Below are 62,581 nucleotides of genomic sequence, written 5' to 3' on the forward strand. Positions count from 1 at the left end.
ATTAGCATCTATCACGTTACAGAATTATCCTTTCTTTTTAGTGGTTGGACAAAGCTCTATTCTTGTGAAAACTAATGGAAGCAAAACCCAGATTGATTTTGGCAGGAACTCTGGGGGTAAAGGAGAGAAGAGGTTCAGGTACCGGGAGGGAAGTAAACAGAGGAGGTATATCTCTCTCTGAAATATTGGCAATGTGGCTATGCTGAGAGGTTGTATTTTTTCATACTGTATGGAAACAGCAGAGAGTGAACTATGAGAATGATGAGGCTAGGAAAGCTATCCTGGCCACCCCACTCCCTACCGAACAAATTCCTCAATTATTTACATGTGAGCAAGAGAAGATGGATTGTGGCAACTGCATATAGAGACGTGTACTGAGTTAAAAGCATTGCCTGGAAATGCACGTCCCCTGGAACCAATGAATGTGGCCGTATTTGGAAACAGGGTCTTTATCAAGTTAATATGAGGTCATACTGGGTTAGAGTGGTACCCTCGTAAGAAGAAACAGACCCTCGGGGAGAAGGCCATGTGAAGATGGAGGCAGAGATAGGAGTGATGCGTCTACAAGCCGAGGGATGCCAAGGATTGTCAGCAACCACCAGAAGCTGGGAAGAAGCAAGGAAGGATCTTCCCCTAGAGCCTTTAGAGAGGGCATTGCCCTGTTGACACCTTGATTTCAGACTTCTAGCCTCCAGAACCGTGAGAGAACAAACTTCTGTTATTTTCAGCCCTGTAGTTTGTGGTACTTTCTTACCGCAGCCCTAGGGAACTAATAAATCCTCATTCCATTCTCCCACCAGTTGGTGGCAGCCACTAATCTGATTTCTGTCCCTATGAATTAGCCTTTCTCCCAGAATTTTGGATGCAATAGGTCTGGGCTCCAGAACGTGAATTTCTAACAAGTTCCCGGGTGATGTTAATGCTGCTGGTTTGGGGCCGCGCTTTGAGAAGAGCCACTCTACAGCATCTCAAGTTTAGACCACTTGGGGTGCAGGTTCCAGCCAACGAAAGAGCAAACTAGGGCCACCCCCCAGCCCCTAGAGCTCACCCTGGAATCTGGAATCTCTGTCAATCAATTCATCTACCGGCTCCCCTTCCCAGACTGGCTGCCCAGTTTGCTGTCAATTTCAAGGGGAAGATCTTGCAATTCTTTTGGTGTGTGTCATAGTTCCTCACTGATCACACTTTGTACCTCACCCAGTGGAGGCTGCCAGGGGTCAAGTCTAGAAGCATTTGGAGATGAGGGGGAGGATCCTGAGGAAGATCAGCAGTCCTGTGTCAGGCAGCAACCTCAGAGGATGGTCTTTGGACAAGGGGACACTGACCTGCTTCTACCAGAAAGGAGGCACTATACCGTTGGGAAAGGAGGCACTACACAGAGTGACAGGTGCTCGTTTGAACACATTTTGCAGGTTCCCTGTCTGATTTCCCCTTTCTGGGTCCCCGCCCCCTTGTGGCATTTCAGATTCTGTTTCCAGTGAGAACTCTCCCTTGACTGAGCCGGTCTGGTTCCATCAGAGTGGGAAACTGTATTTTCTACAAGACACAGACCTTCATTTTCTCCAGGCATTGAATCCCTCCCATGACCATCTGGGACCCACACTTATACTCCTTTTGACTGAGATGTTCCTCTCACTTGGACCTTGGAATTTAGATCAAGGGCTTGAGACCACAACTCCTGTGAGGCTGCAGTGGTCAGTCAGACACCTGGGGTCCAGCCAAAGCTGACCCACCCCTGTGAATCTTTCCTAACCAGGAAATAACTTGAAGGGCAATATGGAAATCTAAGTTGTGGAAAGGGAGGAAGATGGGCAACGTGCTCACTGAGATTGGATTCTGTGACAGTCATTACACTCCAAAGTCCATAAGCACCTGGATGGAAGCATTCAGATTCTCAGGTCCTTTTCCTGAGACCCAGGACTCCCAATCTTCAGCCCCTCCTCTCTCAGACCAGGGTGCCCAGGTTCTTATTCCCCTGTTCTCCAGGATCCAGGTGTCCAGCCCACTGATCCCTCAGGACCCAAGAGTGTGCTCCTAGACCCAACTACACCCCCAGAATCCAAGAGTCCTTGCCCCAGCCCTGAGGACCAAGAAGTCTTTCCATTCCTAGTGCTAAATGAACCCAGAAAACTACATCTCCCATGAGGCTGTGGGTCTGCTGTGTCATTTTTTAAAAATGTCCCCCGTTATTGAGATACCTCAGAGAAATAGTTCCACAACACTAACACGAGGTTGGGGACAGGGGGAGGGGGAGAGGGAGAATAACAAGTCCTGTCCTGTCAAAGGGCAGGGATAGTCCAGAGTCCCTGGGAACGCCTTAGTGGAGCAGAAATCTGAGGGCTGGCCAGGGGAGGGGGGCAGAAAGGCTGGGACCTTCCCACAGCCTTGCGGCAATGGGCGGGGCAAGGGGAGACCAGGAAGCTGACCCCATTTCCTCCCTCAAACACATGTGCTCACTCTGATCCTTCTCTCAGACTCTTTATTATTTCAAGTAAGAAAAATAAGAAAATAAATAAGATAAATAATACAATAAATAAAGAGGAGACTCAGTAATAAACAGCCTGTGGCTTCAGGAAGTGTAGCTGGGGCTTCGGCCATGTGAAGGTCCCACCATGCTCAGGGGGTCCGAGGAACCCACGTCGGGAGGCTCGGGGGCCAAGATCCCTGGAGACTCCAGGGGTGCCGGGAGGAAGCCTGGCAGTGGCAGGAAGCGAGCAGGTCCCCGGGGGGCCAGGTCCCAGTTGGAGGAGCGGTGCGGGGGCAGGCGGAGTGGAAGGCCAAGAGCCTCAGACTGGTAAACGTTGTATCCATCCTCGAGAAGCAGCTCCCGGAAGCTGCAGGCCTGGGGGTCGAAGTGGAGCTGAGGGGGTGAGAACGAAGATCAGAGACGTGGGATTCCTCTACACCTTCCTCCTGCAGGAACCCCAGCTCCATCCTCTCCCAGACTCAGGGGTGCAGGCCCCCAGCTCTCTCCCCTTTCAGACCACAGAGTCCTGTCCTCCAACAGGATGTGGGAGTCCCGGGACTCCTGGGGAGCCGGGGGACCCACTCCTTCCTCAGATGCAGAGGCCAGGTCCCCAGCCCCTTCCTCAAAACCACAGAAGCAGGCTCTTCCTTTACCCCTAGGCAGTCCCGCCAGGCCCACCTCCTTGCCCTCACTTCACAGAGAAGAATATTCCAGCCCAGGGATCAATGGAGGCTCTCTAAGTCCTGGCAGGGGCATCTGGCTAGCACCCAAGGTCATGTTCACTTTACAGGCCATCGATTCCCAGAGTGACCCTGCACCCAGCATGAGTCAGGCCTGTAGGAGCCTGTGTGGTCAGCATGGGTTACGAGTCACAAGACTCGGTCTCCCAGGTCATTCTGTCATTCACAGGCTTTGTGACTTGGGGCCGGTGGTGGCCCTGCCTGAGCCTCAGTTTCCTCTTCTTGTGAACATGGATGATAACAGCTGCCCCCTCCAGGGATTGTGGCGAGGTCGGGGCATGCAGAGAGCATCGAGCCAAGCCTGGCCAAGGTCAAAGGTGCAAAACGTGGTCCCCCAGACTGTGAGGATGGGGAGAGGAAGGGTGGAGCGCATGGACAGGGGTCCTGGGAACTCACCGATCCATACAGCCTCCCCTCTGGCCCCTGGCACAGGAACCTGGATGTTTTAACTCCCAAGATTTGAATGACCCCTGGCTTTAGGGCTTTCAGCTCCAGAAGACCTGAGAGGAGAAAGTGATCAGGGACTCAGAAGGCCTTTGCCCATCCCTCTCCTCCCTCAGACCCAGGAGGCCAGGCCCCAATTCTCTCCTCCCTCAGGACCAGGCCCTACCCCTACACTCACTTTCAGGGCTCTGGCGGGCCGTCCCCACCACTGTGCCATCAGCCCTGATCTCCAGGTGGGCCTCCGTCTCCTGGGCGTCATCCGTGTAGAGGTATCGCTGGCGGACTTGGCCCCCAAATTGGAGGAGGGGGCTGGAGTCAGGAATGGGATGTGCCTGGCACGCTCCCAGCAGGACAGCTAGCACAGGGACCCACAGTCCCAGGTGCTCGAATTTGGCCTTGTCCCAGCCCATCAATGGTTCACGTCCTCAAGTGAGGTATGGGGTCTGGGCTTTGAAGACCTGAATGGTCTAGATTCTGTTTCAGAGCCTGGTTGTCGGGGAGAGCAGATTCACGATGGCTTCTCTGGTAGCTGAAATGCCTGGGTCCTCTTGCACCTGGATTCACAGCTGACAGGACACCCAGATCTCTTGGGAAGAATGCAGGTGCTCCAGAATTTATACCCAGACAGACCCGCCCAATCACCTTCCCGACGCTTGACCCTTGATATTTGACCTACATGGCAGATGCTAGAATTCCACGGTGGCCAGGTCAGCCTGAACGGATGATGCAATCGGGGGTCCTTCCAGCTGGGGCCCTGGGCTCCTGGGTCTGAGGAATCAGGGGGATAGAAATGTGATGAACTGGGACCTGAGTGAAAGGGGCTGGGGGCCCAGACCGTTTGGTTTGAGGGAGGAGGGAGCTGGGGGCCTGGACTCCTGAGTTAGAGCAGGAAGGGGGGCTGGGATCCGCCTCTCTGCCTGACTTGATGCAGATTGTGTCCCACAACTGGCATTTCTGCATCTCACCTGACTTTCTGGGTTTCTGGGGGTTCCCTGAACACTGAGGTTCCCTGATCATCAGGAAAGCAGCAAGTGCCACATGATCAAAGCGTCCTCCTCAAGGACACGGGAGTCCTGGTGTGGAAGCTTCAGACCACCCTCCTCACCAACCCCAGCCCAGGCACTCATACACCAAAATCCCAGCCTCCTCCTCCTGGACCCTGATGCAATCCTGATGTTTCTTTCACCAGAGAAGCTAACCAAGATCAGACCGGTGCCCTCAAAATAGCCTGGGGAAGTGGGGGGAGGGTGAGAATCTTTGACTCAGAGTTGACAACTGACAGGCTCAGGAGGGAGAAATTAGACCCAAGGTCCCAAAGGGAATGAGGGGTTGAGCAATTTCCTGGAACCTAAGCGTGCAAGAGTCTGAACACCAGATCTGAAGGAGACGGGTGACTGGAGGCCCGGACTTCTCATTCTGAGGAGGGGGCTGGGGGCTGGGAATCCTGCGTCTGGAGAAATTATGATCAGATCTCTAGAGAGTCAAGTCCAATTCCCGGGCCTTTGCTTTCTTGAATGGTAATTGTCAGACCGCTCGGGCCAGGCTGGGGGTTGGTGGGGAGAAGCCTCGGGTCGAGGGAAACCGCCTCAGGTCTGCAGGAGAGGGAGGCTTTTGCTACTAGCCGGCTCTGCCTCGGCCTCTGTGGAAGAGAGTTTCCCTTCCACTTCTGCTTTCTCCGTTCCCGCCCTCGGGAGAGGCGGTACGTTCCCTTCTGGAAAGCAGCAGTCAGGTGCCGGACGCTAGGATTCCCTCAGAAGGAGAGACTGGGAGCCGGGACTCTCGAGTTTGCGGGTGGATGGGGCGGACAGGGGATCGGTGGCCCCTGGTGGGCGCGGGGACACTTTCCCGCCAGAGGCTCTCACGCCGGGACTCAGAGCCGGAGGAGGCTTTGCACCCGCCCATGGAGAAGCCAGGTTAACAGGTTCTGCATCCCCGCGGGAGGACGCGACAGGGGGCGGAAGCCGCTGGGGCGTGGCCGGACTCGGCGCATCCAGGTACACTGGGCGGATGGAGAACCTAGAAACTGGAGGGGAAGAGGTCGAAGCGCCGGGTCCAGCGTTGCAGCTGGGCGCTAGATCTCCGTGTCCACGGAAGGATGGGCTGCTAGGAGGCCAGGTGGGCTGCCCCGGGCTGGCCGATGTCAGGCAGGAGGGGGGCTGGGGCGCGGGTCTCCTGGTCCTGGGAGGGCACAGGGCGGGGGCTGCTGCCCTAGACCGGGGAGCTGGGGCTCCGCGCCAGGGAAGGGGCGGGGCTCCACCTCCGAGCTACCTGCCGGCCGGGGAGGGGCGGAGGCTGTGATCCTCCGGACCGCGTCCCCGCTCCTACCTCCCCTTCCCGAGCCCTCGCAGCCAGTCGGGGGAGGCGGCGTGGAGGGGGAGGGCTGTCGGGCCTGGGAACCTGGAGTCCAGGGTTCCGGGGGCCGCCGGATGTGGGCTGCACTTGGGGCCGGAACGCTCCGTTCACGCCAAGCTGACTGTGGAGCTCAGGTAAGTGAGAAATGCAGATGCCTCGGACCCAGGAATCGGGGCTTCAGTCCCAGGAGGCGCTCCCCCAACCTCTAACTCCCTATGACCCCCAGGAGTCTCCTCCACCCCGACCCCCAACTCCTGCTCCTCCAGGAAACAAGATCCCCCATCCAGGCCTGGACCTCCAGCCTCTCATGTTCTACTTGGCCTGTTGCTTCCTGCCACCTCCGTGGTGCACTCCGCCCGTCACACACAGGTTCACTGAGAAAGGAGTTGGGGCAATGCTGTCCAACGTCAGTGGACCTTGCTGCCTGGGAGAGTGAAATTCCAAGATGTGAGGACAAGGTGGTGGGTCCTGAACCATTGCTATTTTGGAAACCACTAATTTTCACCATCTTCCATCTGGTGAAATTCCAAGCCCTTAACTTCTCCTAATTCAGATCCAGGAGCCCTGATCCCCTTTTCCCTCAGACCCAGGTGTCCAAACCCAGAGTTTCCTCATTCTCTCAGGCCTCTCCTCCTTGACATTCACTCTCAAGCTTTGAGTATCTCGTAATTCACTTTTCTTCCCTTGCAGCCATGTGGGCACCCAGGGTCCGTCACCTCTGTCTGACCTTCCTGCTAGCCTGTGTTTTTGCCTCAGTCTTCTTCCTCCACATCCACCGAGACCTCTTTCACAATGGCTTAGGCCTGTCTGCCCTATGTCCCGACCGTAACCCAGTGACATCCCCTGTGGCCGTCATCTGCCTGTCGGACACACCCATAAACCCCAAGGCCTCTTTTTCCTGTCCCAAGCATCCTGCTTCCCTCTCAGGAACCTGGACTATCTACCCAAATGGCCGGCTTGGGAACCAGATGGGACAGTACGCCACGCTGCTGGCCCTGGCCCAGCTCAACGGCCGCCAGGCCTTCATCCAGCCTGCCATGCACGCCACCCTGGCCCCCGTGTTCCGCATCACCCTGCCCGTGCTGGCGCCTGAGGTGAATGGCCGCACTCCTTGGCGGGAGCTGGAGCTTCACGACTGGATGTCGGAGGAGTACGCCCAATTGAAGGAGCCCTGGCTGAGGCTCACCGGTTTCCCCTGTTCCTGGACTTTCTTCCATCATCTCCGGGAACAGATCCGCAGCGAGTTCACCCTGCACGACCACCTTCGGCGAGAGGCCCAGAGTTTACTGAATCAGTTCCGGCTCAGCCGCACGGGGGACCGCCCGAGCACCTTCGTGGGTGTCCACGTGCGCCGTGGGGACTACCTGCAGGTGATGCCCTATCAATGGAAGGGTGTAGTGGGTGATCGCGCTTACCTCCAGCAGGCTATGGACTGGTTCCGGGCCCGGCATGAAGCCCCGATCTTTGTGGTCACCAGCAACGGCATGGAGTGGTGCCGGGAAAACATCGACACCTCCCGGGGGGATGTGATCTTCGCTGGCGATGGGCAAGAGCGTACCCCCGGCAAGGACTTCGCGCTGCTCACACAGTGCAACCACACCATCATGACCATTGGCACCTTCGGCTTCTGGGCCGCCTACCTGGCTGGTGGAAACACCATCTACCTGGCCAACTTTACCCTGCCTAACTCCAACTTCCTAAATATCTTTAAACCCGAGGCCGCCTTCCTGCCTGAGTGGGTGGGCATTAATGCAGACTTGGCTCCGCTCCAGATGTTGGCTGAGCATTGAGCAGCAAGGAGACTTTCTGAAATAGTCTGATCAACCTAGGACCAGTGTTATGTATCTCTGGAAGCCCAGAAGCTTCTGGAGAAGCTGGTGGTCCTGCAGCTGGTGGACACCCATTTCTAGAGTGATTCTAGTTGGCTAGACTTGGAGAAAAAGGGGGGGCTGGCTTTCTGCAACTGCCAGAACATTCTAGAATCAATGGAAGATCTTTTCATGATGGCTGGCAATGTCTGCAGAAGCTCATGACACTTCTAGAATGCACAGTGCCCACCTGTTCTTCCCAGCCCATATCCAGAGTACTTCTAGATCACTGCCCCACCAGGAACAGGGAACTCCCTGTTCCAGCATTGACCATCCTGGTCTTTTTGAGAAGAGATATTTCTCTTCCCTGGGTCATCAGGACAGAAGGAACTCATGGGTGTGCTACCGCAAGCACTCACCAACACCCCTTCTGTGTTTCTGGAATGATTCTAGAGGAGGGATTTTTTTCTGGAGAGGATCAGCTCTAATGCCTGTAAAGAACCCTGTGGGGACCTTCCAGAGGGGTTGGGATTCTGGAATTCCAGATTACCTCTGCAAAGAAACTAACAAAGGTAAAACCAGCAGCCCAACACCTCACCACTGCTAGAAAGGTTGATGGATGACAAACTCTCTGTAGCTGGGGCAGTTTGTGTGAAAAGTGGAACTTTACCCAACATTTCAGCCCTTGAAAAACCACAAATATGGTAAAACATGGGAGGGGTGGGGGAAGGGATGCTGCTGAATGCTGCAGCTTATGGAGAAAGGCTCTGCAGAGATCTAGGGACACCTTTTTTTTTTTTAAGCTCAAAACTACCAAAGGTAGACATGCAAATCTTGGCTCCAAGTTCATGTTGCTTTACCCAATTAAGGAAGTTTCCTCCTCTGCAGCTGGGCTGCTGGGGAGTGATGGTGTAACAGGGAAGAACAAAATCTGATTCCATGTTGGATCTGTTTCTTTTATGTTAACTTTTGTTTTCCCTTGTTTTTGTTACTATAATCACTAAAAGGATGCTATCTATAGCTATAAGCATACATAATGGTCTGCATGGGGAACCCTGCCCCTCTGCCTGAATGTTAAACCAAAGTGCCTTTGTTCAGCTCACAGGGAAACATCCTGCCCGCCCACCCATGAAGGACTGCAAGAAAGAAGAAATTAACACACCCCCTCCCCGATGCTGGCCAAGCCAGGAGATGTTTTGCAAGATTTATGGCCTTTTTACTTTACTTCCTCACCTCCTCCCCCTCTCTGTTCTATAAAAGAAACTAGCATCCAGGCCCCATAAGATGGTACTCTAGGACACTAGTCTGCCCTCTTCTCTAACACCTGGCTTTCTGAATAAAGTCACTGTTCCTTGCCTCAACACCTCATCTCCCAATTTATTGGCCTGTCATGCAGCGAGCTTGGACTCGGTAACAATGGGGTTGATTTACTGAAAGTCAGCTGGCGTAAGGGTGCCCTCTGGGCTTGCAGAAAGCTGCGGGTATTGTGCCCCTGGCCAACCACTGTCTGCCCCTGAATTCACAGAGCCTCTAAATCTGGCTTTGGGTAAGTCAGGGATGAAAGAATCATAAGGTATGCAGACCCAAGACTGGTCTCCAACCCAGGCAGGAGCACAGGGTCTGGCCAAAGAGGATGGGATTCTTGACTCAGATTTCAGGATTCCCTTGAGGCTTTCTGAAGGAAGCGAAGGTAGACACTTTAATTACAGAGTTGTCTGAGAATTTAAGCCCTTTTCTAGTCTTCTCAGGGAATTTTGGGGAACCAGTCCCTACTCAGCTGCCATAGGTGGGAGAGAGGGAGGTATGAATTAAAAATCCTCATCACCAACCCGTCTCTGCAGGTTTTTTGGAGTCTCGTGTGCATGAGGATGTGTGTAAGTGAGTAGGAGTAAAGGTGTGGAGCTTCCGGGGACTCTCACTTCTCATGTCTTGGGATACTGTTCCTGCTCTCTTGTTACTGCACTTGTGTGAGTTATGGTCTCAGAGACCCAATTCCTTTCCCGGACTCTCAGCACTGGCCTCCAGACCTCTCTTTCCCCTGGGACCTCAGCATACAGCCCGAGGCTGGAGAAAGAAGGTGGAGGGGTAGATGGGGGAGTGAGCAAAGATTATAGTTTAAAAAAAAATTTTTTTTTGGCCGCGCTGCTTGGCATGCAGTATCTTAGTTCCCTCACCAGGAATCAAACTCGAGTCCCTTGCAGTGGAAGCGCAGAGTCTTAACTGATGGACCGCCAGTGAAGTCCCAATATTATAATTATTGAACTACATTTCCCATAAAGCTATGGGGTTGTCTGCAGTAATCGGCTATGGAGAGACCCCAGGGCCTTCTGGGAGTCGTAGTCCTAGGGCTAGAAAGGACCACTTCCCACGTTTTCGTGGCTCGAGGACAGTGTTTCCCGAGTGCCGTGGTCAGCTAGCCAAAAGCCTGGGTCCTGGGGCCCAGAGAGAGGCGGAGATTGAAGGCTAGAAGCCCTTTCCTTAGCTTGGAAACCAGAGCCCACAGGGTAAGTCCCCTTCGGTAGACGCTGGGAAAGTTCTAGTCTGAAAAGGGGGCTGTGACATCATGGAGCTATGGGCAGGGCCTCCCTTTGTTGCGGTCCAATCAGACTAAGAGTTGGGCTTCTGGGCGGGGCCAAGGAAACCTCAGGGAATATCTCCTGGGAATTTGGGGCCCAGCCGTGGGTAGCCGGAAGGCAGAGGCTTGGGAGTTCCTATTAGTAAGGGGCGAACCGTGGCTGTGACCTCCAACTAAAAACTGTCTATACCACGCAACCAACCTTCCCCTCCCTCCCACCCACCCCCCCGCCAAAATCCTTAATTTTAGTCGTGGGAAAAAGAGTGGAAGGAGTGGCCTGTTCGTCCTCTCTGAAAGCCCTCAGAACCTGGACTCTTCAGCGAGCCCTAGTGTTGGAAGGTACAACAGTCAGGAGTCAAGGTCGGGCTGCGGCTGTTTAGAGTGATTCGGCACTCCTCGGTTTTCTAATGAGAAGTGTGCGCCCTGCAAATTGGGGCTCCATTAGTCTCGGGGAAGGGTATCTCTCCGTTTAGCGTTCACCTTCTCGGTTTGGGGTAAGAGGAGCCTCCCTGGAGTTCGGCGCGAGCTGCGCGCTCTGGCCGCAATGGGGCCGCGGCGGCTTCCCCTCCTGGTGGCGGCTCTGGCCGGCTGCCTGCTTCCTGCCCGGGGCTGTGTCATGTGTGATCCAAAGGTCGTGGAGGCGCTAAACTCCTTGGAGACGGATTACCTGCCTGGCCACCTGGAGGCCAAGCATCACAAAAACGTGATGAAAAGGGTAAAGCAGGCAGTGGAAGCTTTCAAGGACCTGCCGATTGACGAGGATTCCTATATGGGGGTCGTCGGTGAGGACGGAGTGCGACTTCTGGGTCCTGGGAAAGGAGGGGTCTGGGGCTAGGATTGCTGGGAGGTGCTGGGGAGAAAGGGCTGGAGGTACAGTCTCCTGGGTTCGGGAATGGAGAAGGCTGGGATGCAGATTCTGGGGTTCCCCAGGGCTGGCAAATACTGTTCTCCCTACCTTTTATCCTGCAATTTTATTCAATATGTAATAAAATAAGACTACAACTCCCAGAAGGCAACGGCGTGGGTTAATCCCTTTACCAGGCCAATCCTTGCCCATTGGCCCCATGGGTGTTGTAGTTTCTAAGACTAGGTGAGCCAATGAGACAGCAATGCTTGGAATCTGGGGTTTATCTCCCCCCACAGATGAGGCCACACTGGAAAAGGCAGCTTGGAGTTTGCTGAAGGATCTGAAACGCATCATGGACAGTGATGTAAAAGGTAAATGCACAGAGGGGGCAGGAGAGGGCTTCCAGAAACTCTCAGGGAAGTGATTGCTGGTGACACCTGGTCTGGTGGTCAGGTACTGGACTCTGGAACCAGACTGCCTAGGTTCAAATTCTGGCTTTGCCGGTTTCCTAGCTGTGTGGCGTTGAGCGCTTTGTCACCTCTAAAATGGAAACCATAACAGAGCCTTCATCCCTGTTGTTGCTTAGCCCAGTGGCCAGCATTATGTTAAGTGGTCATTACATTTTATTGTCCTTCCCTGAGAAGACCCAAAAGCCAGGCTCTGCAGACAGAGGCCAACTTCCTGTACCTCACATCTGGGAGGAGCAGGAGGGTGGGGGTGGGGACTACTCTGAGTCATCCTGCTTCTTCCCAGGTGAGCTCTTCGTGAAGGAGCTGTTCTGGATGTTGCGCCTGGCAAAGGATAACTTTGCCAGCTACGCTGCTCAGTTTCAAAAAGCGGGTGAGAGAAGATGGGAGTCCGGCATCCCAGCCTTCTCTTTTCACAGTCCAGGAGTCCCTGACCCCAGCCTTCTGCTTCTCCGAGTCCCATACATCAGCTCTCCCAACCCCTTCCTCCCTCAGACCCAGGGGCCCAGACACCCAAGTCTTTCCTTCCTGGAACTCAAGAGCCCCAGCCCTAGCCTGTTCCTTCACCCCCTCTCTCATCCCCTTTAACTTAGAAATCTGACTTTTTTTTTTTTTAATTCTTTCTACCGAGGCAGCTTTTTGTCCCAACAAATGTGGTGAGTCCGGATTATGGGAACTGGTCCTCTATCCCTCATCCCTGCCCCGTGAATACCCAGCCTCCCTCTTTTGGGTCTGTGTGTTTTTTCATTCTCCGCGTGGAGGGGTTCCTGGGTCTCCCGTATTCCTTTTGTACCTCGGACTTCTTGGGAAGCGGGCATATACTTTTTGCACTCTTTACTGAGCTTGGTTAGACTGGCTTCCTACAGGGCTGTGTTCTAGCCCAGCCCCGCAGGCTGACCTCAGGATTCGGCTCTTGAGCCTGCCCCAGCCCTTGGCCCTGCCCTCTCCTCTTAGCCCCGCCTCTTAGTGGGGGGACACAGCCTCGATCCTGCCCCTTCAGGTTTGATGTTGCAGCCTCTGATCTGGTGCAGTACCTGCCAGAAGCAGGTTCACTCTTGTCGAAAGTCCTCGAATTGCGGAGGTGAGAGAGCTGGGCCCAGCCGGAGGGGTTGGCGCAAGAGGGGCGGAGCCAGAGGAGAGATCAAGAGTCTAAAGAGGTCGGAGACTGGAGACAGCTAACAAGAAAAGGCGTGGGGGGAGACCAAGTGGAAGGGGGTTGGGAGAGGGCCCAGAACCGTGAAAGAGCATCCCACAGTAACCCCCTATCCCCAGAGCGCAAAGTCAAGGTCCATCAAATGGAAGATATGATCCTGGATTGTGAGCTCAACTGGCATAAAATCTCTCAAGGCCTGACGGATTACAGCTTTTACAGGGTGGGGCCCTCCGACTCCCGTTACCCTTGAACTCCAAGTCCATCAGGCTTGCATGAGCCCCCTGGCCCTTGTATCCACGGGCCTGCACCCATAATGCCCATGACCCATGACCCACCAAGTTTGGCTTCTTCTGATCCCCTGGGACCCCATGCCCTGACCAGTACACCCTGGACTCCCATCTCTCCACTGAAGCCCCATGATCTCCTCACCCCTGTACTCCCCAACCCCTGAATCCCCCAGGCCTCTGTGACCCCTTGAGCTTGGGTCTAGGTTTGGGGGAACCATTCCGAGACCTTGATGTCCAAGGGGAAGGAGCCCACCCTGACCAAGACCATGGTGCGTCCGAAGGATGCAGGCACCTATCGCTGCGAGCTGGGCTCCGTGCAATCCAGTCCAGCCACGATCATCTACTTTCATGTCACAGGTCAGTGCTGGGGAGTTGAGAGAAGTGGGATTCAGGCTCCTGGCGGGGGTGGGGTGGGGGGGGCGGCTTCAGGGGCGTGGCTTATGGGGCATAACTTCCCATCGGGGTGTGGTTTCAGGCCACGAGGGTATGGCTTCCTGCCCTGAGTGTGGCCTCTGGCCACTGGGCCAGGGCTCCCTTGTGGGTGTGTTTGGGCTTCACGCAGTTGGAGGCGTGATTATGTCCCGGAGGGCCTGGGTCCTGGGGCAAGTTACTGTGGGGAGAGCTTGCCTTGGCCTTGGCGGGACCTTTGCGCCCTCCCAGGACTGCTCCTAACCGCTGTTCTATCAGTATTGCCCAAAAGAATCGTGGAGGAGATACCGTCACCAAACACTGAAACCGAGGATGAGGTGGCCCCAGGTGAGGTGACTTTGGATCGCCCCCAGACGGCCACAACCCTCCAGTCGCAGTCTCCGAAGCCAGAGAAAGTGCTGAGAAGCCGCCTGGTCGGGCCGCTGATCTGGGGCTTTGTCGTGCTGATAGCCAGCGTTGCAACCGCGTGAGCCGCTCACTGAAGAAGGCAGGGCTTGGAGCGAGGGGCGGGGGCTTCCAACTACCTAATACAGAAGGGGGTCTCCAGCCAAGGAACGCTGAGAGCCGGACTTCCTTTGGGAGCGGGGCTTACCTAGGAGGGCGAAGCTTGGATAATTGCTAGAATAAGATCAAACATAGAGAGGCCGAGAGGGGTGTTCCTCCCTCATTAGGACCTAACCTGTTTCTGCTATTTGTACCCCAACCAGGATACTTTTCTCTCGGTCTGGGAAAGTGATCGATTTCATAAAGTCCTCCTGGTTCAGCACTGGCAATGGAGCTGCTCAGGACTCTGGGGTTTCAAAAGAAAAGACCAAAGAATCAAGGAGAAAATAAATATTTATCTGGTTGTCTAAGTATCTGACTCACTCCTCCGGACTGATTCTAACTTTTGGTTCCCCTAGGGAAGCCTGGGGATGGTCTTCTGTCTGAGGGAGAAGGGGCTGGGAACCTGGTCCTGTGGGTCCTGGAAGGGGCCAACTGGCTGCGATGTAATTCCAGAATCAAGGAGTGGGGCCGGGCCAGCCTTCCCCAGGTCTCCTCCCCCAGGCCCGGTCCCCTCACAGGACGCCCCCTCCCCGCTCTTCCTGCCGGTTTCCTCTTGCCTTTTCCTGTCCCCCACCCAGTGCTGGGAGCTGGGGCAGAGGCAAAGGCTGAACAGGAGCAGCGGGGTCAGGAACCAACCAGGGCAAGCGGAGACAGGGCCCCCGGGTGCTGCTGGGACCCGAAGCAGGGTAAGAGCTGGGGACCCAGGAGTCCAGCACCCTCCTCCCTCAGACCCAGGAGTCAGTCCCCAGCCATCCCCCATCCCAGCAACCAGCAATCCGGGCTCCCATCCCCTCCTCCACCCAGATTCTGGAGTCTGGGTCCCAGACCCCTCCTCCCTCTGACTCAGGAGTCCAGGTCCCCCTTCACCCCATCCCTACCTCTCAAGGCCTCAGGAGCTGGGGCTTTATCCACCCTCCCTTAGGGCCATGCTATCTGGTGAGCGGAAGGAGGGCGGAAGCCCCCGTTTCGGGAAGCTCCATCTCCCGGTGGGCCTGTGGATCAATTCTCCCAGGAAGCAGCTGGCCAAGCTGGGTCGACGCTGGCCCAGCGCTGTCTCTGTCAAGTGAGTGCCCACCTCCTCACGGTTGCTGCCCCTGCCCCACCTGCCTCCCATCTGTCCCTGTTTATGACCCAGTCCCTGCACTGGGTAATGCCAGGGAACCGGAAAGAGTTGGCTCCAGTTCCTGTCCTGAATGGGCAAGTGAGATGGCAGGCGGTAGGGGACAGTGGGCCCCAGTGATATAGGGTCCGGTGAGGGAAGTGCTGGGGCTGGAGATGGGCTTAGGCCGGTGGACACGGGGATAGGGACACAGGACGAGTAGCAGTTTGGTTCACCTTCCTCCTCTCCCTGCTCACCTCTTGGAATTTCCTTCTGTGGGACTCGCCTTTATTTATTTATTTTCTCTCCCTCGCTCTCTTTGCCTCTGGCCTCTGCCCACGCCACCCCCCATCTCTATACACCCCGCGTCTCTCGCCCTTCTGTGGGTGTTTGTCCCCCACTATCTCTGGGTGTCTGTCCCTCCCTTTCTGGGTCTCTGTTCCTCCCCGCCCCCCCCCACTCTGGGTCTCTGCCCACCTCTCTCTTTCTCTAACCCCTACCCCCGTCTCTGCATGTCCTTCTGGTTCTCTCTCCCGTGTCTCTGCTCGCCGGTGGGCTCCCAGGTCTTCGTCTTCGGACACGGGGAGCCGCAGCAGCGAGCCGCTGCCCCCGCCGCCGCCGCACGTGGAGCTGCGGCGAGTGGGCGCGGTCAAGGCGGCCGGGGGAGCCTCAGGGAGCCGCGCCAAGCGCATCTCTCAGCTCTTTCGGGGCTCGGGGACCACGGGGTCCGGTGGCGCGGGAGCCCCCGGGACTCCGGGGGCCGCGCAGCGCTGGGCCAGCGAGAAGAAGCTGCCGGAGCTGGCGGCGGGCGTGGCCCCCGAGCCGCCACTGGCCGCCCGCGCCACGGCGCCCCCGGGGGTCCTCAAGATCTTCGGCGCCGGGTTGGCTTCGGGCGCCAACTACAAGAGCGTGCTGGCCACGGCGCGCTCCACGGCGCGCGAGCTGGTGGCCGAGGCGCTGGAGCGCTACGGTCTGGCCGGCAGCCCCGGTAGCGGCCCCGGCGAGAGCAGCTGCGTGGACGCCTTCGCGCTGTGCGACGCGCTGGGTCGGCCCGCGGCGGGCGCCATGGGCAGCGGCGAGTGGCGGGCGGAGCACCTGCGAGTTTTGGGCGACTCGGAGCGCCCACTGCTGGTGCAGGAGCTGTGGCGGGCGCGGCCCGGCTGGGCGCGGCGTTTCGAGCTGCGCGGCCGCGAGGAGGCGCGCCGCCTGGAGCAGGAGGCCTTCGGAGCGGCAGACGGCGACGGTGAGCTGCGGGGGTGGGAAGCCGGATTCTGGGGGCGGGGCCTGTGGAGGGATGGGTGGGGCTTGGGCGGGGCCAGTGTGGGCGGGGCCTGAGGGACTGTTGGGACAGGATGGCGGGCGCCGGGGGAGGGGTCCGCGGGACGGGGACTGCGCGGGACCTATAGCACTGGGTCTAGGGGAAGGCGAAGGTGGAGCAGGACCTAGGTCAGCCAGATGGGCTAGGCCCGAGGACTTTGCCCTTGGGATAGGTGCAGAGTTGATGGGCGTGGTCCTGATGGCAGATGGCCTCTCAGTAGTAGGGTGAATTGGCTCGTGAGGGGCGGGGCCTATGTAGAAGGAAGCTAGAAGGGGGACGCGCTTGGAAGGTGAGGAAATGGGCTATTAGATCAGAGCCTAAGAAAGGGCGGAGCTTCAGAAGGGTGGGCCTTGGACCAGGTGACCTTAGGCTGGGTTGGCTGCAAAGCCTGAGAGGGGGCTTGAGGGTGGTGCACGGGAAATGAAGAGGTATTTGTATTGGCCAAGGACCAGGCTCCTTGGGGGCCTAGTATTTGAGAAGGCCTGGCCTGGAACAGGAGGTGCGCCTATGATGAAATAACAAAGTCGGGGTGCACAGTCTGGCAGGGGTGGGGCCGGGCTCACAAAGATAGTGTCTGCTCAGGGAGCCTTCTCACAGCTTTTCTATTCCCGAGTCTCCCTTTGGGAGATAGAGTGGTGTAGCAGTTACACTCATGGGTTTTCTTCGCCGGTTAAACACAGCAAAATCCTAGGCGAAGATTCAACGATATAATGCATATAAAGGGTTTTAGCACAGGGCTTGGCATATAGTAGTTGCTAAATAAAGAATGGCAATTATAACCATCATTGCCTTTCTTTTCTTTTCTTTTCTTTTCTTTTTTTTTCCAAAAAGCATTCACTGAACACCTTCTGTGGGCCACACATTATTTAGGGCCCTGGGGGAATACAGTGGGGACATTGACAATTCCCGCCCTTCTAGATTTCACAGCCCAGTGAGAAAAACATCAGTTCACTCATTCAGCTCATTTCCACTGGGCACCTACTAGATGCCAGGGCTGTGTGTGACAAAGTTCGGAGTGCCAGTGGTGCCCTTCTCTGCTTCGACTTGGAATGTCAGGGAAGGGTGTTCAAGAGGAGGTGGTTTCTGCTTTCCTTGGGGCAGAATCTTCTCGGTTCTTCGTGAACAGTTCTAGTGCCTAGAACAGTGCCTGGCACATAGTAGGGGCTCAAAAAATATTAACTGAAAGAATGAATGAATTTATGAGCTGAAATTACAAGATGGGTAGGAGTCAAGCAGGAAGTGTGTTCCAGGCACAGGGAACAGCATATGCAAAAACCTAAATGTGGGAAGCAGCCTCACCTCTTTGCAGCCAATTGTCTCTTTAGAATCTCTAGCTCTCCGAGTCTGGCTCTCCCTAGGTCTCTTTCCAGTCTCCCTCTCATCTTTCTCCATCTCTCTCGGCAGGCACGGGCGCCCCCTCGTGGCGGCCACAGAAGAACCGCTCCCGCGCGGCGTCAGGTGGGGCAGCGCTGGCCAGTCCTGGCCCGGGGTCGGGGTCAGGGCCCTCGGCTGGGTCCGGGGGCAAGGAGCGCTCGGAAAACCTGTCCTTGCGGCGCAGCGTATCGGAGCTCAGTCTGCAGGGTCGGAGGCGGCGGCAGCAGGAGCGCAGGCAGCAGGCACTTAGCATGGCCCCAGGGGCAGCTGATGCCCAAATCGGACCTGTAGACCCCGGCGACTTCGATCAATTGACCCAGTGCCTCATCCAGGCCCCCAGCAACCGCCCCTACTTCCTGCTGCTGCAGGGCTACCAGGACGCCCAGGTAAGCGCAACCTCTCCTAACGAGAGACCTATGCCCCACCCTTCGGTTGAATGGGTGGCAAAACTACAACTCCCAGAATCCCGTGGGTCGCGTTAGTCTCAGATATGTCAGAGAAGAGAAAGGAAGTGGTGGAGATAGATGTCGGAGAAGGATTTCACTGGAGGGACAAGTAGGCGATGATTCATTTCTTTCAAAGTTGGGAGAAAGCAGTGTCTTCCTCCAGGGAGAATGCGAGAGCCCACTTTATTTTATATTTTATTTTATTTTCCCGCGCTGCGCAACTTGCGGGATCTCAGTTTCCCGACCAGGGATTGAACCCGGGCCACAGCAGTGAAAGCCCGGAATTCTAACCACTAGTCCACCAGGTAACTCCTGGGAGAGCCTATTTTAGAAAGGTCTTCTTGGAGGCCTCTCTTTCTTGAGGGAGAGTAATGGAAGAGTATCTTTTGGGGAGGGAGATAATTTGATTGATGTCTGGAATCTTGTTCGGGGTAAGCCTATGTTGTCTTAGGAGGAATGGATTGAATCATTTTTTTAAAAAATATTTATTTAATTAATTTATTTTTATTTTTGGCGGCCTCGTGTCTTAATTGCAGCATGCGGGATCTTTTGTTGCGGGTGCGGACTCTTCGTTGCGGTGCAAGGGCTTCTCTCTAGTTGTGTCGCGCGGGCTCTGTACTTTGCAGCACGCGGGCTTAGTTGCCCCGCGGCATGTGGGGTCTTAGTTCCCCGACCAGGGATCGAACCCGAGTCCCCTGCATTGGAAGGCGGATTCTTTACCACTGGACTACCAGGGAAGTCCCTAAATCATTTTTTAAAGTTGATGGTTTACTTTGGAACGATTGTGAGCATTGTTGATGGGGGCAGGTGGTAGTGATACTTCTATTTTATATATATCAGTGGCAATAGGAGAACTTGTTTGAGTGTTGGGGAGCAAGAGAAAGAAAAGATTAGTGGTTGGGGGCCAGTGGTAAGTTATTTCATTAAAGAAATGTCATGTATTATTGGAAATATTCGCGTGTGTGTGTGTGTGATAATTAGGAGAATCATTCTTATGGTTTTGTCTACCTTTGGGTAACAGTGGTACAGCCAAGTTCAACAGGTACAGCTGGGATCAATGGGAAAGCCCACTCTAGAAGATGGTGGAGTTTACTGAACAGTTCCATTTTTACTCTCAGAGAGGGATCCAACTGGGTTAGGTCACTTGGCTGTGTATATGGGTGAGAGGTTAAAACTATTCAAAGAACTTGCATTGGAGGAATTCATGCTTCCTTGTTGGGGCAACAGGACAGGGCAAGTTCATTGTAGGAAGGGGTTTGTGTATATTACAACAGCCCATTCCTCCAGACAAGGTTGGTGAATAGGAGGCTCTATTTTGGAATGGTGGTCAAGTTGGAAGGATCTATTCTGGGAATATAAGAAAGTACGTTATGGGAAGAGAGGGAAACATTGGAAACATCCATTCTTTCAGATGGGATTCATGAGAAATTTCTTTGTAAGAGGCTTCATTGGAAGTGTCCATTCCTTGGGTACAGGAGTAAGAGTTTAATCTCTTGTAGAGAGGAATTTGTTTGCATTCATCTATTCATGGGTGTCTGTAATGTGAGAGTTCATGTGAGGTGCAATGGAAGAATCCCTTCTTGGGCTAGGGAACAGGAGAGCGCATTGTAAAAAGGGGGTTCAGGTATTCTGGATCATTCCATTCCTCCAGACAGGGATGAAAAATAGGAGATTCTACCTTCAGAAGGTGATCAGAAATATGGAAAGATCCATATTTCTCAAGAGGCAAATGAACCAATACATTGTAGTAAGGAAATTTAGAAATGTGCATTCATGGGGTGGAGGTAGTGGGAGAGAGTTCAGTGTAGGGAGGGGATTTATGGATATCAGGATGACTGTTTTCTCAGACATGAATGGGGAAAAGAAGTGTCTACTTTAGGAAGGGGGTCAGACAGAGTGCTTCCATTTTTATAGGATGCAGATGGGAGAGTCATTTTTAGGAAGGGGTCTTCTGGAATGCACCTCTTCATTTGGTGGATGAAATGGGACACTCCATTATAAGAAGAGGGTCTCCTTGAAAACATCTATTTATGAGATGGGGTTACTAGAAGTGCCACTGTATGGAGATCTCCTTGGAGATGTCCTTTTTGGGGATGGGAATATTGAGAGCATCCATTGATGGGAGGGAGAGTGTCTTTGGAATCCTCCATCCTGGGAGTGGGGGGAATAGGTGAGTCCATTGTAGAATTACAGCTCCTTGGAAGTAAATTCATGGGGTGGGAAAAAATGAGAGTCCATTATAGAAAGTGGGTCTCCTTGGAAGTGTACATTCATGGGGTAGAGATAATGGAAGAAACCTTTGTTCAAAGGGGACGTCTCTTTAAAGGTATCCTTGCTTTGGGAATATTGAGAGAAACTATTATTGGAAGGGGAAATGTCTTTGAAAGCCTCCATCACAGGGGTGGAATGATGGGCAAGTGGGGACTGGGGTAGGGAAATGGGAGAGTTCCTAGGAGAAAGAAGGTTTCCTTGGGAAGGTCCATTCTTAGAGGGTGAGGGTAGTGGGACAGTCCATTTTAGTAATGGAGATGTGGTGTCCTTGGAAGCACCCATTCTTTGGGCTGGATGTTACGGGAGAATCCACTGTAGGAAGGGATTGCCTTGAAGGAGTCCATTCAGAGGAGGTGAGAAGATGGGAGAATCCATTGGAAAAAGATCTCCCGGGAAGCATCCATTCTTTGAGGGAGGGAAATGGTAGAGCCCATGTCAAGAAAGGGGTTTCCTCGTATCCAGTCTTCAGGATGGATGTTATGGGACAGTTCACCATAGGAAGTGCCTTTGAAGAGTCCACTCATGGGAGGTCGGAGGTAATTGGTGAGTCCTTTGGGATCCCAGGAGATCTCCTTGGAAGTGCTCATTCAAGGGACCTGGTCAGTTGTGGGTAAGGGATTTCCTCAGAAGCATCCAGTCCTCGTGGAGTGGTGTCCTTTAGTGCATCTTCACTTTCCCTCCAGGACTTCGTGGTGTATGTGATGACGCGGGAGCAGCACGTGTTCGGCCGGGGTGGGAACTCCTCGGCCCGCGGTGGGTCCCCAGCCCCGTATGTAGACACCTTTCTCAACGCCCCGGACATCCTGCCGCGTCACTGCACAGTGCGCGCAGGTCCTGAGCCCCCGGCTATGGTGCGCCCATCCCGGGGAGCCCCGGTCACGCACAATGGGTGCCTCCTGCTGCGGGAGACCGAGCTGCATCCGGGCGACCTGCTGGGGCTTGGTGAGCACTTCCTGTTCATGTACAAGGACCCCCGCGCTGGGGGCGCGGGGCCGGCGAGGCCTCCGTGGCTGCCCGCACGCCCCGGGGCCACACCGCCGGGCCCCGGCTGGGCTTTCTCTTGCCGCCTGTGTGGGCGTGGCCTGCAGGAGCGCGGTGAGGCACTGGCGGCCTACCTGGACGGCCGCGAGCCCGTGCTGCGCTTTCGGCCGCGCGAGGAAGAGGCGCTGCTGGGTGAGATCGTGCGTGCCGCGGCCGCCGGCGCCGGGGACCTGCCGCCCCTGGGGCCCGCCACGCTGCTGGCGCTGTGTGTGCAGCATTCAGCTCGGGAGCTGGAGCTGGGCCACCTGCCGCGCCTGCTGGGCCGCCTGGCCCGTCTCATCAAGGAGGCTGTCTGGGTGAGCACTGCCAACCTGCGTCCAGTCCCATCTGCGCCCCAAGTCCTTTCCCGAGCCTCCTCTCGCCACCTCCAACCTTAGTTTCGTAGTTGGGCAGGACAAAACTACATCTCCCAGTATACCTCAGGAGGGGGCTTGGGCTATTAAGCAAGGGGCCCCAAGGGATGCTGGGAGTTGTGGATTAATCCACAGTGCTTAAAGAGAAGACAGTACAGTAGTACCTATCTTTGCAGCCGAGGGATATTGGAAGAAACCATCCTGGGAGATGGGGTAGGGGAAGAGATCCCTGAAGGTTGGAGCCGTAGTGGGCGAGGCCATTCTTGGAGGCGAGTGAGAACAAACCCACCGGACCAGCAGATGGATCTGCCAGGGAGAAGCCATTCAGAGTTGGGGTTGGGGGAGGCGGGGAAAGTTCCATCCTATTGAGCTGGGGCCTAGTTAGAGGAAAGGTTTAGGAGGTTTTTTTGAATAGGGGGAAACTCCATCTGAGCAGAAGTAGACCTAAAGGGAGACAGACCACTCTTAATCATAGGGGTGTGTGTTTTAAACTGTAAGAAGAGGATTGACTATTCCGAAGCTTGAGGATCAGAGTCCATTTGAAAATTGGGGAGAGTCTCTTGTCAAAAAGGAAAAATCAGGGCATTAACTCAGAGGCCTCTCTTCCTCATCCACCTCACCTTAATTCTGATCTTACTGTTCCACAGGAAAAGATTAAGGAAATTGGAGACCGTCAGCCAGAAAAGTAAGAGAAACTCTGGGGAGAAGGGTCTAGAGTGATGTAGGGGTCAGGATTCTCAGCCAGTTCTATGTTCACATTTCCATGCATGTTTTAGTGCAAGCTTCTTTGGGACTCAACTTTTCTAGTTGTGAAATGAGGGTTGGACTCTGACCCCAGTTAGACCCAGGTCTCGGGGTTTGGACATTTTGCGGGGGGGAATTGGGCAAGGATTACAAGTCCCTTCCCCTTTTCCCAGCCACCCTGAGGGGGTTCCTGAGGTGCCCTTGACCCCTGAGGCTGTGTCTGTGGAGTTGCGGCCACTCATGCTATGGATGGCCAACACCACGGAGCTGCTGAGCTTTGTGCAGGAGAAGGTGCTAGAGATGGAGAAGGAGGCCGACCAGGAGGGTGAGCTCTGACCCAGGCCCATGCTTGTCCAAGCCTCCTGCCGTTCCCTGCACCTGGGGACCTGGGCTTCTGCCTGGCAGCCTCTGGTTCTCCCTCTCACTCCTATGCCTGTCCTCAGACCCACAGCTCTGCAATGACTTGGAATTGTGTGACGAGGCTATGGCCCTCCTGGATGAGGTCATCATGTGTACCTTCCAGCAGTCTGTCTACTACCTCACCAAGGTTGGCCTTGACCCCTGCTTCCTGTTTGGCATAGCATCACTTCCTGTTTGAACTACATCACATTGCTCTGGTGTCACTTCTTATTTGACCTAGCAACATTTCCTGCTTCTCTGACATCACTTCCCATGTCCCAGGCCCTCCCCCACTTCACACTTTGCTGTTCTGATACCACTTCCTGTTTGAGCTTACATCACTTCCTGCCTTCCTGACTTCTCTTCCTGTCTCCGCAACTATCCCCTCCTGATAGGCTGACTTCACTGCCTGGTTATATCACTGTTATATCAAGCTCCTGTTTTCTAAGTCCACTCTTAAGTCACTGATAAGTTAGATAGATAGATAGATAGATAAATATAGATCAAATAATACTAGGCACTGTCATTTAAATTAAACCTCTTTATTCAGGCCTCACTTTCTGTGTTTGCTGACCTCACTTCCTGTAGCTTTGAATTCATTCCCTTTTCTGAGCCACAAACCTTTTTCTCCCTGGAGTGCCCATCCTGTAGGGCCTGCTTCCTGCCCCAGTCCCCCGCCACCACTCTTTTTTTTTTTAATTTTATTTATTTATTTATTTATTTATGGCTGTGTTGGGTCTTCGTTTCTGTGCGAGGGCTTTCTCCAGTTGCGGCAAGCGGGGGCCACTCTTCATCGTGGTGCGCGGGCCTCTCACTATCGCGGCCTCTCTTGTTGTGGAGCACGGGCTCCAGACGCGCAGGCTCAGTAATTGTGGCTCACGGGCCCAGCTGCTCCGCGGCATGTGGGATCTTCCCAGACCAGGGCTCGAACCCGTGTCCCCTGCATTGGCAGGCAGATTCTCAACCACTACACCACCAGGGAAGCCCGTTTTTTTTTTTTTTAATATTTATTTATTTGGTTGTGCTGGGCCTTAGTTGTGCTGGGCCTTAGTTGAGGCAGGTGGGCTCCTTAATTGTGGCACGTGGGCTCCTCAGTTTTGGCATGCGAACTCTTAGTTGTAGCATACATGTGGGATCTAGTTCCCTGACCAGGGATTGAACCCAGGCCGCCTGCATTGGGAGCATGGAGTCTTATCCACTGCACCACCAGGGAAGTCCCACCGCCACCACTCTTGCACTTAATATTGCTTCTTGGAATTCTCAGGGTTTCTGTCTTATGTTGGGCCTCATTCCTTATCTGTAGAATGAAAGGGGATATTTTGGGACAGGTAGTCTCTGTGTTCCTTGAGCAGCCTTGATTTGTGAAGCCCTTTCCTCCCAGGCTTCACTTCCTGTACATCCCTGCCAAGTGTGGTTTTATTTCTTCTTTGGCTCTGACCTCATTTCCTGTCCTTGGCCTGATCTCACTTTCCACTGGCTAACTGCCACCCCACTCCCACTTCCTGACTCTCCATTCTTTTCCTTTCCTTCGGGAATTCTGGATAAATAATTCTTTGATTGAAGGGAGCCTCTTTTTTCAATGTCCTTTGTCCTCCTTGAGCTGTCTCTGTTGAGAACTACATCAGAGGTGGTCTTAAAATACCCAAGACACTTCTGGAAAGCCTTTCTTAAACTTGAGGTATCCCAGGCCTGATGAATGCTAGGAACCTATGTGGAAAGTAGGATTTTGCTCATGGAGACCTTTAGGGTGTTGAAGGTAGAATGGACTACAATTCCCAGAAGCCTTTGGTGGAGCTCCCCAGTACCTTTATGCTTTACTACCCTGAAGCTTCCAGGGAGTTGTAGTCCAACCCCTTGTTTGCACCTCTGTGTCTCCTCAGACTCTGTATTCAACGCTGCCTGCTCTCCTGGATAGTAACCCTTTCACAGCTGGGGCAGAGCTGCCAGGGCCTGGAGCCGAGCTGGGGGCCATGCCTCCAGGGTTGAGACCTACCCTGGGCGTATTTCAAGCTGCCCTGGAACTGACCAGCCAGTGCGAGCTGCACCCGGACCTTGTGTCTCAGACTTTCGGCTACTTGTTCTTCTTCTCCAATGCATCCCTTCTCAACTCGCTGATGGAACGAGGTGAGGGTGGGTCTGGAAAGGGGCCGGGAAGCAGAGACAGGAGCCACTGAGACCTGCATCAGTTAAGACACATCAGAGGCTCAGGCCTCATCTTTAGGGACTCTGGAGAGCAAGCTCCAGATCCCAAGCTGAAGAATAGGAAAGGTCTGGGACGCAGGAGGGCAGAGTCCGTGCACCCATTGCTTCTCACACTCTTCCCCCACAGGTCAAGGCCGACCTTTCTATCAATGGTCCCGAGCTGTCCAAATCCGAACCAACCTGGACCTTGTCTTGGACTGGCTGCAGGGGGCTGGGCTGGGTGACATTGCCACTGAGTTCTTCCGGAAACTCTCCATAGCTGTGAACCTGCTCTGTGTGCCTCGCACCTCCCTGCTCAAGGTGACTCCTGACCCCTGACCTCTGAGTCCCCAATCCCACTCATCTGTCCTCTGTATTCAGCTTACCCTTGGATCTCCCCTTGGACTCCATGTTATCCCCAGTCCCAGTTCAGACACCATGGGTGATGCATCAGCAGCTAGAAGGAAGCCAGCCACATAAATGTCCAAGTTTGGCTGCATCTGAATCCCAGTTGGACTTATTAATAATAGTTTCCAGGGTCCCCTCCTTCAGACATGCTGATTCAGGAAGTCTGGTATGGGACCAAGGAATGTGGCATTTAAAACATTCATTGAACGTAAACTACATGCCAGATACTGTGTTTAGCCCTTCTCACTGAATGCTGACTAAGCCTCGTGAAGTAGGTTATTAATTGACAATTTGGTTCAGACAAAGAAACTGAGAATCAGGCAGGCTAGGTCACTTGATTTCATTTATTTACTTTTATTTATCAAACTTTTACAGAGCATTTAACAAGCACCAGTCAGAGTTCTGTGTACTTTACAATCTTGCCATATTAAATCGTCCTAACAACCCTGTTAGGTAGTTCCTGTTCTCCCCCAATTTACAGGTGAGGAAACTGAGGCACAGGGTTTGCGAGAAGGCAATGAGTAGCCTGGGACTTTTGAACCCAGGCAATCTGGGTTGAGTCTCTTGTTTTAACCACAGTGATGATTCTGTTGCCTAGATCTAGGTTAGGTACAGAAAATTTCAAACGGTTACAAAAAGTAGCCACAGTAGAATAATGAACACCTATGCACACAGTAACATAAACTAATGGTCAGTTTTGTTTCTTCTCCACCCCTGCCTACTCCTACCTCCTCATGTATTCCGAAGCAAATCACATTTTTCTTTTTTAAAGCTGAGAGTATGCCCTTTCCCACTATCACTTTGGTGACAACCATGTCTCACAGTACCTGGAAGACATTGCACAGACATCACTGTCTACCCACTACATCCATGCCCTCTTCTATGGAGGGCCTTCCACTTAGGATTTCTCAGCTGCCCCATAATGATCGTAGATTTTTCACCTCATCTTCCCACCAGGCTTCATGGAGCAGCCTACGAACTGACCACCCCACACTGACCCCTGCTCAGCTCCACCATCTGCTCAGCCACTACCAGCTGGGTCCTGGCCGCGGGCCTCCACCTGCCTGGGATCCTCCCCCTGCAGAGCGAGATGCTGTGGACACAGGTGAGGAGAAATAGGGACAGAGGCATTGGGGCTGTCAGCTTTCTTCTGTCCTCAGGACCTAGGGATCCATGCCCCAGCTCCTTCCTCCTGGTCCAAGATTCTGGACCCCTAGCCCTCTCCTGCCCCGGGATCTAAGTGCTGCATCCCAGGATACAGGATTCTCCCCCAGGATACAGGAGTTCAAGCCCCCAGCTCCTTATTTTTTTCGCAGCGGTTCAGGTCCCCAGCCTCTTTCCCCCACAAACTACCTTCCTCACCTAGGAGACCGAGTTCCAGGCCCCTCCACTCTAAGGAATCTGTACAACGAAGTTCCCAGTCCTTCCTCCTTCCTTCCTAATGGACCCAAGAACCCAACTACATCGCCCGTTTCCCAGGCAACGGTGGCCTTTCATAGTCTGAACTACAGCTCCCATGATGCTTGGGGACTCCCAAGAGTCGCGTTTGAGGGGACCCTGCTCCAGGAGCTGCCGGGGGTTTTTTCCTTCCTTCGGGCGTGACGCAGTCTGGGCTATCCCCGACACTGCTGCCTCACGCCCATTTTCAGAATTTAACTCCGACTTCTTCGGTCTCATAGGGGACATCTTCGAAAGCTTCTCCTCCCATCCTCCCCTCATCCTGCCCTTGGGCAGCTCGCGCCTCAGCCTCACCGGTCCTGTGACGGACGACGCCCTGCACCGTGAACTGCGCAGGCTCCGCCGCCTCCTCTGGGATCTTGAGCAGCAGGAACTGCCGGCCAATCACCGCCACGGACCTCCCGTGGCCACGCCTCCTTGAAAACCAATAGCAAACGAGCGCGCGAACCTTGAAAATTCATCGGCTTCTCTAGAGTCTGTTTGAGCGCAGAGCTTTCTGGGAGTTGTAGTTTTTCCCCGCGTGGAATGCTGGGAGTTTGAGTTTGGGGGTAGTAGAGGATGGGACCGTGGGAAGATGGGTTTGGGAATTTGAGTGCCAGGAACAATAAAGGTATCTGTGGTATTGGCAATGCCTCTATTGTTAAGACTCGGGAGCGGTAGTGATGATTTTCTGTGGAATAAGGCATCAGGGCCCTTGCCTGGAGCATTGGGCTCCTGCCGAATCCTCCGTGATATTTATAGCCACGGCCTCAGCTTGCCCTCTTGCATGTAATCCAATCCAGGAGCACTGTGGCCTCCCACGCATCTCAGAACAGAGCCCTAAACTTGTTCTGCCAAAGATCAGGCCCTCAGTCCTGCCAGTGGGAAATAGCCAGCGCTCCCTTCGACCTCCCATAGCCCATCCTCCAGCCTCCTCCCTCAGACCCAGGAGTCTGGGTTCCCAAGCCCCTTCTGGACCTTTCTGCCTGTCGGGCACACTGATGAGCCTCAACGTTTCTTGTCCCTGTTCTGGAATCCCTCTTCCCTCACATCCGAAAGTGTGGGCCCGCAACCCACTCCTCCCTCGGGCCCAGGAGTCCAAGCCTCTGCCTCTTTTTCTTCAAACGCAGGAATTCGGGTCTCCAGCCCCCTCCTCCCTCAGACCCAGGAGTTCGGGGCTCCAGTTTGAACTTTTCCCTCCCCTGAATCCGACTCTGGCTGCTGCGTCAGGGAAAAAGTAAGCGACAGGTGGCACCTGCCTATAGGGCCGGGGCACGACCACCTGCCGCTGCTGCTCACCCTGAGCCCCTCTCCTGGCACCTGCTTCTGTCAGTCCGCCCGCCGCTGCCCCTTTCGACCCCGCAGCCCCAGGACGTGGAGGAGGAGCGAGCCGGGAACCCCGACTTCCGCCCCGCCCCAGGCCCTCCCAGTCCGTGCTCCCACCCCTTCTCAGGATGCCAGGAGGGGCTCCTGTCTCCCCCCCCGCCCCTCTCCATCGCTCCCGACACGCCCCCAAAAGGGGGGTACGAGGCGGTCCCAGGCTGGTAGGGCGGAGCCCGCCGCCTCCAGCCTTGACTGCGGGACTCAACCCGCTCCAGAGCACAGCTGAGCCGAGCCCACCTGGTGAGAAGCCCCTGGGGTGGGGGGTGGGAGGGGAACCCGCCTTAACTCTTCTGTCACCTCTCTGAGCCTAGTCCCTTCCCTACAGACCGTGGTGGCTGCCACCCACCCACGCCCTTCTCAAATGCAGGTGGCAGAGACCCTTCCATTCCCCAGGGACCTATCGGGTCCCCTTTCCCCTCTTGATCAAGGCTGTTGGATTCTAGGCCCCTTAAGAGTATCGAGTTCCTTCCCTTCACCCCCTTTTCCTCCCTCTCCTTTCATAGACCCGGGGTCCAGGCCACCAGTGCCCTCCTTCTTAGGACCCAGGAGTCCCAGATCTGAGGTCCTTCCTCCCCCAGACTCCAGGAGTTGGGGCCCTCAGCGCGTCCTCCCTCACACCCAGGAGTCCGGGCTCCCAGCCCCCTCCTCCCCCAGGATCCAGAAGTTATGGCCCAAGGCCGCTCCCATCTCTAAGTTCCTCAGGCCCTTTCCCTGCTGCGTTCACATGCAAGGGACGCCTCCTGACCTCCACTCTGACCCTGCCTCCTGTGGGGGCCCTGCTCTCCCTCCCAGTCCAGGTCCCCATCCCAGCCTTGGCAATGACCCTGGCGGCTTCCTCCCAGCGCTCCCAAATCATTCGCTCCAAGTTCCGATCTGGTGAGAGTCTTCTCTCTGTGCACGTAGGGAAGGGATCCTCCCAGTCCTGGGAATATACTCTAAGTCTGGGAGTCTGCACGGCGGGGTGACATGGGAGGGGGGGTGGTGACACATGCCAAAGGCATGTGTTTTCTGTGCAAGAGATTATTTATGTAAAGGAGGCCCCAGCAAAGGGGTGGAGTTGTGGTTGACAGTGAGTGTGCAAATGGCTGGTGCAATGCTCACGTGAATAGTGGGGAATGGGCGGCTAGGGGTGGGTGTGCAGAGGACCAGGTACTGCAAAGGAACAGGGGCTTAAATTGACACCTGTGCAAATCGGAGGAGCGCCCAGTGTGGAACTGTGGGCAAGGGGACAATGAGCTCTCAAGCCTTGAAAGCGTCAAAGGTTGCATTTCAGGTCCCAGCACAGGTGAAAAGTGTGCAAGTGGGTACACCTGGAGGTCAAGTCCTGAGTAGACAGAGCATACTTGAGTGTGCAAATGAGTCTGCTTCTGTGGTTGGGTGGGTGCGAAGACACCAGTAACCAAAGAGCAAGGAGTGTGCAAGAGTGCACGTGTACAAAGAAATGTGCAAAGAGAGATCCTTGCTCCACAACTGGGGGCCAAATTCTGAATGCGTTAACGTGGCTGGGTGTGTGCCGAGACAGTGAGCCTAGGATGAAGCGTGGCAAAGGGTACCAGTGCACAAAAGTGCTGTAGATGCAAAAATAGAGCCCAGGGAAATGCGTGTTTGAAGGTGGGTGTGCAAAGGAGGTGACTGAGGGGAGGCCCAGAGGTAGTGCAGAAGGGAGTGGGCGTGTGCAAAACGGGGTGTGGGGATAAAAGGGGGCGAGGTACAAACGCTAAGATGGTGATTGGGCGGAGGATGGGGTGGGCATCGGCTGACGAAGTGGGCAGGTGGAGGAGCTGGGGGCAGGGCTGCCTCCTGCCTGCACCGCTGGCTGGCTCCTGGCCCCAGAACGGCTCTGGCCTTCGGTGCTGTGCTGGCAGGGAACAAGCAGGAGGCCCGGGAAGGGAGCAGGCTGCCCGCCCACCCGCCTGCACGGGGTGTGTAAGGGGGCTGGGCACACGTGTCCCGCCAACAACTGCAGCTCACACTCGCCTGCCAGGCCAGGCTCTTGGACACTCCCTTCCCGCCTTTCTCCTCCCACCTCCCTCCACAGTCCTCCAGCTTCGGATCCACAGACGCTATCAGGACACGAGTAAGTGTGGGCCCTGAAAGGGAGGGGATGGCGGCCCCACTCCCTTGGGGCACCCTGGAGTGCAGCTGCCACACATCTTGCTTCGGTCCCCGAGCCTCAGTCCCTATGCCCCAGGGTACATTGCCATCCCATCCTGCCCTTCCCCAGGACCCAGGAGTACAGATCCCTGGCTGCCCCACCCCTAGGAGCTTTTCTTCCTGCTCTTGGGCTTTTCCCACTCCAGTGAAACGCATGAATCCAGATCCTGTTTCTTTGGAGAAGACAGGCATCCCACACCCCACACTTGGCACACATACAAATCTCAGGATGTGGCTTTCAGCTTCTCTCTCTCCCCAAGAACCAGGAGTGCTGGTCCCACCCCTGTCCCAGCAAAACCCCAGAAATCTGCGATCCTCAGCTACCACACCCCTTGGTGACTGAGGATGAGATTCCTGCCTTTCTTGAGAATGTAAAGGTCTGGGTCCCTAGCACTTCTGCCCTTAGATCCAGGAGTCCAGGCAACCAGCTCCCAACACTTGGGTTTCACTCCCTGGCTCTGTCCTCTTGCACCCGGGGGCTGGGGCCTCCAGGGTCCTCCTTCCCATGCAGCCTTGTTTCTCCCTGCCTGGCGTGCTGCCTGCAGGCCTCTCAGGGTCCTTTGCTGCCTCTCCATTCTCGGATCCAGATCCATGGATCTCAGCCGCAGACCCGGCTCTGGCTCCGGCCCCAGCCTCACCCTCGAGCCCAGCGCCTTTCCTCTTCAGCCCTGGGGTCCTTCTCCCTGAGCCAAAACACTACCCTTGGCGGTCCCTGAAGAAGGTGAGTCTCGACCAGAGTGAAGGGAAAGTCCCCCTGAGAGTCTAGCCTTGGTCCTCCTTACTGCTGCCCATTTTGCTCCTCTCTGATGGGGACAAGCCGACCCCGTACTTTTCATGGGGCTCTGGGGCAGGAAAGTGGGAAAGGAGCAGAAGCGTTTGACATCATACCTGCTTTTTCAGGAGTCTCCCAAGATCTCCCAACATTGGAGGGAGCCCAAGCCCAAGGAGCACTTGACATACCACCAGTACATGTCCCCAGAGCCGAGACAAGGGTCCAGGGCAGACCCCCGGGCTGAGGGGTCGGCCTTGGGTCCCCCCGGACCACCTCCATGGGAATGGACGAACTCACAGCAGCCACCTCCTAGGTATGACCGCTGTTTTTGTTCTCTGGGAAGTTCAGGTCCCCCGATCCCTCCTCCCCCAGGACTCAAGAGTCCAAATCCCCGGCCCCTCTTCCTTCAGTTTCCAGAAATCCTGACCTCATATCCGAGAGTCTGAGCCACCTCCTCCCCACCCCCACCCCTGCCCCAGTTCCTCTTCTCTCAGGCACCGGAACTAGCCTCCTGTTTGTTCTCTCGGAGCTTCAGAACTCAGGTCCCTTGCTTTCCTGCATCTTCATGAGCCCCTGTCTTTGAGGACCAGAATGCCTTTTCTCTCTGCGCCTTCTAACCTGTTTTCCCCTCACAACTCTCGCCAGGATGAAGCCCAGTCCCCTCACTCCCTCCCCACCAGGAGTCCCCAGCCCCTCGCCCTCTCCACACAAGCTGGAACTTCAGACTCTCAAACTGGAGGAGCTGACGGTGAGTTTGGGGAGCAGCTTCCCAGGCTGGCCCTCTCGCTCAGTGGGGACCCAGAAGTCTAACCCTGCAGCCTCTGCTCCATTGGAGATCCAGGACCTAGGGTCCCCAGTCCCTCCTCTCTCGGTTTCCAAATGTCCAGCTCCGACCCCCCCGCCCCCCACCTGCGCCCCGGATCCCGCCTAGCACGGCCTCTCTCCGCCTCGCTCCCTAGGTCTCAGAGCTCCGGCAGCAGCTGCGCCTGCGGGGCCTCCCGGTGTCTGGGACCAAGTCGATGCTCCTGGAGCGCATGCGCGGCGGCGCCCCGCCCCGCGAGCGGCCGAAGCCGCGGCGCGAGGACGGTCCGGCGGCTGCTCCCTGGCCTCGCTTCAGGCGCAAGGCTTTGGGAGCCGCTGGGAGGCCGGGCTCGGTGAGAGCGGGACTACGCGCGTGGACCAATGAGGAGAAGACAAAGCGGGACGGGGCGGGAAGTCGAGAAAAGACTAGCCAATAAAGTGTGTGGGGCGCGGTTAAGAGCAAAGGGGGAGGATCTTAAGGGAAGGGAAGCCAATGAAAGAATAGGGGGCGAGGCCGAAGGGAGGGATGGATGAGTGAAGGCCCCGGCCGGGACCAGGAGGTGGAGCTACAGGTAGCGAGTGGATGGGGTTGCTCCCAGTGGGCACGGCTTATAGGAACTCGCCCTCTTCGCCGTTCTAGTTCAAGCCGAGTCCAACATCTCATTCGCTGCCCCCTCCACGTGCCGCGGAAAACCTTGTGACGGCTCTGGCTCCTGCTCCGGCTCCGGCTGCATCGACGGCTCAGGCTCCAGCTCCAGTGCCGATCCCTTCCTCAGCACCAGCCTCGACAGCCCTGACACTGGAGGAGGAGCTGCAGGAAGCGATCCGCAGAGCGCAGGTGAGAGGGAGCGGGCCTAGGGTCTCAGTCAGGATCAGGCTGGAGTCCCAGGTTCACGCCAGTTCTGCCCGTCCGCAGTTGCTTCCGAACCGGGGCATCAGTGACATCCTGGAGGATCAGGTGGAGCCTGAGGGTAAGAGCCGAACTCCTAGATTTGGGGGAAAAGGGGGCCGAGGTTCTGGGCTTCTGGGTTCGCGGGAGGAATAGGTTGGTGTCTGGACTCCTGAGTCCTAGGGAGGAGTGGGCCAGGGACCTAGACTCCTGGAAAGGACGAATAGGGAGCTGGCGTCCGGATCCCTGCCTTCCTAAGCTCACACTTCATTCCTTCCCCTACAGACATGCTGCCCCCCATCCCCCTGGACTTCCCCGGCTCCTTCGACTTGCTGTCCCCCTCCCCGGACTCTGAAGGCCTCTCATCTGTCTTCTCTTCCTCGCTCCCATCCCCCACGAACTCCCCGTCCCCCTCTCCCAGGGGCCCCACCGACTCCTTGGATTGGCTGGAGGCTCTGAGTGGGGGTCCCCCACTGGGCTGTGGCCCCCCAGCCCCCAGCATTTTCTCTGCTGACTTATCTGATTCCAGTGGCACCAGGCTGTGGGACCTGCTGGAGGATCCATGGTGATGGATTTTGGGGTTTCCAGGGACTGTGAACTGGGGGGGATGGAGAGGCCACAGAGATAGACTCCCTGAGGGAGGGGTTGGAACAACCAGCAGAGTCCCTCCCACCACAGACACAAAATCAGAGACAACTCTCATCCCCACCTGGCCCCTGCACTGCTGCTGACATGCCCACCTCCTGACTTCTGCCTGACCTCCATATGATCCCCTCCATGGTTGTGTGGTTGGGGGCAAAGAGGTTTCATTTGCTGCTGACCAGGGCAAAACAAGCTGCTTGCTGCTTCCCTCAGAGACCTCATGGATGTTTTTGTTCCCACTTTCATCCCCCCATCCCACTGACTAGATGGATGCCTGTTGCTGGGGAGTCTGGAAGGTGGTCTATGCTTTTTGGATGCAGGAGAGGGACAGGGAAGAGTAGGGAGAGAGAATAGTCTGCCAGACCCTTGGCTTCTGATTGGAGATGAGAAAAATCAGATGTGTCATATCTAAGGTCAGATTCTCTCGGAAGCAGAGTCTGAGACAAGATTTGTGTATCCATGATTTAGGAAAGAAATGCTCCCAGGAGAAACCAATGAAGGAATAGATGAAACAGGACAGCGATGGGGAAGAAGACTAGCTAGAATGTGATTTCAGGTGAAGTCCCAACACCAGCCTGATCCCATGGGGAGCTCTGGAGGATAAATTAAGCTGTAGAGTCTTTCCCACCTTGAGGCAAAGGGAACTGGGCCTTTGAGGCAAAGGGAGATCCCTGTTTGGGTTTATTATTGCTGAATAACAAACCACCCCAAAATTTAGAGTCTTAATTACTGTCTGTGATTTTTCACAATTCCTTGGATTGACTGGGCTCAGTGAGGCAGTTCTTCAGCACCATAACTGGGCTGGAACATCCAAGATGGCATACTCAGGTGCATCTGGCACCTTGGCAGGGATGGCTAGTAGGCTTGACCCTACTGGGCTGTGGGATATCTGGACTTCTCTCATTCTCCGTGTAGTCTCAGTGCTCTCCCTCTCCATGTGGTTTCTTTCTCCAACAGGTAGCTGGACCCCTCACATGGTAGCTCAGGGCTCCCCAAAGTGGGCATTCCTAGGGGAGGAAGCAAAAACTTCCACTCTCTTAAAGACTAAGCTTGGAACTGGCACAATGTCACTTCCACCACATTTTATTGGTTAATGCAAATCAAGGTAGCCCCGGCTGAATATGGGAGAGGACTACACAAATGTATGAATATCGGGGGCATGGTCATTGGGCGCTGTCTTTGGAGACCTGCCACTACACCCCTCTAGGCAGTCATGGGCCACAGGTCACAAGAAGGGGGCAGGATATAAACTCCAGGCACCTCAAGCTCAAGGGCAGTCCTGGGAACAAGGTTGCAGGGTAAGCCCTTAGCAGCAAACTCTTTTAAAATATAGGTTTATTATCATTCAGGTATGGTGAGGCCAATAGGTCGGGAGACAATTGCCACTGAAAAGATAGTTTGTTATTTTCACAGATCCCAAAGGAAGGGGGCATGCCAAGCTATGCAGGGCACCAGGGTCAGTCAGGAGTTAGAGGGGAAGAGGAGAAACTTGGACAAGAATCTTTATTGTGGTTTCCTTGGGAAGGAACAGATGAGGCAGAGTAAGCTTAGGATTGTCTTATTATTTGAATAATTTCATCAGGCTCTGGGGTGTAAGGGTTGTCCCCAGTTGCCTGGAACTTGGCCCTGGGGTGATTAGGCAGATGAATAGTGGCCTGAAGTATAGAATGCCATAAAGGAAGTGGTTGGGGGTATGGGCTCTGGGTTGGTTGCTTTGCATGTGAAAGGCATACTTACATGTCAGTCCTTTATTACCTCTAGGAATTGGCTAGCCCTGGGAGGCGCAGTCCCTCCAATGTCAGCAAGGCCCCAGATGTCAAAGCACCAGAAATACAGAAATAAAAAGGCATGATTAATGCATAAAGCACACAGAAGCCGGGTGTTGGGTGCACAGAACTGGTAAGAGGAATCTGAGGGGACCTGGGCAGGCTGCCAACAGTGTCCACTACAGGTGGGAATGTACAGTGGATTAGTTATGTGTTACAGGACCTAGAACCGGTGACTTCCCCTGGCTTGCTGTCATGTCAGTTTCCTTATTTGTAGCTACAGCCCAGTGTGGCTGAGAGAGTTCACTGAGAATGTCCCTGAGTTGGACCTGGCATGTGACATGTGATGATGATAAACATTAATCACCATTATTAGCTGCTGATCGACAATTCTAGTGCCTCGAAGTGTGTGAACTCTGGTGAACATTGAAGATCCAAGATAAAAATGGAAGGGAACAAATGCTCGTTACCATGAGGCAAAGGGAATCTTTCATGTCTTCCAAACCAATCAGGTAGAATTTGTCCTCCTTACTTTCCAGATGAATTAATGAAAGATCAGAGAAGGGGAGCGACCTGCCCAGTGTCACACAGACAGGAGGTGTTGGAGTAGGGTTTTAAATCAGATGAATATGTCTACAGCCTGTGCCCTCAGGGTTGAAAAATCAAAGAACCTCAATCTCTGCTCTAGTGGAGCTCAGACATTTGCCAAGAGAGTCCCAGTGCAGGGTGATAGGGATTTTCATGGCAATGGTACAAGGAATAGGAGGGGCATGACTCCTAGAAGGTGACCAGAAACTGCAGGGGAATGGGACAGGGTGGTCAGAGAAAATATTTTCGCCAAGACTCAAAGGGTGAGGAGGAGCTGGTCGGAGGAAGCTCTTGGAAGACAGCATCCTTGTAGAGGGAGAAGAACATGCAAAGGCTTGAAGGTGTGAAGGGCGCTGCCACCTGGGGAAACTTGTGAGGTCAGGGTTCCTGGAATAAAAGGTGGGTGTTGGCAGGTCTTCCTCTGTCTCTGTTTCCCTTCTGACACTTCTATGCCTATACCCCTATATCAGTCTCTTCCCATCTCTGCCAGCCTCTGTGTCTTCACTCTGTCCCCATCTCTCCTGTGTCCAGAGGAGGGCGGCCTTGGGCTGAGAGCCTGTGGGCCCTGTGTGCAGTCTCAAAGAGAGTCAGGGCTAGGGGCGGCTGAGGAATTCTCTGGAAGGTGGAGATTTGAAAGACAGACCCAGGATTGCGAGGAGTGTGCAGGTTTGGGCCCAGAGTCTGAGGGACGGGCTTGGGTCCTGCATTCTCCATGGCCCGTCCCTCAGCCCTTTTCCGGACATGTCAGCTACTTCCTCCTGCCCGTGAGGCAAGGACTGGGTCTCCCCCAAGGGGGTGGGGAAAAATGAGGGCTGGACCTATGGGGGAGCTGGGGGGAGGATGAGGTCAGATGAGGACCCCTCCCCCCACCATGCTGCCATCCCACCATCTCAGTGGAAGCATGAAAAATACCAAGAATATATGTGACAAATTACCAGTTTATTTTATAGACATATTCCCCAGAAAGATACATTCATATTCATTGGGTAGACTGGAGAAGAATATATTTTGCTTTTCTCCTCCTTCTCCCTCCCCCTCCTTCTCTTCTTCTTCCTCTTCTCTCCCCCCCCCGACCCCATTTCTCCCTCCCTCCCTTCATATCTCTCTTTCTCTCTCCCTTCTCCCTTCTGTGTTGCCACATAGCTAATTGGCTGCTTCCAATCACTGACTTCTATTCTATTCTGCCTTTTACCTCTACCTTATTATTATTATTATTTGGCCTCGCAGTTTGTGGGATCTTAGTTCCCCAACCAGGGATTGAACCTGGGCCCTCAGCAATGAAAGCATGGAGTCCTAACCACTGGACCGCCAGGGAATTCCCATCATCCACCTTATTTTTTCTTTCTGCTTCGCCAGTGATGACCACCCCCCAGCTCCCAACTCCACCAACCACCTGAGCTCCTCGTCGTCATCAAGCACAGCCTCTTAGCGACCTGTGGGAGAACTTCTCTGGGAAACACACCCAGGAGAGCTTGACACAGAAGCAGGTGCCATGGTGGTTGAGGGTCATCTCTGGGGCCAGATCCACCTGTGTGGACTTATCTCTCCATCACTAGCTGCCTGGCCTAGGGCAAGCCATTTAACCTCTCTGTGCCTCAGTTTCTTCATTCATATAATGGGAACAAGGGCAATAGTACTTTGTGTGGGTGGTGTGAGGAATAAATGAGTTAACCTGTGTAAGGTGCTTAGAACAATGCCTGGCGTATAGTAAGTGCTCATTAAGTGTCAGTGACTGTCACCGACCCACAGGATTGATTTGATTTCCACTCCTCTGCCAAATGGCTGTGCCCCCCCCCCACGTGACCACCATGTGTGCACAAGGGTTGCCCTGCCCTTGGTGTTGTCCAGCTTTCTCATTTTCAGTCTGTCCACTGTTAACCTCTTCTTTCTCTCAAATCTTGTTTATCCCTGATGGTGGATAATGGGGACTCCCATACCTCAGACAGACTGGTGATGAAGACCTCAGAGCCAGGGCAGGGGGGGTTAGGTGGCTGAACTGGGAGGAAAAGAGGGAAATGGGAATTGTGAACGTTCATTCTGTAGAAGACAGGCTCTCTCCTTCCCTTGGGCAAACCGCTTCAGTGCCAAACCTTCATTCAGACTTTGAACCCAGCCCCTCCCTATCTGGGGACCCTAGACACGTCACTTCTCCTCTCTGACCTCATAGATGACCTGGTTCCTAGGTATTTTCCCAAGAGAAATGAAAACATGTTTGCATAAAGACTTGTACACAAATGTTGATAACAGCATCATCATTCATTATAGCTCTAAACTGGGGAGAGCCCAAATGTCCGTCAGATGGTGAACAGATAAGCACCCCATGGGACACCCACACAGTGGAATACTACTCAGCAGTGAAAAGATGGTGAATGGTTGATACCTGCAAGGATATGAATGAATCTCAGAAACATGATGCTAAGTGAAAGAAGTCAAACACAAAACACTAAACATGGAATGATTCTTTATGATTCTAGAAAAGGCAAAACTAAAGTGACCAGGAGGTGTAACCAAGCAGGACCCTATGGGACCTTCCCGGGACAAATCCCCCCATGTCCTCCACATACCTCTTGTCTGTAGAAAAACTTTAGCCTCCTAGGCCTTCCCCGAGTTACAAAGAATAAATTTTATCAGAGAGGTGAGATATGCAGAAGCAAAGGAAAAACAGTCTAGCAAGACAAGATAATAATAGTTTAGCCATTAAACAAAGTCAAGGACATTTAGTTCCTCCTCAAGGGAGGAACTATAGATGATATTCTGAGTCATATCCTTTGAGCTGTTTTGCAGATACTGAAACCCCCACCAGGTGGAAGAAGTTAATTGTATGCTACCCACAAGAATGTAGACCCCAGACTGGTTGGAACCAGAAGGTTGATGATGTTGACTCCCAGTTACCTCACTGCCAGCCAATCTGGAGAATGTCCAAGAGCTGATCACGCACCCCACAACCCCTCTCCCTTACCCTGTCTTTAAAAACCTTTCCCTGAAATCCATCAGGTCTTTTAAGCACTAGCTGCCTGGACTCCTTGCTTGGTGCCCTGCAATAAACACTGCACTTTCCTTCACCACAACCCGGTGTCAGTAGATTGTCTTTACTCCACGTGGGCAGGCAGACCCAAGCCAGGTTCAGTAACAGAAGCAGCTCAGTGGTTCCTTTTAGTATATTCACAGAGTGGCCCATCCAGCAGTACAATCAATATCAGAGCATTTTCATCACCACAAAAAGAAATCCCATCCATACCCATTAGCAGTCACTGCCCATTTCCTCCCAAACCTCTGCTCCTCCCACTAGGCAACCACTAATCTACTTTTTGTCTCTGTGGATTTGCCTGTTCTGGATATGTCATATGAATGGAATCATATGTGCTCCATTGTGTTCAGCTTCTTTCACTCAGCATGTTTCCAAGGTTCACCCATGTTTTAGCATGTACAGTATTAAAATGGAGCAGGACCCTATGGTCCTTCCCCACCATGTCCTCTGCCTGCCTTTTGTCTGTGGAAAACCTTTAGCCAGAGAATAAATTTAATCAGAGAAGTGAGAAGATGCAGAAGCAAAAAAAGCAGTCAAACAGGACAAAACAATAATAGGTTAGTCACTAAGCAAAGTCAAGGACCTTTAATTCCTCTTCAAGGGCTATAGATAATATTCTGAGCCATGTCCTGTGATCCGTCTTGTAGATACTGAAATCCCCACCAGGTGGAAGAAGTTAACTACATGGTGACCAGAGTGTAGCCATGACATAAGCTGCCATAATTCTGAGAATTGACCTCAAGGAAATGGGAACAAACTGACCCTGGAACTGAAGATTAACTGTACTTAAAACAATCAAGATGATGCTGGTCAGACCACCAATGACCAATTTCCAGATGACTGTCAGAGCTGACTGCTATTTCTGCATGTAGTCCCCTCCCTCTGTCTATAAAAGCTCTTTCCGGGCTTCCCTGGTGGCGCAGTGGTTGAGAATCTGCCTGCCAATGCAGGGGACACGGGTTCGAGCCCTGGTCTGGGAAGATCCCACATGCCGCGGAGCAACTGGGCCCGTGAGCCACAACTGCTGAGCCTGCGCGACTGGAGCCTGTGCTCCGCAACAAGAGAGGCCGCGACAGTGAGAGGCCCGCGCACCGCGATGAAGAGTGGCCCCCGCTCGCCGCAACTGGAGAAAGCCCTCGCGCAGAAACGAAGACCCAACATAGCCCCCAAAAAATTAAATAAATAAATAAATAAATTTATTAAAAAAAAAAAAAAAGCTCTTCCCACTGATTGTCAAGTGGGGCGAGTTGGCCTTTGGACAGAATTCCACCCTCACCCCCACCCCAGTTGCCAGCATCCAAAATAAGGCAAACTTTCTTTTCCACCAACTTTGCCTCTTCATTAGCTTTTGAGCGGTGAGCAGCCAGGCCCCCACTTTCGGTTACAGTATTTCACTCCTTTTTATGGCTGAATAATATGCCATTTTATGGATCCACCATATTTTGTTCATCCCTTCAGCAGGTGATGGACATTTGGGTTGTTTCCCCTTTCTGGCTATTATGAATAATGCTGCTAGCAAATGGGTGGATATTATTGTATATAAATTGTAGTCACTAAAGCTGGGAAATAATAGACCAAGCAGAACAAAATGATTGTGTTTACAGACACATCCAGAGATGGTAAAAGGATAAAGAAAGATAGATATATGCCAACAAAAGTGAGCATCACCATGAACTGCAGTGGAGGGAGAGAGGCTTTCTGGGTGTTTCCGTATCCTGACAGCATCCCAGGTGTGCAGTAAAGGGTTAAGTCAACAGTCTTGGGGTGCTGAAACCCCGCACATTCTGAAGAGAGGACTGACCAATGATCAGCTCCTGGGACATAACCTCTAAGCTCTTGGCTTGTCCTACCTGATAAGAGTGTCTTTGTTTACTTGGGGCCTTGGACCACATGGTATCAGCTTAACTTCTGGAGGTGCTGGAGACTGAGTAGCTGAGGTCAGTCACGTGGGCATCCAGCCATTCCTATGTGATCAACCCACAGTAAAAATCCTGCACACCAAGGCTCCTGGGAGCTTCTCTGGTTGGCAATACTTAGTATGTCTTGTCACACATCGTTGCCGGGAGAACTAAGTGCTGTTCATATGACTCCACTGGGAGAGACAACTGGAAGCTTCCACCTGGTCTCTCCTGAACTCTACCCTGTGCACCTTTTGCCTTTGCTGATTTTAATCTGTATCTTTTCACTGTAATAAAACACAAACATGAGTATAACGGCTTTCCTGTGAGTCCCTCCAGCAGATCATTGAACCCGAGAGTGGTCTTGGGGTCCACCGACACACCAGGTCTTAATCTGGATAGGAGTTTCTGCCGTTATTCTTTTCATTTATTTAGGCTGCACCGGGTCTTAGTTGTGGCACGCAGGATGTTCGTTGCGGCATGTGAACTCTTAGTTGCGGCATGCATGTGGGATCTAGTTCCTTGACCAGGGATCGAACCCAGGTCCCCTGCATTGGGAGCATGGAGTGTTACGTACTGGACCACCAGGGAAGTCCCTGCCCTGTTATTCTTTTTTTTTTTTTTTTTAATAAATTTATCTATTTATTTATTTTTGGCTGCATGGGGTCTTCGTTGCGTGGCCTTTCTCTAGTTGTGGCAAGCGGGGGCTACTCTTTGTTGCGGTGTGCGGGCTTCTCATTGCAGTGGCTTCTCTTGTTGCAGAGCACGGGCTCTAGGCGTGCCGGCTTCAGTAGTTGTGGCTCGTGGGCTCTAGAGCACAGGCTCAGTAGTTGTGGCACATGGGCTTAGTTGCTCCGTGGCATGTGGGATCTTCCTGGACCAGGGCTCGAACCCATATCCCCTGCATTGGCAGGCAGGTTCTTAACCACTGCACCACCAGGGAAGCCCTGTTATTCTTTAAACTGTGCATTTTATGAATGTTTCACATGTATGATGTTAGAATTTAAAAAAATAATCAGGACTTCGTAATGAACAGAAGGCAAATAAAGAAAAGGGAAGAATTAAAAATAAGTTTCAGGGTTGGGTTGTTGCAGAAGGCTTGCTGTGGCTGTTAAGAAAACATGCAAAAAAAAAAAAAACATGCAAAAGAGAAATAGCTTCAAGGGGAGCAAAGTGAAGAATCACTCAATTCACTTTGGCCTACTGAGTTTGAGAATCCGAGAATCTCGCTTAGCAGACTGACTTCAAAGCTCAGGAGAAGTGATAAAAAGACTAAAAGAGACCTCACTCAAAGAGAAATGTAATTGAAAATGGTGCCATTTTCCCCCAAAGAAATCGGAGAAAATTTTAAAAGATGGTAATATCCAACTTTGGCAAGACTGTGGGAGAATGGGCTTGGACAGAATATAAATGGGGTTGGACAGAATATAAATTTTTTCACAAGTTATACAGCATAGTTGATTTTAAATGCACACTTCATGACCCAGAAATTTCAATTCTAATAATATATCCTTTAAAAGAAATATTAGTATGCATGCATAAAGATTTCCCACACTATAGCCCAAAATGGCAAATGACAAAGATATTCTCCCCAGCATTATTTGTAATAGCAAAAAATAGCAAACACCCTAAAAACCTTCAGGTGGAGTATGGATGTGCCATAGTTGATAAATACAATAGAATCTTTTGCAACTACCAAAAGAGATTGGAAAGATGCTTACTATACAAAGCAGATTTAAAAAGAACAGCAAGTTCCAAAGTTTGTATGGTCCTATATGTAAACAAAAAAATGACACATGATCTTTTTACATTTTATAATTTAATTTTTACGTTTTTAAGGTTTTAAATTTCTTTTAGTTTTCTTTTTAAGAGCTTGGTTTTTTCCCTCTAGATGGCGCAAGAATTTTATCCCCCTAGATGGTTAAGAATTTATCTTTTCATCATTAATTTGTAAGTGACCCTCAACGTACATTAAATTCCCAAATGAATTGCTGTCCATTTCTGACCTTTCTAGGCAGTTTCCTTTCATCTGTTTCCGTGCACTGGGATCACAACTGTTTATATTTATTGATGTGTGACATTAGTTTTTAACATCTGGTAGAGCCTACCCTGCTCAGCCACTCTCTACTTTTGGAATTTTTAAAGTTATTCTATTATTCAACTTTTTTGGGGGGTGTCTAAAGCGAGGTTTCTGCCCAAATAAAAATGTGAGAGTCATCAAAATACAGCAGGTGAAACTATGAATCACCCAGGGAGAACAATGGGCCATGGATAGAACCCTAGGAAAACTAATTGTTGGAAGGAACACCCTATGACCATGAACATAAGTAATTAAATTAAAATGGACAGGATAACAGCAGCCTTTTAACTGAAGCTTGGTTCACTGAAGAAACTCCATAAAATCCCAGAAACAACCCTCTCCCCTCCCACTTTCTTAGTTACTTTTAGTTTCCTAAGGTGCTGTAGCAAGTACCCCAAACTGAGTGGCTTAAAAAGCAGAAATGTAGGGTTGTGGGGTCAGAATAATTCCCTAGGTAATGATAGGAGATGCAGTAGTGAGGAATCCCAGGAAAAAATACCTCCTATCCTAATATCCCACCACATAGAGTCAGCCTCCAGAATCTAAAGTGACCTGAGAAATCACCCCCTTCCCTCAGCTATGGGGTAGAGAGGGTGAGCTGTAAAAAGAAGCAGCTGGGAGTAGATCTCGGGACATTACGGAGGGGGAAGGAAAATAAGCAACCTGAAAATGAACACATATCTTCATGTGCTAATTGACATTTGCTTATCATCATTTTCAAACCATCTGTTCAATTTTTTTTTTGCCCATGTATTCTAATGAAGTTTTTGTCTTTTTCTTATTGACTTATAGACATTCTTTATATCTTCTGCATATGAGCCTTGTGAAATGTAGATACTGCAAACATGAAAAGTGTCTTTTTTTTTCTTTAGCTTTTTTTAAATTTTTTTGCCACACTTTGTGGCAGGCAGAACTTTCCGGATCATAAATTGAACCTGCACCCCCTGTGGTGGAAGCACGGCGTGTTAACCACTGGACCACTGGGGAAGTCTGAAAAGAGTCTTTTAATGAATCAAAGTTTTTCATTTTAATGAAGTCCAACATACCAATTTTTTTATGGTTACTGTTTTTTTTGTGTGTGTGTCTTAGTTAAGAAAACTTTGCCCACATCAAGGTCATGAGCTTTTCTTCAGTGTTTTGTTCTAGAAGCTTTATGCTTTTAGCTTTCACCTTCTGGTTTGTGATCCATCTTGAATTAACATTTGTGCATGGTGTGAGGTAGGGGTCAAGGCTTACTTTTTCCCCATGGATGTAGGATTGCTTGCATTTATTTATTTAATTTATTTTAAAATTATTATTATTTTTTTAATATTAGGTTTTTTTTAACATCATTATTGGAGTATAATTGCTTTACAATGGTGTGTTAGTTTCTGCTGTATAACAAAGTGAATCAGCTATACATATACATATATCCCCATATCTCCTCCCTCTTGCATCTCCCTCCCACCCTCCCTATCCCACCCCTCTAGGTGGACACAAAGCACCGAGCTGATCTCCCTGTGCTATGCGGCTGCTTCCCACTAGCTATCTATTTTACATTTGGTAGTGTATATATGTCCATACCACTCTCTCACTTTGTCCCAGCTTGCCCTTCCCCTCCGCCGTGTCCTCAAGTCCATTCTCTATGTCTGCGTCTTTATTCCTGTCCTGCCACTAGGTTCTTCAGAACCAGTTTTTTGTTTTTTTTTTTAGATTCCATATATATGTGTTAACATATGGTATTTGTTTTTCTCTTTCTGACTTACTTCACTCTGTATGACAGACTCTAGGTCCATCCACCTCACTACAAATAACTCAATCTCGTTTCTTTTTATGGCTGAGTAATATTCCATTGTATGTATGTGCCACATCTTCTTTATCCATTCATCTGTCAATGGACAATTGGGTTGCTTCCATGTCCTGACTACTGTAAATAGAGCTGCAATGAACATTGTGGTACATGACTCTTTTTGAATTATGGTTTTCTCAGGGTATATGCCCAGTAGTGGGATTGCTGGGCCATATGGTAGTTCTATTTTTAGTTTTTTAAGGAACCCCCATACTGTACTCCACAGTGATTGTATCAATTTACATTCCCACCAACAGTGCAAGAGGGTTCCCTTTTCTCCACACCCTCTCCAGCATTTATTGTTTGTAGGTTTTTTGATGGTGGCCATTCTGACCAGTGTGAGGTGATACCTCATTGTAGTTTTGATTTGCATTTCTCTAGTGATTAGTGATATTGAGCATACTTTCATGTGTTTGTTGGCAATCTGTATATCTTTTTTGGAGAAATGTCTATTTAGGTCTTCTGCCCATTTTTGGATTGGGTTGTTTATTTTTTTGATATTGAGCTGCATGAGCTGCTTGTATATTTTGGAGATTAATCCTTTCTCAGTTGCTTCATTTTCAAATATTTTCTCCCATTCTGAGGGTTGTCTTTTCATCTTGTTTATGGCTTCCTTTGCTGTGCAAAAGCTTTTAAGTTTCATTAGGTCCCATTTGTTTATTTTTGTTTTTATTTCCATTTCTCTAGGAGGTGGGTCAAAAAAGATCTTGCTGTGATTTATGTCATGGAGTGTTCTGCCTATGTTTTCCTCTAAGAGTTTTATAGTGTCTGGCCTTACATTTAGGTCTTTAATCCATTTTGAGTTTATTTTTATGTATGGTGTTAGGGAGTGTTCTAATTTCATTCTTTTACATGTAGCTGTCCAGTTTTCCCAGCACCACTTATTGAAGAGGCTGTCTTTTCTCCATTGTATATTCTTGCCTCCTTTATCAGAGATAAGGTGACCATATGTGCATGGGTTTATCTCTGGGCTTTCTATCCTGTTCCATTGATCTATATTTCTGTTTTTGTGCCAGTACCATACTGTCTTGATTACTGTAGCTTTGTAGTATAGTCTGAAGTCAGGGAACCTGATTCCTCCAGCTCCATTTTTCTTTCTCAAGTTTGCTTTGGCTATTCGGGGTCTTTTGTGTTTCCATACAAACTGTGAAACTTTTTTGTTCTAGTTCTGTGAAAAATGACGTTGTTAATTTGATAGGGATTGCATTGAATCTGTAGATTGCTTTGGGTAGTATAGACATTGTCACAATGTTGATTCTTCCAATCCAAGAGTATGGTATATCTCTCCATCTGTTTGCATCATCTTTAATTTCTTTCATCAGTGTCTTATAGTTCTCTGCATACAGGTCTTTTGTTTCCTTAGGTAGGTTTATTCCTAGTTATTTTATTCTTTTTGTTGCAGTGGTAAATGGGGGTGCTTCCTTAATTTCTCTTTCAGATTTTTCATCATTAGTGTATAGTAATGCAAGAGATTTCTATGCATTAATTTTGTATCCTGCTACTTTACCAAATTCATTGATTAGCTCTAGTAGTTTTCTGGTAGCATCTTTAGGATTCTCTATGTATAGTATCATGTCATCTTCAAACAGTGACAGTTTTACTTCTTCTTTTCTGATTTGGATTCCTTTTATTTCTTTTTTTTCTCTGATTGCTGTGGCTAAAACTTCCAAAACTATGTTGAATAATAGTGGTGAGAGTGGGCAACCTTGTCTTATTCCTGATCTTAGTGGAAATGGTTTCAGTTTTTCACCATTGAGAACGATGTTGGCTGTGGGTTTGTCATATATGGCCTTTATCTTGCATTTATTGAAAAGCTCTTTCATTCTTCCACTGAATTGTGTTAATATCTTTGTCATAAATAGAGTGATCATATATATGTGGTCTGTTTCTGGACTCACTATTGGATTCCATTTCTCTATCTTTTATGTCGGTACCACTCTGTCATAAGTTTACCTTTATGGTAAATCTTGAAATCTGGTAATCTCACTGGTCTCTAGCCTCACTTCCACTATTACCTCACTGGTCCATCGTCACTGTTTGCTGGTTAATGTAAATCAAATTCATTCCTCGAGGTATATTTTCAATATATTTTTTTTTACAGCATAACTTTCTTATAATTGTGATACAGAATTATACACGCACAGACACACACACTTTTTAAAATATTTATTTATTTATTTTATTTTTGGCTGCGTCAGATCTTAGTTGCAGCACGTGGGCTTAGTTGCCCCATGGCATGTGGGATCTTAGTCCCCTGACCAGGGATCGAACCTGCGTCCCCTACACTGGAAGGTGGACTCCCAACCACTGGACCACCAGGGAAGTCCCTGACACACACAATTTTTAACTCTAACTCTGGTTCACAGGAAATGCAGGGAACACAGGAACATGTTGAACGACACTAAGAGGACTCAACCAGCCAAATGAAAATGACAAATGACTTGGTTTCATAACAAATTAATGGCTTTTCTTAAAAAGAAAAGGAAGGGAGGGCTGCCCTGGTGGCGCAGTGGTTGAGAATCTGCCTGCCAATGCAGGGGACATGGGTTCAAGCCCTGGTCCGGGAAGATCCCACATGCCGCGGAGCAACTGGGCCCGTGAGCCACAACTACTGAGCCTGCGCGTCTGGAGCCTGTGCTCCACAACAAGAGAGGCCGCGATAATGAGAGGCCCGCGCACCGCAAGGAAGAGTGGCCCCCACTTGCCACAACTAGAGAAAGCCCTCACACAGAAACAAAGACCCAACGCAGCCATAAATAATAAAATAAATAAATTAATTAATTAAAAAAGAAAAAACAGCAAAATTTCTTAAAAAAAAAAAAAAGAAAAGGAAGGGGATCATTATAGATTAAAAGATATTTAATATTTAAGACACTTGTCAACCAAAGGCAATGGGTGAAGTTTGTTTAGATCTGGATCCAAACACAGTAATAAGACATTTTTGAGACAATCAGAAAAGTTTCAACACAGACTTCTGATAGACGATATTAACATATTATTATAAAATTGTCTTAGATATTTATGTGGTTATATTTTTATTAATTCCTTATCCATTAGAGATATAGAATTCATGCATGGAAAAATTTGATGTCTGAGATTTGCATAAAGTAAAAAGGGGGAAGATGAGGGGCATAGATGAAAGAAGAATGGGGACATTTTGAAATTATTGAATTGCGTGATGGCATTTACCACTCTCTATTTATGTATAAAATGTTAGTTTGTTTTTAAATTTTATTTATTTATTTTATTTATGGCTGTGTTGGGTCTCCGTTTCTGTGCGAGGGCTTTCTCTAGTTGCGGCAAGTGGGGGGCCACTCTTCATCGCGGTGCGCGGGGCCTCTCACTATCGCGGCCTCTCCTGTTGCGGAGCACAGGCTCCAGACGCGCAGGCTCAGTAGTTGTGGCTCACGGGCCCAGTTGCTCCGCGGCATGTGGATCTTCCCGGACCAGGGCTCAACCCGTGTCCCCTGCATTGGCAGGCAGATTCTCAACCACTGCGCCACCAGGGAAGCACCTAGTTTGTTTTTAAGAGACTTCTACACCTGTCCAGGTGGAGATGGTGGTGACTTGGACAGAATGGTTATGGTAAAGGAAGGAAAGAAGATCAGATTCAGGGTATATTTTCAAGGTAAAGTGGACAACTTGCTGGTGGATAAAATGTGAAAGAAAGAATCACGGGTAAGTTTAAGTGTTTGGTTGAAGTAAATGGACAGTGCCATTTACTGACATGGGGGTGGGCAGGGGAAGGCTTGGGGGGCTGAAATGAGGGGAGATGTTGTCACAGACATTTTGGGAAACTATGACCAACCATGACGTTGCTTTAATTTAGAAGCATGTAAAATGTGCCCCCCAATACATTTTTAAATGTACATGAAGAAAATAGAGAACGCTGAATTAATAAATGAACATAGAATTTCTTTTCTTTTGTTTTAAATAGCAAAACCTGGTCCAGTGACCACCACCCATTCAAGTTGTATAAAATAAGGCTGGAAATTTGAAAGGGGAATCCTTAAATAGAGTTACCGAGAAACCTATTAGCCTAGTAAGTACTGTGGCATCCCATTCCATGGGTACCAAGCCACAAGAAAGAGGCCCTAAGAGAACCACCCAGAGAGACTGAAGAGGCCTGCAAGGGGATGTGTGGTAGTCGTTAGAGCCATGCATAAATCTGCGGCATGTGGGCAGGTTGCTCTTGCTTGCCCTCTGTGAAATAAAATTCATGTATTATGGCAAGATGAGAAAAATTTAAACGTAAAGATTCTTCTCGATGCAAGAGGGAAGAGATATGGGAACATATGTATATGTATAACTGATTCACTTTGTTATAAAGCAGAAACTAACACACCATTGTAAAGCAATTATACGCCAATAAAGATGTTAAATAAAAAAAAAAAGATTCTTGGGCTTCCCTCGTGGCGCAGTGGTTGAGAGTCTGCCTGCTAATGCAGGGGACGCGGGTTCGAGCCCTGATCTGGGAAGATCCCACATGCCGTAGAGCGGCTGGGCCCGTGAGCCACAATTGCTGAGCCTGCGCATCTGGAGCCTGTGCTCCGCAACAAGAGAGGCCGCGATAATGAGAGGCCCGCGCACCGCGATGAAGGGTGGCCCCCGCTTGCCGCAACTGGAGAAAGCCCTCGCACAGAGGCGAGGACCCAACACAGCCATAAATAAATAAATAAATAAAATTAAAAAAAAAAAAAAAAAAAAAAGATTCTTCTCTGCCCTTTGGCCTCTCCTCTCCCCCCACTGTGCATTGCGTGTCTGCATTACCCATTGACAAACTCCCCCTCCCCCATGGGCAGGAATCCCTGCTCAGTCATAAAGAGCAATATTCTCCTAGCACTAACAAGACAACTCCTTAAAAGATAACATTCCTAAAAAAATTAAAAAAAAAAAAAAAAATAACATTCCTTCTTGATCTTGTAAGGCGTCACATGACCCACCAGGATGACGCTTAGATCTGGATTATGTAAACTGTCAATAACGCATCATTTGATGTACAGCCCTCTGTCTCAAAAAAACTTATATAACTGTGCCTTGATTTCTAACCGGTGGAACAGTTCTCAGAGCTTTCTGAGATGCTCTTCCCTGGTTATAATCCTCAAATTTGGCCCAAATAAAATTTTCCACTTCTTTCTTAGGTCCTCTGATTAATTTTTCATTGACACCTCTTTGAAATTGGGTATGACCACATGACTTTCTTCAGTCACTGCAATGTGAGTTGCAAACCTTTTTTTCCTTTGTACCCATTTTTGGAGCTTCCTCCCAATTTTTTTTTTTTTTTTTTTTTGCCACACCGTTCTTCATGTGGGATCTTAGTTCCCCCACCAGGGATGGAACCTGTGCCCCCTGCAGTGGAAGCATGGAGTCTTTTTTTTTTTTAATTTATTTATTATTTATTTATTATTTATTTTTGGCTGTGTTGGGTCTTCGTTTCTGTGCAAGGGCTTTCTGTAGTTGCGGCAAGCGGGGGCCACTCTTCATCGCGATGTGCAGGCCTCTCACTATCGCGGCCTCTCTTGTTGCGGAACACAGGCTCCAGACACGCAGGCTCAGTAGTTGTGGCTCACGGGCCTAGTTGCTCGGAAGCGTGGAGTCTTAACCACTGGACCACCAGGGAAGTCCCAGCATCTTCCCAATTCTTAGGGTATTCTTTCATTACCTTTTCTTGAATCAGCTCCCTTACAAATATGGTGGCCGTGTTTGTATTAGGTGACCCCCCTCCCCATGATCTCAGGTAATTGACTCATGGTGGATGCCTGACTCAAATATCAATCCGATTGAGCCAATCAGATTATCTTTTTCAGGAATGTCAAACTGTGGCAGAGAGACACTAGGAGTTTCTGTTGGGCCCTTGAAATGAGACTTCTATTTCACCATTACCTCCATGGTTCACCATCTCTGCATGCTGGAAACGTTACAGTAGCCTTCTCACTGGTCTCTTTGTCTCCATCCTTGCCCTTACAGCCCTATCTCCAAATAGCAGCCAGATATTTCCACACAGCAAATCAGATCATATTACTCCCCTAATTAAAGCCCTCTGATGGCTTCCCATTGGTCTTAGAATAAAACCCAAAGTCCTCATCATGGTCGTCAAGGCATTTCATGGTCTCACCCTGCTAACTTCTCCACCTATGTCTGTCTCCATGTGCTCCAGTCACACTGGTCTCATTTCACTCTCATGTATAACTAGACTACCCCCCGCCCCGCCACAGGACCTTTGCACGTGGGATCTCAAGTCAGGTGAGGATGTGCCTGTTGGCCTACTTCATGCCAAAGTCATAAAAGATTTTGCAAATGCAGAGACTAATCTATTTAGTTTGTTATCCAGTTATTTGTGGCTGCCTAACAGATTATCCCAAAACTTAGTGGCATAAAACAATCAGAGTGTTGTGCTCACAGAATCTGTGAATCAGGAATTCAGATACGGCTTGTCTCTGCAACATGTTGTCAGGAGCCTCGGCGGGGTCACTCTAAACGCTAGGTAGACTGGAGCAACTGTGGAATCATCTGAAGGCTCTACACTCACACGTCTGATGTGTGGGCTGGGATGACTTGAAGCTGGTCTCAGCTAAGACTGTTAATATGTGGCCTCTCACTGAGTTTGGGCCTCCTCACAGCATGGTTGCTTCAGATAGCTGGACTTCTTACATGATGATGACGACTGAGGACTCCAAGAGTAAGTGTTTCAGCAAACAACTTGAAAGCCATGTTGTGAGGGAGTCCAAGCTAGCCTGTCTTGCAGGATATTCCAAATGCGCGCCACTAAATGCAGCTGCATAAAAGCACTCAGCCAGCGTTGCACTGGAGCAGAGAATCACCCAGCTGACCCACAGACTGGTGGGAAATAATTAATTGCTGTCACTTTAAGCCACTATGTTTTGTTAACACAGTCCTTGAGAGCAGGGATCCTGTTAGGTTCATCACTACAGGTATTTACTAAAAGAATGAATAGACTCTCGTCAAGTTCACTGAGCCATGCTGGTCTCTGAGTTCTCAACAATAATCATTGTAGTCCCCAGAAGCCAGGGTTGCAGAGGTGGGGCACAAGGTCTTGGATTCACACCAACTACTAGCCAATATGGCTCTCTTGTGAAAACTGGGCAAAAGGTCCCCACTCTGGGTGGACTAATTAGAAAAAAGTGAGCCCTCTGGGTGGACACAGTCCCAGGGACACATGGCTTGGAGAGCAGACCGTAGGCTCTATTTAAGCCCCACTTGCCTCCTTGTCCAGGGACCTTTGTGTAGTGACCAACTTGCACAATAATCCAGGGCTTCCCTGTATTGCACCCTACAGACATTCCTCTCTTCTTACTTGGTAAAAGCACCCCAATTTTCTTACTGCAAACCACCATGTCCTTCAGAGGAAGCTGATCAACTCCCCAGCTGCAGCGGGCAAAGATTTATTGATCTGAAGCTAAGTCAATCCCAGGATCTCATTCACCATGCCTTATAAGGGGTCAGGGGGCATGTGACACACTTCTGGTCAATGAGACATGGGGCCAGTTGCTGGAGGATTTGGAAGGTTTCCCACACTCTTCAGAAGGGACCTAAGATAAGAACAAACCTCTTTTTGCTGCCTTGGGAAAAGGATATCTGTGTGACACCTGAGTATGTGGCAGCTTTCTTGGGACCATGGGGAGCATACGGGAGCTGATTTAAGAGATTATGGCAGCTCAACATGATGGATAGAACTGGGGTCTTTTTTTTTTTTTGACTTTTTTTTTTTTTTAAAAAAATTTATTTTTTTTTTTTTTTTTTTTTTTGCTGCATTAGGTCTTCATTGCTGTGCACGGGCTTTCTCTGGTTGCGGTGAGCAGGGGCTACTCTTTACTGTCACGCATGGGCTTCTCATTGTGGTGGCTTCTCTTGTTGAGGAGCATGGGCTCCAGGCGCGCAGGCTTCAGTAGTTGTGGCACATAGGCTCAGTAGTTGTGGCTCGCGGGCTCTAGAGTGCAGGCTCAGTAGTTGTGGCGCATGGGCTTAGCTGCTCCAGCAGCATGTGGGATTTTCCTGGACCAGGGCTCGAACCCATGTCCCCTGCATTGGTAGGCAGACTCCTAACCACTGTGCCACCAGGGAAGTCCCAGAACTGGGGTCTTGTTGAGCTGCTAAATTAACCCTGGAGATGTGCCACCTCTGGTGCTGTTGTGTGAGACACATGAACATGTTATTTAAACAAGTTAATTGGGACTTCTGTTACTTGCAGCCTGAAGCATTATGGTACAAGAGGGAAGTGTTCTGGAACATGTAATAATGTGCTCCTCATACCTTGGAACAGATCTTGGGGGAGCCAGAAAAGGAGAATGGAGTGCTGAGGACCAGCTAACATCAGTGCTTGAGGAGTGGGGACAGGTCTGCCGCGATCCCAATCCACTCTGGCAGGAAGGCTGCCTCTGGCTTAAAGACTTTGAGGAAGGGAGAGTCTGGGAGGGTATAATTGGCCAGGTAGATGGTCTCTCCACCTGAGAGGTAGGCGGCCCAGATCCCAAACGTCCCAATGGTCATGATGGTGTGATTACATTGCGTGAGCAATGCAAAATCCTTGGCGGGTGAGCCCTCAATGCCATTGCCGGCAAAGACCACATCCCCGCGGGAGGCCTCAATGTTTTCCCGACACCAGGCCATGCCGTTGCTCGTGACCACGAAGATGGGGGAGCGGTAGCGAGCCCGGAACCAGTCCAGGGCCTGCTCCAGGTATCGCCGGTCGGCCACCACGCCCTTCCACACGTTGGGCATAACGTGGACGTAGTCCCCCCGGCGCACGTGGACCCCTACGTAGGTGCTCGGCCGGCTCCCATTCACCTGCAGACCCCGCAGAAAGTTCTGGGCCTCCTCGCGCACGTGGTCGTGCAGGGTGAACTCCTGCAGGATCTCGGTGCGGAGGTGGTGGTAGAAGGTCCAAGAGCAGGGGTAGCCGGTGAGGCGCACGTACTCGCCCGGGATGTGTCGGTACCGCTCCTCCATCCAGTCGTTCAGGTGGTAGTTCTGCCAGGGGATCCTGCTGGCCGTGGTGTCGTGCAGGACGGGGAGGGTGATTCTGAAGATGGGGGCCAGCGTGCTGTGCATCTGGGGTGGGATGAAGGCCGGCCGCCCGTTCATCTTGGCCAGGGCGTACAGGGTGGCGTACTCCCCCATCTGGTTCCCCAGGCGGCCTATGGCATTGACCGTCCACATGCCCTTCGGCTGCGGGCTCCACTGGGTGCTCGAGGGAGATTCCTTGGTTGCTGGCTCCAGCGTCTGTAACTCCCGTGTGGGCTGAATCTTCACTAGCTTCTGCTGAAGGTGAAATACGGTGGAAGCCGTGAAGACGAAGAGGATGAAGGGGGCCGTGGGGAAGAAGAAAGGTGCCTGTGTGCTGAGCATGGCTGTCAGGAGAGGGAGAGCGGGAGACGGTTAGCTCAGGGGACGGAGGCCCTGGGATAGCGCATGAAGCTGGCAGCGCAGCTGTCCGAGCAGACGTTGCGCGGATGGACGTACGTGTGGATCTACTTTGCGTGCTCATGGAAATGAGTGCGAACGCTCGGGTTACATGTATGCAGGTACAGCTCTGGAGTGTGTGTTATGTGGCTGTGTCTCCACTGGACTCATATGTGCATGTTTACATGTGTCTATGCACTGTTATGTATATAGACACCCATGGCACGTGCGTTGTATGAGTATATATGGGTATTTATATGTTGTGTACATATGTGAGTGTGGAATTGTGTGCAGGTGAATGGACATGTGTACATTGTTTTGTACGGTTGTGTATATACAGGCACACCTGATTCTATTGCACTTCGCAGATACTGCATTTTTTACAAATTGAAGGTTTGTGGCAAGCCTGCATTTTCAGATGACGGTTAGCATTTTTTAGCAATCAGGCATTTTTTGAAGTTTTTATTTCACACATAAAGTATGCAGATCTTAAGTGTCTAGACTGATGAAGTTGTTTTTTTTTTTTTTTTATCTTTTGGCCACAGCACGTGGCATGTGGGATCTTACTTCCCCCACCAGGGATGGAACCCGCGCCCCCTGCAGTGGCAGCACAGTCTTAACCACTGGACCACCAGGGAAGTCCGGCAATCAGGTTTTTTGTTGTTGTTGTTGTTGTTGTTGTTTTTGTTGTTTTAAATCTAATACAGTGTTTATTTTTCATTCACCAGGTCTTTTTTTTTTAAATCAGGTGTCTTTAATTAAGGTATGTACATTGGGTTTTTTTAGATATAAAGCTATTGCACACTTAATAGACTACAGTACAGGGTAAACACAACTTTTATATGCACTGGGAAACCAAAAAAAATTGTGTGACTTTGTTGTAATATTTGCTGTATTGTGGTGGTCTGAAACCAAACTCAAAATATTTCTGCATGATATTTGTATTGTGTACATACAGGGGTGTGTACTATATATATGGTGTGCAGGTGACTGTGAACAAATAGCATGTGTGTATATGTGACGCTATGCATACATTACGTGTATACACATTGTATGTTGAAATGTGGGCGTTTATAGACTGTAAGTATACATGTGTGGCTGTCTATATATAATGAGTTCAAGTGTACGAACCTACTATTTACTGGGGATCCAGTTTCCTTTTTTAAATAAATTTATTTATTTGTTTTTATTTTTTTGGCTGTGTTGGGTCTTCGTTGCTGTGCATAGGCTTTCCCTAGTTGCGGCGAGCGGGGGCTACTCCTCATTGCAGTGCGTGGGCTTCTCATTGCGGTGGCTTCTCTTGTTGTGGAGCACGGGCTCTAGGTGCGCGGGCTTCAGTAGTTGTGGCTCGCGGGCTTCAGTAGTTGTGGCGCTCCAGCTTAGTTGCTCTGCGGCATGTGGGCTCTTCCCAGACCAGGGATCAAACCCGTGTCCCCTGCACTGGCAGGCGGATTCTCAACCACTGGGCCACCAGGGAAGCCTGGGATCCAGTTTCTAAAGATGTCCATCTCTGCATGCCCTGCCTATCTATATCCCCTTTGATGGGAAATTGCCCTGCCCATCAAGAGCTTGACCTGGCCACCCTCCTGGCCAGAGATGACTGAACTTGAGATAGATGGCTGGCTCCACAGTGGCTTCTCCTTTCCTTGGTTAAGGTCTTGACAAGTGTAGGCTGGCTCTAAAAGACGAGCTGGCCAATTCACTCTTTTGAGTATTTTTATTAAAAAGCTCAGAAGGCAGTTGGTAGGTGAGAGTTTTTTCCTCCTGATGCCATTGGGGTGTCCAACAATTCAAGTCAAATCTGACACTGTCTTCCTGGACTTAGTATCAGATCCCACAAGTGAAACAGTTCAGCTCCAGAAGACTGCCCCCAACTTCAGACACTAATCTCAAGTCCAGGGCCATTCATACTCTGACTGACCAGTCATAGATCGGGGATTCCCATGACCAGGAAACTAGCAGGCTTGATAATTTGCTAGAATGGCTCACAGAACTCAGGAAGACACTTTATTTATGTTTACTAGTTAATTATAAGGGAGACAAATGAGTAGTCAGAAGAAGAGGTCCATAGGAGGAGGTCCAGAAGGGTCCTGAGCACAGAGCTTCTGTCCCCTTGGAGTTGGGGTAGACCACCCTCCTGGCTCATGTTTGCTAACTCAGAGGCTTCCTGAAACCCATTGTTCAGGGTTTTTTTGGAGGTATCATTATGTAGGCACGATTGATTAAATCATTTGGCTACTGGTGATTTGCTCAATCTCTGGTCCGTCTCCCCCCTCCAGAGCTGAAAAGTGCCAATCTTCTAATGAAGGCTTGGTCTTTCTGCTGACCAGCTCCCATCCTGAAGCCATCTAGAGGACTGGCAAGAGTTGCCTCATCAAGTCCTGTCACTGAGCAATGAGAAAATGCCAAGGATATTAGGTGCTATGTGCCAGGAACTGGGGACAAAGACCAAAGATCATTCTATGAAACCACAGCAGGTAATCTTGAAAAGGAGAGTAGAGGTAGGTGTGGCTGGGACATATCAGTTGCAGACTGAAGCAGAGGAAGCCAGTAACCAGAAGATACCTGAAGAGATATGCAGACACCTCAAAGGAACTTCAACTACTGGTCAAGAAATCCCAGAAAATCTGCTTATATTTGAACAAGTACAACCTGTTCCTTTCAACTCTGGTTACAACAGAAGCTAGTTCCGGGAGTTAGGGTGATTGCATACATAGGACAGACCTCCTGAAAACACATGGGCTCACTATGGTATTGAGACAGGAGGGAAGGGGGCAGGGCACACCCTTAAAGAATAACACAGCCATTGAGAAAAACAGGGTGTGACAAAAACTGTTTAGAACCAGTTAGGTCCAAGATGGCGGAAGATTCGACTTCCAGTTGACCCGGAGCCTCATTATATGCTCATTGTAATACATTAGCATATGCTAAATGACACACCCACAGGGGCCATGACAGTTCCATGGCTGACCATAAAAGCCCCAAAAGTGGGCGATGGTCCAGTTCCTGGAAATCTCTGTCCCTTCTCCAAAATAGGTGGAATAATCCTCCCACTTCTTAGCCTATGAAATTTCCCAGCCCATAAAAACTAACCACCCCATATCTTGGGGCCACTCTCACCTTCTGAGATGGTCTGCATTCTGCCTATGGAATGTGTATCTCTCTAAATAAACTTGCTTTCACTTTACTATGGCTCGCTCTTGAATTCTTTCCTGTGCAAAGCCAAGGACCCTCACTTGGTGGCCCGTCCCAGAGACTCACCCGAGACCTGGGACATGACAATCCTCTCACACCACATTCTCCTGCGACATCATTATAGGAGGTCCAGGGCATTGAGGATTCCCCATCTTGGGTCAGAAATCTTGACCCAGTGGTTTGTAGAGTGAAGCAGTTAATTAAGCTGTTGGCTGAGATTGTTTAGAACAAATCAAAGGCCCCGAAAGGATGAGACTTTGAAGATATGGTTGCGGAGCATAAGTAAAGAAAAGCAGGAAATGAATTGGTTCTGACTCCCCATTATGTAGCTAGAAGCCAACAAGGAAAAGCAGAAAAATCCTTACTTAACGTCATCACAGTTAACACCTTATTGTTGCTAAGATCCCATCTAGAAATGATTGATGGGCTTTGTCCTTCTGCAGTCTAGGCTGGATCAACACATGTTGCCGCAGGGAAAGTCCAGGTCTGGCCACTGACTGAGCAAGCTTGGACTCTGAGTGAATGGGAATGCCGATATCTGGGAGGATATCCCAGGAAAGATGGCTTTCTGTTCTCTCAGCTCTTCCAAAGGCTTCCCTCCTCCTTCTCTGTGAATATGAGGTTCCCACCCAGGTGAAAAAAAATCCCTTCCTCCTGAGCAGGCTTTAATCCCAGCATATCCTGGAAGCTCTGCACCAAAGTAGGTTAGAGGTAAAGGTTTCTATTTGATTTGGTCTAGGGCTTGTGTTCCTGGTCAAACTGTTGAACCAAATGGCCATTAAGAAGAGAACATTGGGGCTAAATCAAGCTAGGTGTGACCTGATTGAAGCTGGGAAGCTTCCAGAAGCTATTCCGGTGTGGTCCTTTAGGGTTCATTATGGCTGAGAAGAGTTAGCACAAGACCTAATGTAGCAACATCCCTGCTTCTGATTTATAAGTCTCTGAAACCGTCTGAGTCCACTAAGATCACAGGAGGGTTCTCTTTCCAGAAGAGACTCAGGCTTGTCAACTAGATGCCTGGATTTGAATTGAACCAACTCAGCGGGGGGTGTGGGACCTTTGGGTGTCCCCAGGTGTTGAGCACAACCAGAAATAGACTTCTGGGTGGTACAACCTCCTCTAGCCCCTTCCGCATTGAAAGAAAGGAGCCAGGGAGGCTGGGTTTGCTGAATAAGGTTTATTTCAAAGCTCAGTTTTGGCTCACGAAAGTCTCAGCCTTATTGCCCACAGGCTCCAGATAAGGCCGCTTTCTCAAGGCCACAGAAAGTGAAGCCTCCACTCACTCAGCCCTGCATGGAGTGTACTTGACTCGGTGACTTGGAGAGGACACATCTCTCTGGGGTTAAGTGCACGCCCCCCTGCTGCGGACTGGATTTTGGCTCCTATAGTCATTAGCTGTGTGATTCTGGACAAATGACATCACCTTTCTGAGGATTAAAACAGTGCCTGGCATACAAACACGTGCAGTAAATTTTTGATATTATCACATACAAAGCAAAAGGTGATGTTCTGTATGGGCTCTGGGCCAGGGACCAGTGTGTTTCCACTTTTCCTGTTGGGTGTATGGGTAATGGTCAAGTCTAGCGTTTAGACCACAGATCATAGTATTGGGATGATCCTCCTCTAGGTCCTCTAGGGCAGACCTAGAGGAGGAATCAATTTCATGAGAGGCTGCGAATCCTGAGACCAACTAAAGTAGCTCCGTACTGTCAGAAGCAGACACAATAGATAGAGCTGACTTTGGGGATTATCCTTCTGGGGAGTGAGTGAGTGTGTCTGTGATTCACCTGCCATGATTGCCATTTGATTTTTTTTTTTTTAAATAGAGTTGATGGGAATTTCCTGGCAGTCCAGTGGTTAGGACTCTGCACTTCCAGTGCAGGGGGTAGGGTTTCAATCCCTGGTTGGGGAACTAAGATCCCGCAAGCCGTGTGGGTAGCAAAAAAAAAACAAAAAAAAACAAATAGAGTTGAAGGCATGAGATAAAGAATATGGGTGATGGGTGATCAAGAGTTGCACTGCAGGGCTTCCCTAGTGGCGCAGTGGTTAGGAATCCGCCTGCCAATGCAGGGGACACGGGTTCGAGCCCTGGTCTGGGAAGATCCCACATGCCGCGGAGCGACTAGGCCTGTGAGCCACAACTACTGAGCCTGAGCGTCTGGAGCCTGTGCTCCGCAACAAGAGAGGCCGCGATAGTGAAAGGCCCGCACACCGCGATGAAGAGTGGCCCCCGCTTGCCACAACTGGAGAAAGCCCTCGCACAGAAACGAAGACCCAACACAGCCAAAAATAAATAAATAAATACATAAATAAATTTATTAAAAAAAAAAAAAAAGAGTTGCACTGCTTTAAGGAAGTACGTTTTTGCTTGCCCAACCCATAGACCTTGTTACAGCCCGTTATGGGTTGAATTGTGTCCCTCTAGAAGAGATATATTGAAATCCTAACCCCTGGTACCTCAGAATGTGACCTTACTTGGAGACAGGGTCTTTACAGAGGTGACCAAGTTATAATGAGGTCATCCGAAGGTGGGCTCTAATCCAATAGGATGGGTGTCTTTATGAAAAATGCAAGCACAGCCCATAGTGCATCATATGATGTTGGCCCAAGGGTGGCCCATCCATTGGCCAATCTGTGATGTGTGCAGGTGGGTGCTGGCTCAAGAGGATAAATTGTACCAAGCAGGTTCTCTCCCTTGGGAATTTGAAGTTAGAAGCACAGAGAGGGTGGCCAGTTGATTGTGGGCTTGGCAGTGGAAGGGCCTCTTAGGGCCCAGTTAGTGCAGTATGTTAAGCCATATCTAGGATGAACTGGAGAAATCCAGTTCAGAGCAGAATGCTCCAGTTCCAGAGCAGAGTGAATTCAGCCCTGAGAATAAAAATCGATAAAAGATCCTATGGAGAGGTGAAAGTATCACTGTGCTCCAGATGCCTTCCTGGTTCCTGGTTTCCCTCAAGGCCATGCAGCACTTTCATTTGGGTCCAGATCCCCACAGGATTCCTCAGACTCTGCCCCTGACGGGGGAGAGGAACCGTCTGAGGACAGGAAAGCTGGAGGAAGGAAGAGGGAGCGTCGAGGGAGGAGGAGGAAAGCTCCCTGGGGAGTGGCCTCTGCCTTCTTCCCATCACGGTTTTCTCTTCCTTCCTCCAGCTTGAAGGGCAAGGAGTAGACTTGGAGCCTCTGTCTGGCTCCAAATTTGCTGAGCTTGGGACATGGAACAACGGGGGCCAAGGGGGATGCTTGTAGGAAGGCAGAAGGATGGAGGGAAGGAAGGGAGACAGAGAAGGAAAGGAAGGAAGAGAGATGGAAAAAGACAGGAAAAGAGAAAGAGGGAAGTAGAAAGAAATGGAGAAAAAGACAGGGACAGAGAGAGAGAGACAGAGAGAGACAAAAAGAGACTGAGACAGAGAAAGATGTAGGCAGGGAAAGAGAGACACAGAGAAAGAGACAGAGACAGGAATAGAATGACAACAGAAGAGACAGAAGGAGAGGCAGAGAGGGAGAGAGAAAAAGGCCGCCAGGCAGGATAGATCTTGCTCCACTGGGTCCCACCTCCAGCCCCTGCTCTGCCCCAACTCTCTCTCTCTCTCTCTAGGTCAGTCCCTTTTGAGATCTCTCAGTCTGTGTCTTTATTACACACTTCCTCCTGTGAAGGAAGGGACAGTGTCCATCTCGTCCCCTGTGTGTCCCCTACAGCCCTCGGAAGCTGGGCTCGGCACATAGCAGGTGCTCAGGAAATACAGGCAGGAAGAATGCAGTCCCGTCTGGCCCCATTTTTTTTTTTTTCTCCCTCCTCTCAGTGAGTCTCTGCCAGCATCTCCCTGCCTCATTCATTTTCCTATATCCCCCTCTTTTTTTTTTTTGGTCTCCATTTCCCAGCACCTAGTAGGTTAAAAAAATGAATATTAGAAGCACAGACCTTCACAATCAAACCTCTTCAATTCTGGACCGGCAGCGGGTGCCCCTGAATGTTCCTTCAAAATTTGTTTACAGCAGACAGAAAGACAAGGTAAAAGGAAAAGCAGAATGTTCTAGAACAATGTCTCTCAGTCTTCCTGGTTGCTTCTCCCCTCCCCATCCAGGAAGGGGGATTGGCCACTGCTGAGGAGCCTCACTGGCCTCCAGAACTCGACCCCATGACCTTGACCGAGGCTTCGGGGAGAAGAGGAAGAGGTGGGGAGAGCCTCACAGGGTGAAACCCAGTGTCTGGGAGTGGGGGGCCCCGCACTGCGAGGTTTTGAAAGATTTAGGTTTGGAGAGAAGCGCTATGGGGTGTGGCAAGAGTCTCTGATTAGCTGTGTGACCTTGACCAAGGGCCTCTCAGTGTCATCATCCAAAAAGTGGGAATAATAATAAAAGCACCTCTCTGCAGGGCTGTGGAATGAATGCTGGACCACACGGGCTGTCCCTTTCATCTGGAGCAGGGTTAATACCCCAAACTCACATTTATGTCGGGCTCGAACCAAATGTCCTGTCTGTCGTTGTGCTCCCCTTCCTCCTAGTTCTCACTGCTTTATCTTGCTGAATTTTAACAACAATCTTGCGATCATAAACACGCCAATTTAAAAGCTAAGGACACTGAGGCTCAGAGACCGGTCAGAGAGCGGGTGAGTGGCAGGCTTGGGGAAAGGCCAGGGCTGCGGGGCAGTGGGAGGGGGGGGTGGGGGTGGGGGAGAGGGAGCTGGGGAGGGGAGGAGACCTGGAAATCAGCACCCCCTGACGTCATCGGGGGTCATTAGAGGTGAGCTCTTGGGGAAAGCCGACAGCTGCAGTCAGAATCTAAGGTTACACAGCTTCTGGCAAATGGGAGGAGTTTGCCTTTCGCTTTAGTCCTCTGAAGTCAGGAAGTCCATCTCCTTACCTGCCCTCAGTCCTTACAGCTGCATCATACCCTTCAGGGAGGGGCGAGAGGAAGAGTCAAGGTCCCTCGCTCCACCCGGTCCCCTGGGAG

General features: G+C 51.0%; 6 protein-coding genes across 39 annotated transcripts in view; 4 read left to right on the forward strand and 2 right to left on the reverse strand.

Annotated features, from left to right (window-relative positions):
* Positions 1-2,539: 2,539 nt before the first annotated feature.
* FGF21 (fibroblast growth factor 21) lies at positions 2,540-6,000 on the reverse strand. The gene is made up of 4 exons (XM_036834635.1): positions 5,920-6,000; positions 3,830-4,419; positions 3,604-3,707; positions 2,540-2,860 (listed from the first exon to the last, which is right to left on the reverse strand). The coding sequence occupies exons 2-4, from the start codon at positions 4,059-4,061 to the stop codon at positions 2,570-2,572; spliced, it is 627 nt and encodes a 208-aa protein (XP_036690530.1). The 5' UTR covers positions 4,062-4,419; positions 5,920-6,000; the 3' UTR covers positions 2,540-2,569.
* On the forward strand, positions 4,957-9,636 carry FUT1 (fucosyltransferase 1 (H blood group)). 21 transcript variants are annotated; one of them, XR_005017535.1, is made up of 4 exons: positions 5,008-5,766; positions 6,270-6,464; positions 6,694-8,383; positions 8,910-9,583. XR_005017535.1 is itself a non-coding variant. In XM_036834630.1 (3 exons), the coding sequence occupies exon 3, from the start codon at positions 6,696-6,698 to the stop codon at positions 7,791-7,793; it is 1,098 nt and encodes a 365-aa protein (XP_036690525.1). In that variant the 5' UTR covers positions 4,982-5,168; positions 6,270-6,464; positions 6,694-6,695; the 3' UTR covers positions 7,794-9,583. The 21 variants fall into 21 exon arrangements, 14 of the variants coding, with proteins under 14 accessions (XP_036690522.1, XP_036690525.1, XP_036690517.1 ...); XR_005017534.1 differs by having other exon boundaries at positions 5,008-5,645; positions 6,270-6,450; XR_005017536.1 differs by having other exon boundaries at positions 5,011-5,645.
* A 546-nt stretch (positions 9,637-10,182) lies between these two features.
* IZUMO1 (izumo sperm-egg fusion 1) lies at positions 10,183-14,424 on the forward strand. Of its 6 annotated transcripts, none has more exons than XM_036834173.1 (10): positions 10,183-10,315; positions 10,636-11,168; positions 11,530-11,604; positions 11,987-12,073; positions 12,336-12,356; positions 12,701-12,781; positions 12,973-13,073; positions 13,344-13,497; positions 13,828-14,035; positions 14,277-14,424. In XM_036834173.1, exons 2-10 carry the CDS (start codon positions 10,931-10,933, stop codon positions 14,401-14,403), a joined length of 1,092 nt encoding a protein of 363 aa, XP_036690068.1. In that variant the 5' UTR covers positions 10,183-10,315; positions 10,636-10,930; the 3' UTR covers positions 14,404-14,424. The 6 variants fall into 6 exon arrangements, with proteins under 6 accessions (XP_036690068.1, XP_036690070.1, XP_036690069.1 ...); XM_036834175.1 differs by having other exon boundaries at positions 13,380-13,497; XM_036834174.1 differs by having other exon boundaries at positions 10,888-11,168.
* Positions 14,425-14,548: 124 nt separating this feature from the next.
* Positions 14,549-27,836, forward strand: RASIP1 (Ras interacting protein 1). Of its 2 annotated transcripts, XM_036834171.1 has the most exons (12): positions 14,549-14,801; positions 15,038-15,178; positions 15,778-16,457; positions 17,937-18,292; positions 21,307-21,960; positions 22,665-22,702; positions 22,935-23,086; positions 23,205-23,308; positions 25,041-25,284; positions 25,490-25,662; positions 26,707-26,854; positions 27,429-27,836. In XM_036834171.1, exons 2-12 carry the CDS (start codon positions 15,042-15,044, stop codon positions 27,626-27,628), a joined length of 2,886 nt encoding a protein of 961 aa, XP_036690066.1. In that variant the 5' UTR covers positions 14,549-14,801; positions 15,038-15,041; the 3' UTR covers positions 27,629-27,836. The 2 variants fall into 2 exon arrangements, with proteins under 2 accessions (XP_036690066.1, XP_036690067.1); XM_036834172.1 differs by lacking the exon at positions 21,307-21,960.
* A 912-nt stretch (positions 27,837-28,748) lies between these two features.
* On the forward strand, positions 28,749-38,710 carry MAMSTR (MEF2 activating motif and SAP domain containing transcriptional regulator). 8 transcript variants are annotated; one of them, XM_036834761.1, is made up of 12 exons: positions 28,749-28,809; positions 29,362-29,445; positions 30,554-30,646; positions 31,269-31,444; positions 31,624-31,808; positions 32,141-32,243; positions 32,455-32,649; positions 32,937-33,134; positions 33,213-33,267; positions 33,471-33,750; positions 34,296-34,383; positions 35,589-35,663. In XM_036834761.1, exons 2-11 carry the CDS (start codon positions 29,388-29,390, stop codon positions 34,375-34,377), a joined length of 1,425 nt encoding a protein of 474 aa, XP_036690656.1. In that variant the 5' UTR covers positions 28,749-28,809; positions 29,362-29,387; the 3' UTR covers positions 34,378-34,383; positions 35,589-35,663. The 8 variants fall into 8 exon arrangements, with proteins under 8 accessions (XP_036690656.1, XP_036690655.1, XP_036690654.1 ...); XM_036834760.1 differs by having other exon boundaries at positions 34,296-38,710; XM_036834759.1 differs by lacking the exon at positions 34,296-34,383 and having other exon boundaries at positions 35,589-38,710.
* Positions 38,711-53,051: 14,341 nt separating this feature from the next.
* FUT2 (fucosyltransferase 2) overlaps positions 53,052-62,581 on the reverse strand; it is a 10,851-nt gene continuing 1,321 nt past the window's right edge. The window contains exon 2 of the mRNA XM_036834083.1: positions 53,052-54,383. Coding sequence (XP_036689978.1) covers positions 53,347-54,381 — 1,035 coding nt within the window. The 5' untranslated portion in view covers positions 54,382-54,383 and the 3' untranslated portion in view covers positions 53,052-53,346. The remainder of the gene's footprint in view (positions 54,384-62,581) is intronic.

The sequence above is a fragment of the Balaenoptera musculus genome, chromosome 19 (assembly GCF_009873245.2).
Source record: "Balaenoptera musculus isolate JJ_BM4_2016_0621 chromosome 19, mBalMus1.pri.v3, whole genome shotgun sequence".
NCBI lineage: Eukaryota > Metazoa > Chordata > Mammalia > Artiodactyla > Balaenopteridae > Balaenoptera > Balaenoptera musculus.

What these genes read in the sequence shown, in the direction of transcription:
- RASIP1 (XM_036834171.1), top strand. Translation starts at nt 15,042, where the DNA reads ATGCTATCTGGTGAGCGGAAGGAGGGCGGAAGCCCCCGTTTCGGGAAG. An exon ending in CTGTCTACTACCTCACCAAG is followed by an intron (nt 23,309 to 25,040) that starts GTTGGCCTTGAC and finishes GTGTCTCCTCAG; the next exon opens with ACTCTGTATTCAACGCTGCC. An exon ending in GCGAGATGCTGTGGACACAG is followed by an intron (nt 26,855 to 27,428) that starts GTGAGGAGAAAT and finishes TCGGTCTCATAG; the next exon opens with GGGACATCTTCGAAAGCTTC.
- IZUMO1 (XM_036834173.1), top strand. Translation starts at nt 10,931, where the DNA reads ATGGGGCCGCGGCGGCTTCCCCTCCTGGTGGCGGCTCTGGCCGGCTGC. An exon ending in TTTTTGTCCCAACAAATGTG is followed by an intron (nt 12,357 to 12,700) that starts GTGAGTCCGGAT and finishes CTGCCCCTTCAG; the next exon opens with GTTTGATGTTGCAGCCTCTG. An exon ending in ATAGCCAGCGTTGCAACCGC is followed by an intron (nt 14,036 to 14,276) that starts GTGAGCCGCTCA and finishes TACCCCAACCAG; the next exon opens with GATACTTTTCTCTCGGTCTG.
- FUT1 (XM_036834619.1), top strand. Translation starts at nt 5,166, where the DNA reads ATGGTAATTGTCAGACCGCTCGGGCCAGGCTGGGGGTTGGTGGGGAGA. An exon ending in GCCGGACTCGGCGCATCCAG is followed by an intron (nt 5,646 to 6,269) that starts GTACACTGGGCG and finishes CTGCTCCTCCAG; the next exon opens with GAAACAAGATCCCCCATCCA. An exon ending in GGAGAGTGAAATTCCAAGAT is followed by an intron (nt 6,451 to 6,693) that starts GTGAGGACAAGG and finishes CTTCCCTTGCAG; the next exon opens with CCATGTGGGCACCCAGGGTC.
- MAMSTR (XM_036834759.1), top strand. Translation starts at nt 29,388, where the DNA reads ATGACCCTGGCGGCTTCCTCCCAGCGCTCCCAAATCATTCGCTCCAAG. An exon ending in CTTGGCGGTCCCTGAAGAAG is followed by an intron (nt 31,445 to 31,623) that starts GTGAGTCTCGAC and finishes CTGCTTTTTCAG; the next exon opens with GAGTCTCCCAAGATCTCCCA. An exon ending in CCGCTGGGAGGCCGGGCTCG is followed by an intron (nt 32,650 to 32,936) that starts GTGAGAGCGGGA and finishes TCGCCGTTCTAG; the next exon opens with TTCAAGCCGAGTCCAACATC.
- FGF21 (XM_036834635.1), bottom strand. Translation starts at nt 4,061, where the DNA reads ATGGGCTGGGACAAGGCCAAATTCGAGCACCTGGGACTGTGGGTCCCT. An exon ending in GGCCCGCCAGAGCCCTGAAA is followed by an intron (nt 3,708 to 3,829) that starts GTGAGTGTAGGG and finishes TTCTCCTCTCAG; the next exon opens with GTCTTCTGGAGCTGAAAGCC. An exon ending in AGGGGAGGCTGTATGGATCG is followed by an intron (nt 2,861 to 3,603) that starts GTGAGTTCCCAG and finishes TCACCCCCTCAG; the next exon opens with CTCCACTTCGACCCCCAGGC.